The sequence below is a fragment of the Dryas octopetala genome, chromosome 4 (assembly GCF_963921425.1).
Source record: "Dryas octopetala chromosome 4, drDryOcto1.1, whole genome shotgun sequence".
NCBI classification, from domain to species: domain Eukaryota; kingdom Viridiplantae; phylum Streptophyta; class Magnoliopsida; order Rosales; family Rosaceae; genus Dryas; species Dryas octopetala.
In genome coordinates this window covers 1,166,080-1,238,168 of record NC_141369.1, presented here as the reverse complement: position 1 = coordinate 1,238,168, position 72,089 = coordinate 1,166,080, and the positions used below count along the sequence as shown (strand labels likewise).

Genomic DNA, 72,089 nt, shown 5'->3' with positions numbered 1-72,089 from the left:
TCAAAAGCTTGATTCCCATTAAAGTTTGATTGTAGTTAAGTTTTCTGGTAAAGGTTTGGAGAAAAATGGAGTGGGACTTTTTGGTTTTCATTTAGGAAGTTGAAGATTTGGAGAAAAATGGAAGAAATGGATCAAAGGGTGTTTAAAATCTGTTAATTTTTCAATAATGATAAATGGTAGGCCGAAAGGTAAATTTGGTAGATCAAGTGTGTTACAGCAGCGGGCCTATTACCACCTTTCTTATTACATTGGTTGTTGATGCTCTGAGTCAGCTGGTATATGGATCAAAACACTTTCCAGCTAGCGGAGGGACTCTCAGTTTGTAGGGAAGGGGTGGAAGTCTCCCCCACTTGCAATTTTCTGGTGATATAATTTTCTTCCATACTGGGGCTGAACAGAAATTCTTTAATATATATACAGTTATTGAGATCTTTTGTGCCATATCGGGTTCGAATGTAAACATATCTAAGAGTTTAATTGTTTGGATAAATACACAAGAAGGCAAGCTGGATGTTTGGATGCTAGATTGGGTTGTGAATTGAGAAGCTGACCCATGAATTATTTAGGTTTTCCACTACGTGGAAACCAACAAGCTGCAACTTTATAAGATCTGGTTGTGGAGAAAGGGGAAAGAAGATTAGAAGGATGGAAGAAAGCTTTTCTATCAAGAGGAAATTCCAGTCTCTAATGCAGCCTTTTTGTCTGAAAGGTATATGTTTTTTGGAGGGAAGAAGAGGGGCATGACTTTGGGGAGGTGTGCTGTGATGGCTGTTCTTTTGGTAGTTTGGTTGGAGAGAAACAGAAGGATTTTGAAAATGTTAAGGGGGAATAGATGGCTATTTTGTGTGAGAGAGTCTGATTCTGGGCTTCCCTTCGGCCGTCGGTTTCTTCAGAGTTTAGAGACTATTCCTTTGCAGTCATTATGATGGATTGGATGGCTGTAGTGTTTTAGTTTGATTATGGTTTTTGTTCTGCTTCTTGTCTGTTTTGTAAGTTTTTATCTTGAGTGTTTAGTGGATATCTTATCCACTATGTTTTTCTCTCCGTTTTATATTAATAAAACTATAAAAGTATGTTTCTTATCAAAAAGAGGAGGTAGGCTCATATTAACTCAATTGGTTTTAAGTAGTCTGCCAATGTACTACCTCTCTCTTTTCAAAATTCCAAAGAAAGTGGCCTAAAAATTGGAGAAAACTAATGAGACATTTTTTTTTTTTTTTTGTTGTGGGAGGGGGTTGAAGATGGTAAAAGAGATCGGTGGGAAGTCATCTCTTGTTCCCGGAAGAAGGGTGGTTTGGGGATAGCCAATTTGGAAAAATGAAATTTGTCTCTTCTTGGGAAGTGGTTTGTTGGAGTGAGATTCTCTTTGGCATGCTGTCATTGAAAGCAAATACAAGCTACTTGCTAATGGATAGGACCCTAATATTGTTGTTTGGGGGTTCAAGTCAGGGTCCTTGGAAAGACATTTCATAGGGCTTCAATTCTTTCTATCCTTACCTTCGTGTAGTGGTGGGAAATGAGGCCAAAATTTGACTTTGGTAGGATTGGTGGAAAAGGTGGTGGAAAAGGAAGTCCCCTTTGTGTAAATCCTTTCCACGTTTTTATCGTATATCCAACTCCCATAACGTTTATAGCCAATATGTATGCTGATTCGTTCTTTCCTTTAGGTAGAATTTCAATTTTCGCTGAAATTTGAATGATGTGAAGGTTGACAAGCTTTCTTCTCTACTCTATTCGCTTGAAAGTTTTTCCTTTCAATCGGGTAGATTGGATAGGTACAGAAACTTGAGTCTTCTGGAGTTTTTTTCTTGTAAGTCTTGTTTTTGTAGGCTGATTTTTGTAACATGAGTCCTATCACATGATTTTGAAGGCTAAAGTACCATGTATGGTACAAACTTTTGCATTGGATTATTGCTCATGGTAGAGTCAATACTTGGGATATTATTCAAATAAGGAGGCCTAATCTTTTTTTATTCCCTATTGGTGCATTATGTGGAAAAAGGTGGTTAAAAGTATTGACCACCTATTTCATCATTGTTTTATAACGTTAATGCTGTGGCATAAATTGTTTTTGGAAGCTAATTTGATGTGGGTGATTCTCGAGTTATGCATTTCTATGCTTGCAGAGAAACATTATGTTTTTGTTGGGGGTGAGGGGCAAAGAGTAAGAGTCTCATAGATGTTCTGTGTGTTGGCTATTTTTTGGGTAGTGTGGGTGGAACAAAATAAGACGATTTTTGTCGATTCTAGGGGTAGGAAGTGGAGGGCTTGTGGATAGAGTTCATTCTTGGGCATCATTGTCGCGTTTGATGTCCTCTGATTTTCAGGATAGACCTTTCTTCCTCATTCATGTAGATTGAAGGTGACGGTCTCTTAAATTTTATGTTATGTAGTTGTGATGTGTTGTATTGTTATTTTTGTGCTATCCCTGAACTTTTTGAGATGTTTTTAGTAGCTGGTAGGTTAGAGGTTCTGCAAGTTTTTTAAGTTGACAGTTTGTCCATTATGCTTGTATCATTACATTTATCCTAGCAAAATCTTTATGTGTCCCATGAAAAAATACTACTTAGGGTGCCGTTCAGTATCATTTTGTAGTACCGTTTTTCATTTTGCAAACCAAAAACGTATTCAGTTGCTTAAGTTTTCTCTGTTGATTTTAAACCCTTGAGATCTTTGTTCTTTGATGTAAATTAGACCTAGAACTAGAGATGACTTGCGACAATTGAAAACAGAAAACCAAACACACGCAGCACACACAAACACAAGAGGTTTATACTGGTTCGGCAATAAACTTGTGCCTACATCCAGTTGTGATATCTCCTGAGAGATTCACTGCACTATGGAATAAATTCAGAGATTACAAGGACTTTTTGGAACCCTAGAATCTAAATCCCATTCTGCAGAATACCCTGAAAAACTCTCAATCACTCAGCTCTCTCTTTGCTGGTGCTTGTGTCGAAGACATTAAAAACTAACCTAGGGCTGCCGCAACCTATTTATAACTCATAGGTTTGCAGCTAACACTTATGTTTCAGCTGGGATTCCTAATCCTAGTAGAACTAGGTAATTGGCCTAATTAGCTAATTCTAATTCTTTGTACAATTAGGAAATACTCAGAACTCCTTCCTTAACTAGGAAGACCTTGCGCAAGACCTCTCAGCATTCCTAAAATCTGTACCCTACTAGGAATAACCCAAACTGCTACTTTCCAGACTTTTGATGAGCCAAACCCAACATTCTCAACTATTAAAAGGTTTTTTCTTACCTAAATCTCTGTTTTTGTTTTGTTTTTTAAAGAAAAGCTTACATAAATGGTTGTGCATATGGAAATTTTCACAATCTGTACAAAAAGGAGATGGAAGTAAATTGTCAAATTGGTCTTTAAACCCCAGAATCCTTCTTTAAGAGGATTCCATTCGTAGTCTGCTAGATAAGTTGATTAGTTAAGAAATAGCAAGCCTAGCAAGCCATCAGATGAGTGTATCTAAAATGAAGGTTTGGCATTAGTAAGGAAGGAATCTAGGCATGTGCATTTCTAGGAAGATAAGTAACTGTTTGACAAGATAGACAGGACCGGTAAAGAAAAGCCTAGAGAATTTGATTTCAGAATGCTTAGAATACAACACTTGGTTGAAATTGTCATATTTTTGGTTTTAGTTTTCTTTTTATTTTCCTTTGCTCTTACCTTGCCCTGCATGGTATTGCCCTTGAGGCTTGAAGCTGAAATCTGTAGTGAATTAAACCCCTGTGATCTTTTCTTTGATGTATTCTAGATTTAGACAGATTTAGCAAACCACACAGAAATACCAGTAAAAGCAAAGCACACAAAAAACACCAAGATTTGTTCTCGAGGTTCGGCTAACTTTGCCTACGTCCCAGTGTGATCCTTTAAGAATCACAGCTGCACTATGGATATTAGAATCGAATTACAAGAACTTATTGAAACCCTAGACTAAACCCAACCCGCAGCTTGTCTTTTTTCTCACTTGATCGCTCTGCCCTCTTGCGTTTCTCCCTCTTTTGAACTCTTGTCTACCCTGAGCTCTTTCTTGAGTCTCTCACAAGCGTACATTAAGAGTCTTGCTACAGCCTATTTATAATGCATAGGCTGCTGCATACAAATAGGTTATAGATTGGGAATTCCTTTTCCTAGTAGAATTAGGTAATTAACCTATTAACTAATTCTATTCCTTGTACATAAAGAAAACACTTTAGAACTCCTTCCCAAACTAGGAAAGTCTTGCGCAAGTCCTCTAGCATTTCTAAAGTCTGCAACCTACTAGGAATTACCCAAACTGCTACTTTCCTATTTTGTATACCCTTCCAGAAGCTTCTGGCGAGCTAAACACAACAAAATCTGAGCTTTATACCCTCTGATTTATATAATATAAGAAAATTTATGTGGTTTGAAGCAACATTCATAGAATTGGGGAAAAGTGATTATATGTATTTCTGTCTTTGGTGATGAATGCACATAGGTTTACAGGTTCAAATGCTTGTCATACACATGGAAACATATAGCAACATAGGTTTATAGATAGATTTCTAATATTTTAAGAACATTACAAGTGACACTTTCACAGTTGACTGCAACAGTAAAACATGGGTAGAAATGGAAAAGGCTGAGTCCTATTCATAGCATGTCACAGAAGATTGCTAGTGATATAACACTGAATTTTTAAATTCTTAACATTTTAGAAGAAACTTTAGAACTAGATGAGTTTTTCATTTATTTATTTATTTTTCAAATGCTCTTAGGCTTTGACTTAGGTTAAGTGTTGCAAAGCAAAGAGGTTAGGACTTAGGTTTGAATCATGCCAAGGAAAAAGAAGGGAGAAATAAGTAAATCATTTCTGTTTATTAATAAATATAGGTTAGGCCTAAAATGTAGTTTTACACAGATTGTTTTAAGGCATAAGGCTCAGATTTGAGCCTTGAGGTTTATATGAATTTGAAAATTTTTTATGACTCAGGATCCTGGTAGCCCACTACCAGCAAAGGGAAATTAAGAAAAGATATATATATTGGAATGAAAAATGATTTAGGGTTTAGTTTCAATTTTGCATCTGTTGACTGAAATTCACGCAAAATCAAACTTTTTATTTCTCATAATAACCTTGACCAAGTCGTGGCATATACTTTTGATGCAATAGTTTCTTGCAATTATTGTTTTAGACATATTCTGAGATACTTCTGGTATAGACAAATGGAACTCCAATTTAAGTCAAACTTTGGCGGTGTTTGGCACTCTTAACTCTCTATATAACCAAATAATGGAGCCTACATCATACTATGGAGGTCATTTGGCTTCTTTTGAGAGACAATACAACAGTTAAAACAATTTAATTTGAGCTCTCTGAGGTGTTTAGTCTGAATGTGTAAGATCTACTTATAATTTCTCTTCATTCTTCTGTTAAACTCTTAGGTGGCATTAATAAATCCATATAGAACCCAGGTTTGACTTGCAACACCCTTGGCAAGTCTGAAATCATTATTAAACCAATGGATGCCTATGATATACTGAATTAAATGGGAAGAATCATGATTCCGTAAGGCTCACCTTCTCAAGCTTGAGATTACACCTTTGGTAAGCTAGTTTGTTATATTGGGTTGCTAGCCTTAGTAGGTAGCCTTTGTTTACTATTAAAGTTATATCCTAAGGGATAAATTCTTTTGCTACATTGTAAGTTGGGGGAAGTTAGCATTAATCTGCATGAGGCGTTTCTGGTAGAATATACAATGGTCAAAAAGTTAAAATGCATAGAGGCCTTCTGAGTGTCTTGACTGTTGCAAATTTGAACAACATAATCAAGGTTCATTTAGGTACCTTAAAGAAAAAGATAGATGGGTCCTTCTAGACAGGCGACACTTTGAGAGTCATACACATTAGATTAAGGCTCAAGTACAAATACATCCACCAACTATAGGGGTATTTCAGATTGGTCCAACAACTAAAAAAACTTCCAAATTCATCCATTAACTAATGTAAACCTACCAGTTAACACATTTGTTAGAATTTCCGTTAAAAAAACTGTTAAATGCCACATGGACATAGCTGAAGTGGCTTTTTTTTAACAATGTGCACACCAAATTAATGCCACGTGGGCACAATTATTTCTTTCCTCTCTCTTCACTCTCGCCGAACTCTCTCTCCTCTCCCCCGACTTTCTTTTCTCTCTGCACTCTCCTCATGCCGACCACCTCACCGACGCGTGTTGGCGCGTCCGGCCGGGGCTGGCGACGAGCTTTCCACCTTGAGATCGCCTGCTTCTCCTCTTTCTTCCCCAGTGACTAAATCAACCCAGAAAGCTCGGAGACCCAAAAACTCAGCCCGAACCCGATCCAAGCTTTGCCAGCGTTTACCTTTTTTCGGCGGGAATGAGGCCAGAGACCTACTGGGTCTTCTTCCCCTCGTCATAGTGAGTCCGGCCATGCCCTCGGATTCTTCATTGGACCACCGCGCGACAAATTGAAGAGTTGAAGGCCGGCAGCTTTTCAGCCATTTTCCGATGATTCCGGCAGTTTCCGTCGAGTGAGGTATCAATTCGGACCCTCTTTTAATCTTGTTGTTGGTTGGATTGGATTGGCTGAAATTTGTTGTTTCCGTCGAGGCCGGCCAGAATTGAGGCCTGCGACCTACCCGATCTAAGGAGTTTTGAGTCTCTGGGGCCAACGGACCACTGGCATTGGGGCTGGGGGTTAGGTTTCGGTGGTGGAAGAGAGAAAGAGGAGAGGCAGAGAGATGAGAGAGAAAGTGAGGCAGAGAGAGAGAGGAGAGTGGCGGGGATGGGGGTTGGGGGTTGGGTTTCTGTGGGCAGGGGGGAGCGGGGATGCGGGGGGGAGCGGGAACACGGGGAGAGAGGGAGGGGAGGGGGGCGGCGGGGAGAGAGGAGATCGAGAGAAACTGAGGGGGAGAGAGAGAGGAGGGAGAGGAAATTTGGTTTTACCCCCCATGGTGAATGCCATTTTATTAAAAAAATCCACATGGATTGGTCGAGCATGGCAGTTAATGGTGGAATAGACGAGAGGGGTAATTTGGTATGTTTTGGTTAGTTTATGTGTGGATTTGAAATCTTTAATAGTGTGTGGACCAACTTAGAATAGTCTCTATAGTTGGTGGATGTAAATATACTTGAGCCTTAGATTAATCCTATGAGGAATATGCTATATATCCCAACTTTCTTTTCCTGACTTACTTGGCACATAATAAAGTACACTGCATCATTACATTAAAAAAAGAACAATGTTGTAGAACTCAATGTGAGCATGCCATGTAGGTTGGTGAAGAAAAGCTAGGAAAAACAAAGGTGGAGTTCTATGGCATTATCCATCTTCTTAACCATCACTTTCGTAATGACATGATTATGGTTCATGATATAGAGAAGGGTCACTTTAAGAATCCTTTTTTCTGTTTCAATCTGCTTCTACCATCTGGATGTTCTGATTTAGGGACAGTTCTATATCATCAATGATGGAAGGTTTTTGCATAATAGTGATGTAGCTCATGTTCTTTCCATTTTTTCTTTCCCCTCTATCAAAATGGCTTAATTTTATACTAGATCAGCATCTTAACACTTGAGTATGTAAATTGCAGACATCAAGGCCGGAATACAGTCAGATTCTCGTAAAGAAGTCAGGTGGAGGTGGTTTTTGGCCTTACTAAGTGATCTCATGGTCTGATTAACAACATTCAGTTTTGGATGTTCATTACGGACCTTTTTGTAACTCAGCATAATTTCTTGTTGCTCATGTATTTTCTTTGTTGAATGTAATTATATGATAAAACAGCTGTCAATAACAGCTGTCTCTCTCTCTCTCTCTCTCTCTCTCTCTCTCTCTCACATTAGATTTTGACAATGTAACATGTTTATATATCCTAACCTGATGAGCTTAAACATGCCTTGAGTAGATCTAGTAATTTAAGCATGGAGGCATGAATGTATAATATGGAGTCTCACCTTCCCAAAGAAAAGATTGAGAAAGATAGAGAAAATAGAACATAATAGGAGAATAAAAAAGATAGAGAGAAATGATGGGGGAGAGGGTGGCCGAAGGATGACATCTCCTTCCTCATTCTCCACCTTGCTTTTTTATTTTTTATTTTCATTTTCTATATGTTTAGTTTTTTATTTTTTAAATTTTATCAAAGGTAAAATGGGAATATTAGGGAAAAGAAAGGTTACAATTGAGCACATTTCTAATGTATGATGATAAGAATTACCCATACTCCTTTGGGGCACGGGAAAATCAAGAATTGTAAAGAACACAAGAACTAAAGGCTAGTGTATGGTTGAGAAATATTTATTCTCTTTCTTAGGCAAAAGGAACTGTATTTCTTGGACCTTGCTAGCTCAACAATGGGGTTAACAACTGCACTTCCAAAAAGGGAAATTTTATGAAATAACCTAGATTAATCTAAATGAACTAGTGCAATCCAAATGGAACTCTTTTAATCCTCTCCTCCCAAAACTAACAATCATGGTATTTTTGAGACTTTTTGGATCAAAACAACCTTTTAAGTAGACAAAGAGTTGATAAATATCGACAAAAAAATCGACTTTAACAAAAATATGTACTTTTAAAATCGACTTTAACAAAATTATGTAAAAAAGTACGAGAAGATGAACATGATGAATAAAAAATGTAGATCTAAGTGTGTTAAGATGAATATGTGAAAAATAGGTTGACAAGAATGTGTTGCAACACCGCAAGTGTAAACCCAAATTGACCAAAACGCCAACAAAAATATTGATTATAATTTCGACTTTCTTATGAACTATAATCGATTGTAATTTCGACTCTATAATGTTTTCAAACTTATACAAACAGGTCAACCCATCGATATTCATCAAACCCACAAAACCAAGGATGGGAAAGTTGTTGGAGGAGATGCAAAGGATGAAGTTGAAAACCCGCTTGGAGAAAAAAGAAACGAGGGAGGAGGAGAAAGGGAAATTTTATTAAATACTTCTTTTTAATACAACTTTATCTTTTTAACCCTCTGTAAGTATTATTATATCCACATAATACACAAAACACAAGGCTTAACATAGTAATCAATTGTTACTGCAGTACCAATACCAAAAAACATTACAAACCTGGTGAAGCCATGATGTAGATGGGTTCAAGCACACAAGTAAGCAGCAGCCTTCCAATCAGCACAGTTAGAGTCTTTCACGCAATGGGGCAGAATGAATAGACTTCTTACTTGTGTGACTAGGGACCATGCTTATATAGAGTCACCTGAAAATCCAAGTTCCTCCCACAAAGGTATTCTCAGGTTTACAATCCTTATGGGACTCTATATGAGTCAATTACTTAATCCTTTTGTCTTGTATAATTGTATAAGTCCTTCAAGTGTATAAGTATTCTAGTCCTATACTGATAAGTATTTCTGATAACAGTCCAATAAATTAAGTAGTGTTAGTGACTTGCTGATTCCTGAAAGAACAAGGAATGTCCAACTTAATCTTACATTCTCCCACTTGGACAATCATTGTTCCTTGTCAAAATTCACCTAACACTTTAAGCAATCTGTAGGTGCACTAGACTTGTTATGCAGAACCAAATTTAGATAAATTCTCATGAAATGCAACGTTGGATACCAGACTATGAGTAGTAATAGAGCTATAAAATATGCTCAAACCATTCATAGTCATTGATATCTACAATACATCTCTCGAAAATCATTCACAAGTTATAAAAAAGGAAAATTTAGTTTACAAGAATGTTGTAAACTTGGTCCTTCTGTAAATTCTACCTTCCTGTATGTAAAATCACTAAACTCAATGGCAAGATTCCTGTATGCATGATCAATCAGTGGACTTACATCACTGACTGCATTCACTGTAAGACTTAGTCAAAACTAAATAGATATACATGCCGATATCATTCATGTATGTATACATATAAAAATCTGAACTTAAAATTAAAATGAAAATTTGTTAAAATTGAATAGACAAAACTAAAATCATGATAAGTCTATTTCAATTCAACACGTCCGAAAGAAATTCAAAAAAATGCTAAAATAGAAAACTTAAGGCATTGAGTTTCTGCAATCTCAACTAAAATTGCAGTAAACCAAAAAATATAGGAACAAAATAAAACGATCAAATGGGTTTATGAATAGCTCTCACTATTCCTAAAGTCCCCACTGAAGTGCAGCATCTAAGCTCTCAAGAACTCTCATACTTGCAACATGTTGTTTGAAAACATTAACTGCCAACGCTTTACTAAAAGGATCTGCCAGCTGATCTTGGGTATTGACATGCTCTATTTGCAATTCTCCATCTTTGACATTCTCTCTAACCATTAAAAATTTCGTGCCAATGTGTTTAGATTTCGAAGTCCTTTTGCTATTCTTTGAGAAACTAACAGCCCCACTATTATCACAATATATTCTGATGGGATTCGATACTGACTTAACCATTTTGGCCTCTAACATAAAACTTTTTAACCAAATAGCATGTATAGCTGCCTCATATACTGCGACATATTCAGCCTGCAGAAGTAGTTGTCAAAGTCTGCTTTACACTTTTCCATGAAACTGCAGCTCCTCCAAACATGAAAATGTACCCTGTAGTTGATTTCAAACTATCCACACACCCTGCAAAGTCTGAATCCGAAAAGCCTATCAAATCCAATTCTTTCACTCTCCTGAAAACCAACATGCAGTCTTTTGTCTTCTGTAAATACCTGAGAACCTTCTTGCCTGCAATCCAATGAGCTTGGCTTGGATCTACCTAATATCTTCCCAACATTCCTATTGCAAAAGCTAAGTCAGGTCTTGTGCATGTTTGAGCGTACATTAGAGACCCAACCAATGAAGCGTATGGCTTGTCTTTCATAAACAATCTTTCTTGGTCGTTTGTAGGACATTGTTTCTTGCTGAACTTGTCTCCCCTTGACATTGGTGAATCACCTGGCTTGCAATTCAGCATGTCAAAACGTTTTAGAACCCTCATAATGTATGCTTGTTGCGAGAGTCCCAATAGAAAATTCTTTCTATCTCTCTTAATTTCAATCCCTAAAACATATGAAGCTTCTCCAAGGTCCTTCATTTTGAATTTATTGGACATAAAAGCTTTAGTTTCATGTAACAGGACCTTATTGCTACTTGCTAGCAGAATGTCATCCACATAAAGCACTAGGAAAATAAAATCACTCCCATACACTTTCAGGTATATGCACTCTTCAAATGGATTTTCTAGAAAACCATAAGAAGAGATCACTGAATCAAATTTGACATACCATTGCCTGGATGCTTGTTTTAATCCATAAATGGATTTCTTTAATCTGCAAGCTAAATATTCCTGTCCATTCTTTATGAATCCTTCAGGTTGTAACATGTAAATTTCTTCCTCTAACTCTCCATTAAGAAAAGTAGTCTTGACATTCATTTGGTGTAGCTCCAGATCAAAATGTGCCACCAAAGCCATAATAACCCGAAAAGCATCCTTGCTTGAAACTGGTGAAAACGTCTCTTGAAATCAATCCCTTCCTTTTGAGTGAAACCTTTTGCAACCAACCTTGCCTTAAATCTTTCTATGCTGCCATTAGGGTTCTTTTTAGTTTTGAAAATCCATTTGCTGCCTATTGGTTTGAAACCTTAAGGGACTTCAGTCAATTCCCATACCTCATTTCCATACATTGAATCAATTTATGCCTTCATTGCTTCCTTCCAGTTTTGAGAGTTTGCATTATTAATTGCTTGTGTGAAGTTCCTTGGGTCACTTTCTTCTCCAATGTCGAATTCCACTTCCTGTAAATACAACACATAATCATCTGACAAGGCTGACTTCCTTTGTCTTGTAGAAAATCTTCTCGGTGCATCTTCAACCTGCTGTTCAAACTGATTGTTGTCTGGTTGTGGATTGTCAATCTAAGCTGCATCTTGCATGTGGTTGCTGAATGACTGGATTCTTTGGCATAGAAACAATTTGGTCTGGTATGGAATAAGCCAAATCGACATATTCACTCTATATTTGTTTTCAATCTAATATTTCCACAAGCTCTAAGTCACTTAATGCCACTTCATTTGATGAGACTGCTTCATCAATAAATTTAGCTATGTTGGTCTCCATTATTCTGTTGGTGTGAGAAGGGCAGTAGAACCGAAAACCTTTTGATTTTTCAGGATAGCCTATGAAAAATGCACTTGTAGTTCTAGAGTCTAGTTTCTATTGGTCTGGATTATAAAATTTGGCCTCTGCCTTGCAGCCCCATACATTAAGATGCATTAAGCTTGGTTTTCTTCCTGTCCATAGTTCGAATGGGGTCTTGTTCAAAACCTTGCTTGGAGCTCTGTTTGTGACATAATTGGCTGTCTTTAAAGCCTCTCCCCATAGGAATTTAGGTAGTCCAGCTGTACACATCATACTCCTCACCATCTCCATAAGGGTTCTATTCCTTCTTTCAGCAACACCATTTTGCTGAGGTGTGCCAAGAGTAGTGTATTGCGCTTGTATTCCATGTTGTTGTAAGTATTGCGCAAAAAGGCCCAAGTGTTGTCCAGCTTCATTATATTTGCCATAAAATTCTCCCCCCTATCAGACCTGACAATTTTAATTTGTGTTCCCAATTGCTTCTCAACTTCAGTCTTAAAGATTTTAAAAACTTCAAGAGATTGGGACTTTTCTGAAATAAGGTACATGGTGCAAAATCGAGAGAAATCATCTATGAAAAGAATAAAGTAGGCATTCTTGCAGATGGTTCTACACAAAAAAGGACCACATATGTCAGTGTGGATGATTTCGAGTAGATTTGTACTTCTGTTTGCTCCCACTTTTCTAGTACTAGTGGTCTTTCCCTTTATGCATTCAATGCAGTCACCAAAATCCGAAAAATCAAGCTTGTGAATGATATTTTCCTTTATTAAAACTTGCATTCTTACTTTGGATATATGTGCAAGTCTTTTATGTCACAACATGGATGAAAATTCATTTGTTCTAGATCTCTTGTTTGCAGATAACATGTTAATTTCTGTTATGTCATTATTTTCAAAACAAACAAGTTTCCAATGATCATTTAAAAGTGTAGCATTACCAATCACAGATGAAAATTGAGATAATTGCAAACCATTCTTATTAATAGCAAAATCAATATCTTTCCTAACCAACTGAACAACCGAAACTAAGTTCCTTCTTAATGAAGGTATAACAAAAACTTCCTCTAATTCTAAAAGGAAACCAGTTCCTAATCTAATGCTAACAGCCCCAATGGACTTGACTGCTACTGGCATCCCATTTCCTACTCGGATATTGATTTCATCCTTCCTTGGTGTCCTCCTTCTTGTGATACCCTGCAATGAATTTGCAATATGTATGGGTGAGCCTGTATCAATCCATCAAGAATTTATAAGAGAATCAACAAGCACTACAAGAAAAACCTTAATAGACATCACTTGTTTAATATCAGTTTTTAACAAAACTGATATTGTAAAGTTTTAGATATCGGTTAATTTTTTAGACGATGTCTTAATTGATTAACATATCACTTGGTTTTTTTTTCGATATCTTAAATTTACACTTTTGATTAACTTTTTTTGAAAACTGATATGTAAAGTTAATATCTGATAACTATATTATTTCCCATAAAAAACACGGGCTCTAACTTAAAAATTTTAGCCAAATTTCCCAACCCCCCCAGTCACTCACCCAGCTCGATCCTTCTCTCTCACCCATGCCAGCTCGCGCGATCCTTCTCTCTCACCCAGCTGTCGGCGTCGGTGCTAGCTGCCGGAAGTAGTCCTTGGCGTCGGTGCATGGCTCTCATTCTCCCTCCTCTCCGTCGATGGCGTCGGTGGCGTCCTAGGGTTACTGCGTCTGTGGAAATTGTAAGCTCAATCCCTCCTTAATCTCTTGTACTCTTTCCCCTTCTCTGTACCTTCTTCTCTTGAGTTTCTTATTTCTGAAAATAGGGTTTCAAATTAGGGGTTTTTTGTGGTTTTTGTTTTTCTTCAAATTTGGGGGTTTCAGCTTGGGTTCGTTTTATTCTTGAAATTAGGGGTTTTCTTGGTTTTCAGTTTCTCTCTCTTTCTCCTGTGGGTTTTAACTTTTATTGGTGAATAATTCCATCGATTTGGGTCTATTTACAACAGGCCTGCTTGGTACAAAGAAAAGGTCTACTCTGAGAATAAGGTGATATGTTGAAACAAAATTATGTTCTTGGTTATCTTTGTGTATCTGTAGCAAATTTGGTGGAGTTGTTTACATTTCTTGATTGATTCATAGGTGCCAGCGCTGGAGCACAATGGAAAAATCATTGGAGAGAGTCTTGATCTGATCAAATATGTGGATAGCAACTTTGAAGGGCCTTCACTTTTCCCCAATGTAAGATATCCAGAATTAAATTGTGCCTCTGCTAACCTGTGTTTGTCTTTTAGAGATTTGACCAAAGTGATGCTGTGAAATCATTTTAGGACCCTGAAAAAGCAAAGTTTGGTGAAGAATTAATATCCTATGCTGGTACCTTTACTGGGGCTGTTTTCACTTCATTCAAAGGAGACGCAGTAAAAGAAGCTGGTAAGGCTTTGAAGGTTCTCCCATTAGGGACTGCTTTTGTTATTAAATTTACACTGACCAAAATTGGCTTTCTGCATCAGGTGCTCAGTTTGCTTACTTGGAAAATGCTCTTAACGGGTTGGTATTATTTTAGGATTTGTTTGTTTGCTGGAGAATTTTAGTGATTTAGGGATGGAATTTTTAAGGGTTAGTGTGTTTGTGTTCTGTGAATCATAAACTTGTAAAGAAATTGATTCTTGTAACGAATGTAATGTGATTTTTCTGTTTTGATACGATTGTTTTCTAATTCTTTTTGGGAATTTTAGGTACATGTTCATGTTTCATTTCATTCCCTTTAGAGTTGATTGGGATGAATAATGAGTTTTGGTTTTGTGAAATATAAATTTTTCTAAAGAATTTGAATCTTTGTAATGAGTGTAATGTGATTTTGCTGGGAAATTTGATAGGATTGTTTTGTAATGTGTTTGGATTTTTGGGAACATGTTCACTGTTTCATGCCTTTGGAGGCAGAATTGTTGATGGGTGTGTGTAACCAACTTGTTCTATCTCTCTCCCTATTTTGACACAATTTTATGTGGACAGCTCCGAACAATGGGAATGGGCTTGATCTGGAGAAGTACTCATGGACGCAGAGCCTGCAGGAGGTTAACATTGTTATTCCAGTGCATGCTGGAACTAAATCAAGGAATGTTGTGTGTGAGATAAAGAAGAACCATCTGAAGTTTGGAATCAAGGGTCGGCCTCTTATAATTGATGTAAGTCTCCATGCATTATTGTTATGCATTGAAATATCTCTCTATATATATATATGTTAAAAATGAATTTATTATGACCTATAAGGCTAAAACCTAGAAGAAGAGAGATGTATGTTATCATCCGTCTATTATGTCCACTAGGATGCTTCAAATTTCAAGGCCTCACCCAATACTTGAGATTTTTGGCACTAAAAAGGCCCAACAGTCAAGAAGAAAACAACCACATATTAAGAATCTAATTGTTCATCATTAACCTGTTGCTAAACACAGAATTATAATAAGTTTCATCCACTCAAATCAAGTAGGAATTAGGACACCATTTTTAGACGATTCAGTTCTGCAACTTGCTTCAAATGCACTAATACACACATGCATTTATTTCTACTCTAAAAGTGTTTCCAAGTCAAAATGAAAGAGTAAAAGTATTTACATCATATTGTTGTGTCAGAAAATTAGTAGACCCTAAATAGTTTAAGTTGTCGAAGAATAAATGAATAGCTAACACTTTTTTTGACATACAACCTCATTCTTCACGAAGAGAGATAAACAAATACACACAATATAAGTTTATTTTTATTCTTAAAAAAAAAAAAGTGGAAATACGAAAATACATTGAAGAAGAAGATTAGAAGTTTCAAACCTAGGACTTCATAGAATCACCAGAGCTCTAATATCATGTCAAATATTGAACTCCAAAAATATAAGTTTGTCAAAAATTTTGTGAAAGATGTAATCAGTATAGTCTATAAATCTCTGCTAACCTTTACAGTTAAGCAATTGCAAATCAAAATCACTACAAAAATTACAGCCTTAACATTTAATTGCAGGTTGGTTTTCAAATCCTGCGTAGATTATTGATGGTTTAATTATTAAGTATGATTTTTTGTGATCTTCCCACATGATAATTCAAAATTTTTACCTAAACTTGTAATTTACAACTTTGGTACTGGCAAATTTTAATATGATGATTGGTAGTGGTCCACATGAATTGTTCTTTGCTATTGCCTGTTTGGACAACAGGCATGTATTCAATTGTCAAAGTCTCCTCTTCCTCTATACAAATTTTCATGGGGAAGACAAAGATAAAGTGGTTCCTTCTTTTCTCTTTAATTTCTAGGAATCTGTTTATCTGCTTGGAAAGTCACATGGAGGGCCCATGCAAGACATCAGCATCTTAATTTATTGGAGTCACATGATGACTCAAATTTCATGCTTTTGCATTTGCCTTTATGCCCCATTTTCATGTCCAAGTCCCTCTTTTTATCCCATACCCTAGTTAGTGAGAGAAAAGATTCAATTCTTTTGACTTCTTAAAGAAATTACAGTGCACACAATAAGAAGGGAATGCCATAAACCTCACACTAGACAGTGATAAGGTCTTTTACAAGGTTTTTACTACTAGTTTGATATACATTATTGGATTATTCACTTTATTTCTAATGTACAGCTTAATCATTTAGGGTTGAATAATTGTCTTATATGCTATCAAAATCTTAATTGCAAGAGATTTATGAGTTTGAAATTTTAAATCCTGACTCCTCATTTTTGAATGTAGCTGCATCTATATGTCACTCTATCTCTATTTTTTTTTTTTTTTCTCAAGATTCCTTTCACCCAAGAAACCCAAAATTTCCTCCCACCATCCAATGCCTTGCCAAGCATTCTATGGATTGTCCAATAGAGGAACAAATTCTTTTGGTTTGTCTCCAATATGACTGGAGGTGAAGCTTATAGTGCAATTGGAATTTAAATTTTTGCAACTCTTTTTTTTTTTAGGCCAGGAAATTTTTGCAACTCTTGATTGCACACAAAATAAAACAGAGTGTAATGTTTCACTTTTTGGGGTTTTTTTTTTTTTTTTTTTTTTTTTAAGATTATTTTTTGGGTGCATACTCTCATGGTGGAGAAATTTTTTTCCCAGTTTGCCAATGCCTTTTGTTTGGTCAGTTTGTTTCTTTTAGGTTATGTGTGTCTCTACTAATGTACATTAAATACTTGCAGGGGGAGCTATTTCAATCTATCAAGCCTGATGACTGTTACTGGAGCATAGGTATGTTAATGCACACTACTGCGACATTTCATTTTACTTCTGTACATTGGAGCATAAACTCAAATTAAATGAAATTTTGCTTATCCTAAATCCCCAATGAAGTCATAAGTTAAATGGTGAAATCATTCGAAAGGTGCCCTGTGCGCTTACTGCCAAAAATTTTATAAATTTAGAATTGTGGTCAAGTTTGCTATACAGGTTTTGCCTCAAGTTTTTCCGTTTTCTTTTGAGTTTCACTCTTTTTCCATACTTGTTGTGGAAGGGGCATAGTGTCTCTTAATTGCATGCATCACCTTTCTTTGATTTTTATTGTAATCAATGGCTTTAAGCATATCAGCTATATGAATTTCATGATGTCCATCCTCATTGCAGAGGATCAGACTGCTGTCTCTATTGTTTTGACCAAGCACAACCAAATGGAGTGGTGGAAATCTTTGGTGAAAGGTGATCTTGAAATAGACACCCAAAAGGTTGAACCTGAGCCCAGCAAATTATCTGACCTGGATTTAGAAACACGTCAGACTGTTGAAGAGATGATGGTAATTCATTACTTGATTTCCTACTTCTTTCTTGTGAAAATTTTACTTTCTTTGATGATGCCAAGTAGTTACTCTTAGCAACCTTGGACCAAAAGAAAGAAAGCTACTCTTAGCAACCCATCCTTTTGTGTTGTCCTTTGATCCCCCGTGAATATATATTTGCATCTGGATGTGATGCCTGCTTGCTTTGGTTCATCATCATTTCTAAGCGGCTGTATGTTTTTCCTTGTAGTTTGATCAGAGGCAGAAGCAGATGGGCCTTCCAACTAGTGAGGAACTGCAGAAGCAAGAGATCTTGAAGAACTTCCAACTTTGGGATCCTTGCTGCAATCTTATTAATTAATGCACTTTTCTTTTTTGTTTTCAGTGGAGTCACCTGAAGAACAAGAGGAGCAGTTACACACAGGAACAAATAAATGAAGTCCGGGTTGAATGGGGAGATTATGTTTCCATGAATTTTATTTAGACTAACATGCATGTTTTTTGTACCTTTTTGAGCATTTTGTTGTAGATATGAAGATATATAGTAGCTAGTTCACATTCAAATCTTTAGTATAGGCAGAATTTAGGCCTAGCTAAATTGCACTGTCATGCCTTCATTATTTTTGTACATGTTGGCATGTGTTTAATTAGGATCTAGCTACCTAGAGATGGATTTTGTGAAGGTTATGGAGATAGGATAGTGATTTTGGGGTATACATGATGAGGGCTATCCATAGTTTTATATAGATTTGTAATCTTATTTTGTTAACTTCATTACTGAGTTTGGATGTTGGATTCATTTATATGAATGGAAGAATTTAAGTTGGATTACTTTAGAAGCTTAGTAATTGTTGTGTGGATGCATATTTACCAATTAATTTTTATCAATATCAGAAGCCTATTGCATATCAAATTATGTAAAAATGCAACGATAAAGAATGAAGTTTCAACATCATTTAAAAAACAAAAAACCGATATCTAAAACATACTTTTATATCCGATTTTAAGTACAAAACCGATATGTTATACACCTTTTATATCAGATTTTCAGTACAAAACCGATATGTTATACACCTTTTATATCATATTTTAAGTACAAAACTGATATGTTATACACCTTTTATATCAGATTCTAAGTACCAAACCGATATGTGATACACCATTTATATCCAATTTTAATTACAAAACCGATATGTTATACTCATTTTATATCTGATTTTAAGTACCAAGACGATATTGAATACATTTTTTATATCAGTTTCAAAATTACTAATGATATCATAAGTATCTTACATATCGGAATGCAGTTTTTAAGATATCAGAAATGATTAATATCTGATAACGATGGTGGTATATCATATCAGATTATCAAATAAATACGATATCTAATATAGTATAGACATCAGTGTATAACCGATATGTAATATGGGAGAATAGATATCAGCACTCAATATATCGGTTGGAAACCTAAATAGATATCGGTTGATCACTGATATATATTAAGGTTTTTCTTGTAGTGAAGATTAACTTCCAAGTAAAAACAGTAAGGATTACTTTTCTTAATCATCCCTGCCTTCCACTTATCACATTCTTTCTTAAAGTGGCCAACCTTATGGCAGTGAAAACACTTAAACTTATTTATTTTCACTGCCTTAAGGCCATCTGAAGTGGGTTTGGAGCTGCTGCCTTGGTTTGTTATTCCTTTTGATTTAGAAAAATGTTTCTTATTGTTTTTGTAAACCTTCTTACCAGAGTTGTTGGTTCCTTGTTGGACGAAATTAACTTCTGCTACAGACTTGCCCTTTTTAAATCTCTCTTCCTCCTGAACACACATCCCTATCAGCTCATTAAGAGTCCATTTCTCCTTTTGAGCACTGTAGATAATGATGAGATTTCATATTGATCTGGCAATGAACACAGTACTTAATGAACAACAAATTCATCAACTATAGGTATCTTCAGGGCCTTTAGTTTTGCTGCAATATCAATTAAAGACATGATAAATTCCCTTACACTGCCTTTCCCATCGAATTTCTTAGTGGTCAGTGCAGCTATCAAGTTGCTTGCTCTGCCTTTTTGGATTCTTTGTACTTATTAGTGATAGCCTCAAGATAAGCTTTTGCACTCTCATTATCCTCAATTCCTCCCTTGACAATTTCAGCCATAGCCCTCTTCATGATCAAAAGTGACATTCTGTTTTCCTTTTCCCATTTTTCAAACTTGATTTTTTCTTCTTGAGTACCAGTTGCAGTTAGTGCAGCTAGTTTGTCTTCCCTAAGTGCCAAATCCAAATCATTGAGTCCCAGCACAATTTCGATGTCCTGCCTCCACTTCTTGAAATTGTGACCATTGAGGGGTTCAATGCTAGTAAAACTCATAGATGCTGCATTTTAAACTGAATCAATCAAAAAACATACTAAAATTTGATTACAAAACTATATTGTAAATGCCCCATACTGCATAAGACCCTTGATGTATGACTCGATTTTGTTGTTCATGTAGCAAGGATCTTTTATAGTCTGCATTATGTCATGAGTTTGTTATAAAATCACTTGTTTCGAGTATTCTTTGCTGCAATTTGTTAGCAGTAAGAATAGTCAAAAGAAAACTTGATTTTATAAGTAGCTCATGGCATAATCAATTCTGGCCTTGAGTGATCAAATGGCATACCAACTTAGATGATGCCAACTGATGTCTAAAAATTTGCAGAATTATAATTATTTGATCTGTGCTAAAAACTGTTTTCTTGAGTATAGTTTCCATGTTGCAGAAGTATTTGTTATTTCTGACAACATGAGAACTATGATCAAGAGTCAGATCAAAAATTCTTATGATGAGTTATGCAAAATATAATAGAATTATTGCATAGCGCAAAAAAAGAAAAAACATATACATGACTCAAATAAAACATGTGTATTACTGAGAGATGAATTCAATACATGTAAATTTGATATGAAAACTTAAGATACAATTATAGAATCATGCAATTAATATTTAAGATCATAAAAAAAATACCTCTGTAAGCATGATATAAAAAAGCATGTATTGCATAGGATCAAGTAAAATTATTCTTATGTGAGTTATTCCTAAAAGATCACAATAACTATAAACCAGAAAACCAAAGTTCTAGTGAAGAAACTAAATTCATGTAATATGGTATTAAAGCAGAGAACAACGATATATGCTGAATCTTGGTCTTTAAATTGTGTATGGTGGCTCTGATACCACATGTAAGTATAATTACATCCACAGAATACACAAAACACAAGGCTTAACATAGTAATCAATTATTACTGCAGTACCAATACCAGAAAACACTACTGACCTAGTGAAGCCATGATGCAGATGGGTTGAAGCACACAAGTAAGCAGCAGCCTTCCAATCAGCACAACTAGAGTCTCTCACGCAATGGGGCATAATGAATAGACTTCTTACTTGCTGTGTGACCAGGGACCATGCTTATATAGAGTCACCTGAAAATCCAAGTTCCTCCCACAAAGGTATTCTCGGGTTTACAATCCTTATGGGACTCTATATGAGTCAATTACTTAATCCTTTTGTCTTGTATAATTGTACAAGTCCTTCAAGTGTATAAGTGTTCTAGTCCTATACTGATAAGTATTTCTGATAACAGTCCAATAAATTAAGTAGTGTTAGTGACTTGCTGATTCCTAAAAGAACAAGGAATGTCCAACTTAATCCTACACCTTCCACTCACAACTCTTACTTTTTTTTGACTATTTGGCCATTTTTTAGACAAAAATGCCCTTTTAGTCACCACATGGTCGACATGTCAACACTTTATCGACCAAAAAATTGATTTTAACAAAAATGTAAAAACAAATAGAATATGATGAATATGATAAACTGAGTACAGTACCATTTAAAGTGGCTGCAGGACCATTTGTTGAACATGTGTCGACCATTTGTCGTCGACAATCAACTTTCAGATCTGAAACAACAAACTAGGTCGAAATTTTAGATCTGGAACAACAAATCCAAATCGAAATTTCATATCTAGAACATCAAACGCATATACCAAAAAAATTTATTATATCACTTCAACCTTATGCGAGAAGAGATACGCATGTCCCCATCAATTATTTTGATAATTAAATTGCATGCATTTTACCACTCCACGGCATCCCATGGCTTATTGAGAAATGAAGGCATCCAATCCAAGTAAACGCACTACATACGCTACGATTCTCTGGCTCCCCGTCTCTAGCATGTCTTATTTTTTCTTAATATTTTTTTCTTACTATCCCTAATTAATTGATTTGACAGACCAATAGATGTAAATTTAGACAAGTTCTTTGTGCTTCTTGGGCATTGTGGGCTTGCAGCTCTAATGGGCCTCGAACATGCCCTGGGTTTTTGACTTTGGGCTTGAGCTACACTTGAATTGAGCATTCTTCCTTGCCACGTGACTTATTTGAACAAATGGGTACAAACAAGGAGTAAAATTTCGGTTTCGAGAAAATTTTCGATAGAAATTTTCGTGGAAATTTCGATTAAAATTTCGTGGAAATTTCGATTAAAATTTCGATTTCGACAAAATTAGATAAAAACGACGGAAATTGCTATCAAAACACAGAAATTTTGAATGAAACTTGACTATATGCTTATTTAACATATTATCTACTGTATTGATAAAAAACATTGAAAAAAACTAAATTATATAATAGGTTTTATGTAATATAAGATGAATATAATGCGCGCTGGTGATAAATACTGTTAAAAAAATGGGTCACTAATTAATAATTATATAAATAACACCTCACATTTGCTCAATCTGACCTATGTACCCCATTGTAAACTCTATTATTTTATTAATCTTCAAATCCAAATACTAACTTGCTGTGTAGCCTGTGTTATGTCTTTTTTAGTTTTTTAACTAATATACCATATTATGTCTTTTTTATAATTTATGTTTACAATTAAACGAAACATCAAAATGACCAAATTAAACCCCAAATAAAATTTTAAACCTTTTTTTTCTTTCCAATTGCCTAAAGACTCTAAATCTCAATCTACCTTAAAAAAAAAAAAAAAAAAAAAAAAATCTTTCCTTTTTTTTTCTCTCTTCTTTTTTTTTTCTTTCCTTTTTTTTTTTTTTTCCTTTTCCTTTCTTTTTCTCTTCTTTTTTTTTTCTTTCCCTTTTCCTCTTCTTCCCAGTTCCCCCGTGATTCACGCCTATCCCCCTACCCCACTCATTCTCTCTCTTCTCTCTCCTCCCTCTCTCTTTTTTTTCTTTTTCTTTTTCTTCTTTTTCTTCTTCTTCTTTCCTTCTTCAGTTCTTCCTCCCCCTGCCCCCGTGACTAACCAGACCTCTTCCTTTTTTTTTTCTTTCCTTCTTCAATTCTCATCTTCTTTTTCTCTCTCCTAGTCTCTCACTCCCTCCTCCTCCATGTTCTCTTCTCTTTGCTCCCTCTCCCTCTCCCTTCCCGATCTCCCTCTCTCCATCCCCGGATCTCTTCTCTCCCTCCTTCGACGACGCGCGCGGCTCTGCCTCTCCCTCCGGCGATGGTGACGGCGGCGGCTCTGCCTCTTTCCCTCCGGTCTCAGCCTCCCCTCTCTCTCTCCGGTTTCTACATTGAAAATTTCGCCGAAATTTCGAAGATTTCGGAAAATTTCGGCGAAATTTCGACGAAATTTTTCGAAATTAATTTGGTATGGTGTTAAAATTTCAAAATTTTACTCCTTGGGTGCAAACATTAAGCAATACATCCAAAATTAATTAATAAGGCTAGTTAAAGCAACGAACTGAGCAATACATCCAAAATTTTCAAATTTACAAAAGACAAGTGCTGGATCTCACCATAGTCCTGTTGAACAAAATTTGTAAATAAATAATAAATATTACCCAACATAATTTCACCCAAATTCATTTATGGAATAAGGGTTTTTATTATTTTGGGTACGACCCATTCAAGATGGAATACATCTCTTAATTATAGTCCCTTGACTCAAGGGAACACCCTTTGATTCCAAATGCAATGAAACCAACGGATCACTTTGTGAGTGTTTAGATTTCCAATAGATAAAAGACCTATTGAAATGAAATTTATTTGTGATTGCGGTTGCACCCGTATTTTAGGTTGCCTACGTACCCACTGCAGGATCAAACCACACGTAGTTCAGAGGTTTTGAGAATTAAATGGGTGGATGACCCATTTAAATGATTTGTGTAATTTGGGTAGGGTTTAGAGCCCTTGGATTTGATTTGAGAAATTAATTCAGGAACTTTTGTGTGTAAAACTAATTTCTGAAGGATTTGGGTGGATTTGATTTGGTGCGAAATTAATTCAAAGAAATTTATATGAATTAATTCCTAAGGGAATTTAGAAAAATTTTGTGAATGAGGTTGAGTGTGAATTTTACTCACATTGCCTACGTACCCATGATGGGATCAAACCGGACGTAGTTCGGTGAAAGAATTTGACTTGATTGGCTTTGTGCCATTTTTGGAGTTGAGTTTAGGATTTAGATTTGAGATATTTGGTTTTGTACCAATTTAAGAGAGATGATTTTGTACCATTTGAGAAAGGTGGTTTTGTACCAATTTGAGAGTTTAAATTTGGGGTTTGAATTTGGTTTCGGTTTTGTACCGATTGAGAGAGTTGGTTTTATACCGATTGGAGAATGTTGGTTTTGTACCAATTAAAGAATTTGGGATTTTGAGGAAAATGTGCCCATTAATATTTTTGTATCATTTATTTGTTTAATGACACATTTTTTATAATGGGCTAACATAAATTTGGTTATATGCCCACAAATATTTTTATATCAATTACTTTATTAATTGATACGTTTCCTATTCTTTAATGGGCAATAAAAATTTAGGGAGAGGTCCATTGGACTTTGTTTGATTTTTATACCAATTACTTGTTATTTGATATATTGGTTTGTAAATTGGGAACTCAATTGGTTTTATCGCTGTCAATATTTTCACCAATAAATTGTTTACTGGAGCTTTGACATAGGCCGGGTTTATTGACCACAAGATTTCAGGTGATAACTTTTGCCCCATTAAAAGAAATGCTAGACATTTATAGCATTTCAAATATTAATGGGTTTTGGAATGGCCTCCACGTTTGTAATCAAGAGGCCTAGTGGAGTGAAACCAATACAAGTCTACTGCCTTTTTATTTGCTAGGCCACTTGTTTAGGTGGGGCAAGCTTGGGAACCTTGCATAGACCATCCGTTGTCCTTTGTTCTCTCCACTTCTTCTTTATCATGGACTGAAAGTTTGGTCCTTTCAAAGCTTTTGGCTACTGTCCATTGCAATGGGTAGTCAAACACTATTTTTTCATTTCCTCTGAATTAGTGCCAACAAGAATAAAAGAGTACTTGAAAAACATCAAACTTAGGAGGCTGCATTTCATAGCTCTTTCCTTTATCCTGAAGCTTCAAGACTTGAGAGCTTCACTTTGATGGGCCACGATCATCTTTGCTTCCAGATGCAACTTGTGCCGACTTCTCTGCAAGTCTGGAATTTAGTCCCATATTTTTTATTGGTTTCCCTCTTCTCTTTATCCTCTCTTTATTTCATAAGTTTGATACAAAAGGACGGAGGCTTGCTACATGCGTGAGGCTTGGTGCAGCAAGATTGTTTTGTTTCTTCCTTTTCTTTTGGTGGAGAAGCACATTTGGCTTTTGCTGGCAAAGTGCAGCATCATTTTATTTTCCTTTTGAAACCCAACACACCATGGCTTCGGCTGACTCTATTTGGTGCTTAAGATATTTGGATTCAGCAGAATCCTTTATGGTTTCAGCCGAAACCAAATTGGATATGGATTCAGCCGAATCCTTTGATGAATTTTTGTGGTTTTAGCCAAAACCGATTGGAAGAGGATGGATTCAGCCGAATCCTTTTATGAACTCTCGTGGTTTCAGCCGAAACCAATTAAGAGAAAATGAAATTAAGCTTTTGTGGTTTCAGCCGAAACCAATTGGAGAAAACTGAAAGGAACAAAAATTAAAGGAAGTGTCGTCTACCTAACTAGCAAAGCTTTGGTGATGGCAGACGCACATTCCTCTTCTTCCTGCAGCCTTTCGGTGTCCTTCCTCCTCTTTCTCTCCTCTCCTTTTTTCTGAATCCCTTATGCTCTATTTATAGAGTCCATGGGAAGTCCAAGTGATGAGATCAGATGGAGATGAGATAACTCTCTCCATTTAAATTTAAACTCATCAGATAAGAGATAATTAAGCTTTCAGATAAATCCACATTATCTCACTTTTCAATTTGTTTTCATTTGAAATTAATGTGGCACATGGCATATGGGGATCTTATCTCAACCTCAACCTTTGTATTTTTTTTGAATTTTTTTACGGTTCAACAAGTCCATATCTCCTTTGGTTAAAAACCAAAAATACATGGACAATATGGGCATTTAATTGTATGAAAGTATTTCTGGTTAACATTCCTGTATAAATGGCCCTGCTGATTAAATTTTCTTTTTATATTTAATGGCACATGCGTCCCAATAACTTTTAAATTATTCAAGGTGTACGCAACTAATATTATATCACTTAGGCCCGCCCTAATACCAAAAAAAAATATTATATCACTTAGAAAAGATATGCATGTCCCCATCAATTATTTTAGTATTACACGGCATCCAATGGCCATTGAGAAATGAAGGCATCCAAGTAAACGCACTGTATATGCTACGACTCTCTGGCTCCCTACCTCCAGCAAGTCTTATTTTTTCTTAATATTTTTTTCTTACTATCCCTAATTAATTAATTTGACTGACCACTAGATGTAAATTTTACATCCGACTCAGCCTGGACTCACCCAAACCTTTGGCAATCTCCCTGAGCAGAAACTTCTGAATCTTCCCGGTGGAAGTCTTGGGTAGCTCCTCCTTAAACACCACCGTCTTGGGCACCATGAAGTGCGGCAGCTTTTCCCTGCAATACTCCATCACATCCTTCTCCGTCGGCTTCTTCGTAGACAATCCCTCTTTCAAGCTCACAAACGCACACGGCGTCTCCCCCCAAAACTCATCGGGTCGGGCCACCACAGCCGCTTCATTGATTGCCGGGTGGGTATACAGCACCGACTCAACCTCCACGCTGCTCAAATTCTCTCCCCCACTTATAATCACATCCTTGGATCGATCCTTGATCTCAAGATACCCATCTTCGTGCATTACCCCCACATCCCCCGTATAAAACCACCCATTTTGTCTCAGACATTTCGCTGTGCTTTCTGGGTCCTTTAGATACCCAAGCATCACACACCCACCTCTCAAAACCACCTCACCCAATGACGACCCATCGCGTTTCACGCCGACTCCTGACTCCGGGTCCACCACATCGATCTGTGTCATCGCCACCGTCCTCACCCCTTGCCTCGCCTTCAGCCTTGCCCTCTCCGCCGCCGGCAACCGGTTCCACTCCGGCTTCCACGCGCACGACACCACCAGCCCCGCCGTTTCGGTCAACCCGTACCCGTGACTCACCACGAAGCCCAGCGACTCGGTCCGCAACAGAACCGCCGCGGGCGGCGGAGCTCCGGCCGTCAGGATGTGAACCGAGTTCTTGAGCGGTTCGTTGGTGGGTGAATTGGTCAGCATGTTGAGGACTACAGGGGCTCCGCACATGTGGGTAACATGGTGTTTTGTGATCAAGTTGTGGATGATTTGCGCGTCGAATTTGCGGAGGCAGATGTTGGTCCCACCCAAGGCCGCGATCCCCCACGGAAAGCACCACCCGTTGGCGTGGAACATAGGCAGGGTCCACAAGTAGACTGGCTGTTTGGGTACGGCCCAGTCGATCAGAGAATTGAGGGTGACGATGAAAATCCCTCTGTGGCAGTGAACCACCCCCTTCGGAGATGACGTCGTTCCGGAAGTGTAGTTTAATACCATTGGTTCCCACTCGTTCTCTGGTAGGACCCACTTGAAGTCTGGATCGCCTGTCTCCACCATTTGCTCGTACCTGCAAACAAAATCAGGCGATGATGGTGCTGTAGGTGCAGCTGCATCGTCGGCGATGAGGACGAGGAGAGGGGTTGGGGTGTTGGGGGGGAAGAGAGAGATGGCTTCGAGGATGAGAGCGTGTGACAGGTGGTCAACGAAGACGAGTTTTGATTCGCTGTGGCGCAGGAGCACGGAGACGGTGCGGGTGTCGAGGCGGGTGTTGATGGTGTTGAGAATGGCACCGGACATGGGGACGGCGAAGTGGAGTTCGTACATGGCGGGGATGTTGGGGGCGAGAACAGACACCACGTGGCCCCTCTTGATGCCGAGAGATGAGATGGAGGAAGCGACGCGGAGGCATCGACGGTGGGTCTGCGTCCACGTGTAGGTAGTGTTTTCGTAAACAACAGAAGGGCAGTCACCGTAGACTGTGGCGGCTCTTTGTAGGAAGCCGATGGGGGTTAGAGGAGAGGAGTTTGCAGGGGTTGGCTTCAGCTCTTCCATTTTCTTCTCTAATAATCTCACACTTCCTAAGTTCCTCGAAATGTGTTTTGATCAGTACGTTTTTTACTTTATTAGTTCTTAGGATAATGCAAAAGTGATATTGTGATAAGGTCCACAGAGAAATATATTTTAAATTATAAAAATCCAAATTAAAGAAACTTTGGTTTCAGACCAAGGAATAAAATTTCGGGTTTTAAGAAAATTTCGATGGAAATTTCGAAGATTTTTAAATTTCGACAAAAATTCGACGGAAACGATGAAAATTATTATCAAAATACAGAAATTTTGAATGAAATTTTACCATATGTTTATTTAACATATTATCTACTATATTGATAAAAAACATTGGAGAAACCTAATTATATAGTATGTTTTATGTTATCTAAGATAAATATAATGTGCGTTGGAGGTAAATACTGTTAAATAAACTTAGTATAATGAATAAATGAAATTAGTATATTTTTTATACTCTATAATCTATACTATATATGTTTATGATATAATATAAGATATTAGAGTTTAGGCCTCTTAAGGTATTTTTTATTATTTTTTATATAAAAATATATTAGAGTTTAAGGTTTAAAAACAACTAAACGAAACTTCAAACTCTTTTTTATCTTTTTAATTGCCTAAAAACCCCAAACTCCAATCAACCTTTAACTTTTTTTTTTTTTTTTACCCTTTTTTGTTTCTCTTCACATGATAATAGTATCCATTAAGTACATGACACAGTACCTTTTTTGTTTATCTTCACATGATAATAGTATCTATTAAGTACTTGAATCTTAGCTGTGCGTTGGCCTACCCCCAAAAAAAGAAATAAAAGCTACATCTACCTGTTAAATAATATTCAACTCCAAAAAATCAAGACTGACCTTGTGAAACATGGAATAAGGAAAGCTTTTACTCTAATTTTAGAATCATTAATTTGTTGACCAACAACAACAATTTGAGAATTATCTAATTTTCTTGACAACATTCAATAACTGAAATTGTATTTCCAACCCATATTCACATAAACTACAAATGATTTTCTATTTGCATCATGAATTGTAAAAGAGTAGTGCTAGAAATCCTTAGTATTAATGATAATAAAAATAGTAGAAGCCATATTTTTATTAGGAGTACCTGTAATGCAATTAAACAGAATTTAATAAAGTTTAAGATTTTACATTAAAGAAAAAATCAATAGAAATCTAAAAGATCCAAACTCGATACCCACCACAAAGCATCATTAATTCAATTATTGAAAACACTTGTGCACCTTAGGAGGAGGACTTTCAACACGAGTCGATCATGTGGATGAATGTGCTAGTCATTTTTTCTTTTTCTTTTCCCCCCCCCCCCTGTTTTTTTTTTTTATAAAGGCAGTAGGCTACATGGGTCATAGCCTCATAAAGGCAGTAGACTACATGGGTGATGGGTCATAGCCTTATAGAGGTGGACAGCTAGCTAGCTGACTTGAATATTGTTTGGTGAGTGAAATTTTTTTTTTCTTTCTCTTTCCTTCGGTCCTTCTCCTTTCTTCCTTTTCCTCACCTTTTCCTTCCCATGGCAGAGACACTTCTTTCCTCTCATTTCTCTTTCCCAAGTACCAGGCTATCAGTCCAGGTGCATAAATCTTTTCCTCCTTCTCCTTTCTCTCTCTTCCTCTTCTCCTCTCCGATCTCTTCCTCCTCTCCTTCTCAATTTCTTCTCCCCTCTTGGGCCACCGAGATCTGCCCGGGATCTCCCTCTCTTGGGCCGTTGAGATCTGGCTAGAGTTGGCTGGGATCTCCCTCTCTTGCGAAGAGTGCAGACAGAGAAGGAGAAACTATTGGAGAAGACAGAGAAGGAGAAATTGTTAGAGAAGATAGAGCGAAATTTCGAACATTTCGGTAAATTTCGCCGAAATTTTTGAAATTTCAAAAATTTCGGCGAAATATTGACGAAAAAGTGTTAAAATTTCCATACCTCCCAAAAACGAAATTTTCGGCGAAATTTCGCCGAAAATTTCGAAATTTAACTCCTTGTTTCAGACCATAAAAAAAAAAAAGATAAATTACAATTTAATACCTCAACTTTATCTCGGATTTCAAGTTAATACCTCAAGTTCAAAAAATTGCAATTTAATGCCTCAATTTTCATTTTGTTTCAAGTTAATACCTCCGTTAGTCTGGTCGTCAAAAAAGCTGTTATCTGATGACGTGACACACCACTAAAAGACTTCATTTCAATTTAGTACCTCAACTTTACATGTTTTTTAAGTTCATACCTCAAGTTAAAAAACTTGCAAATAAATAAATGTTTTCCAGTTTTATCTTAACTTCACCCCAATTTTTGACCCATCAAATCTTCACAAAAATCAACAATTTTATTCTTATTTTGAAGCTATGAATCTCCTCTTTATAACCATATAGAAATAATTCGAAAAGGAGCTATGAAACGCGAAAGAAGTAGTCACAAATTAGGCTACCCGAAATTGTCAATTTGTTTGGAAAATTTGGCACTTTCGGGTAGCCTACTTTGTGACCAATTATCTTGGGTTTCATAACTCCTTTTTGCATGATTTTTATATGGTTGTAAAGAGGAAATTCATAGCTTCAAAATAAGTATAAGATTGATAATTTTGGTAGAGATTTGATGGATAAAAAACTGGGGTGAAGTTGAGATAAAAACTGGAAAACATTTATTTATTTGCAAGTTTTTGAACTTGAGGTATGAACTTGAAAAATATGATAAAGTTGAGGTACTAAATTGAAATAAAATCTTTTAGTGGTGTGCCACATCATCAGATAACGGTCTTTTTGACGGCTAGACTAACGGAGGAATTAACTTGAAACAAAATGAAAGTTGAGGCATGAAATTGCAACTTTTTAAACTTGAGGTACTAACTTGAAATCCGAGGTAAAATTGAGGTATTAAATTGTAATTTACCAAAAAAAAAAAAAAAGAGTAGACTTTGATTTCGTCCAAGTTATGAAAGTGCCTAAAATGATCTAGTTGTTATCTACTCTGCCCTTTCCTCTTTCAATCATTTTTCTTGGCAGATTTGGCAGATTTGGCAACTGTCTATTAGGCATTCTTGATAAAAATAATTTAAAAAGAGACTAAGGACTTGTTTGGGAATGTTTATGTAGGAGGCACTTTTGTTAGAAAGACTAGGCTTGTTTGGCAGTGCTTTTAGAAGGTTTAAAAACGCTTTCAAATAGTCAAAAACGATTTGCTTATGTTTGGCAAAAAAAAAATAAGAAGCGTTTTTGGATTCTAAAAGCACTTGGAAGCGCTTTCGGGTGAAGCCTTCACCTGGTAGGTGCTTCCGTATGAAGCGCTTCCAAATATATTAACAAAAAGAACTATAATTATTTTCAAAAAAATCTATGAATTTCTAACATAAACGCTTCTAGTGAAAACAATACTGAGAAAAAACACTTCCTACATAAGCACTCACAAATAAGCCCAAAATTTTGTTGAAAAAAATCCAAGTGTTTCTTGTGACTGTACTTGGAAGCGTTTCCTGAAGAAGCACCTAAAAGCGCTTTATATTATTTTGCCAAACATATTAAAAAAAATAAAAATAAAAATAAAAAATAAAAAAGCATTTTTGAGTATTGAAAGCACTCCAAACAAGCCCTAATAGCCATAGGCATTCGTCCGTTATTTGAGAGTTCTCGATCCCTTCCTAGTTCCTACCAACAAAAAATAAAGAGTTCTCGATCTCTCTCAAATAAAAAATATATATATATATGTTAGCTTTGGATTTTTTTTTTTTTTTAATGTTTTAGATCTGGATTCCACTAGTACACTTTCACAAAAAAGATTCCACTAGTACTGCTCTTTTTAATCATGTGCTGCAGCTCTTTTATAATTAAAGGAGGAAAAACATTTTTTGTTGCGCCAATTTGTATTTTCATTCCTGTAATTCAATCTTATTTGCATTCTTCATCTGATAATTTCATTTCATTAGCACTTCAAACCATAAAATCAACATATTTTCATCCATCCATTTAATTATTTGTTTGTTTTTATTTAAAATGACCTTCGGTTTATTAAAGAGCACTCTTTCATGTTGGCATGAGTTGTAATGTTGCATTCTATATATTTGACCAATTGTATAGCACATCGTCCAAGAGTGGTATGTTGGGTATTCATGTCTCATTGCATGCATATGGTGTGGAATATTTTGTCTTGATCGATCTCTTTAAAGGAGATAAAGATTCTTCCTAGTGAAATGAATGGCCATGCCATTGATACTCTTGCTCAAGTTTTTTTGTGGAAGGGTGGTCTCGGTTATCAACATGGTACAGGTCATGGAATTGGGTCTTTTCTAAATATTTGTGATAGAGCCTCCTCCTCTCTGATACACCAAGATATTAAATAAAAGAAAATAACAACAAAACATAAAAGATGGACAGAGCATAAGAGAGAGTAGAGAGAATTCAGAGTTCTATTCTTCTCATTAGACTGTTTATTTATAGGCTTACAAATGATAGAAACAGTTAATGATCTAATGCCCATAAATCATAAGTTACAAATCACTAAATGTGATCATTAGAGCATATGTTACAAATCATTCAAATGTGTAACTTATGGACATTATGATGGTCATCCATATTAATCCATATATTTATAACACTCCTTCCTATATGTCCACCAATCAATGATAGTTGCCTCATTAAATCTTTGCTTAGAAAGCCCAGTGGGAAAAAACCAAAGCGAAGGAAAAAAAGTAAAACATCATGAATCATTGATATGGTGTTGGATGAGCTTATGTTGCCTCGTTAAAACCTTGTTAAGAAAAATTCGGTGGGACAAAAACCTAATCGAAGGAAAAAAAATACAACACACATATATCCATAATAGTATACTTCTTGATGCTCCCCCTGACAAGGATCTTCCCCTGATGATTGCATGCTTCAATTCACTACAACAAAAAACTCTTTCCACAACGTTTTAACGTCATGGAAGGGTTTTCATGGCGTTTTCTAGGCGCCGCGAACCACGTCCTAGATACCGGTGCCATGGAAAGGGTGGCCCTACTACGACACCTGAAAAACGCTATTTTAAACAATTTCTATGACGTTGAAAAATTGTCATCCTTCCACACTTGTTATGGCGTTTGATTCGTGTCATGTAAATTCTTTCCATGACGTTAATGAATTGTCATTGAAAATGGTTAACTTTTAATGACTTTCAGTACATGTCATCTAAATAATTTACATGGCATGGCTCAACGCCATTGAAAGGGTACAATTTATATGGCGTTTGAGCAGTGTCATGCAAAACCTTTCCATGGTGTTATTTCAATGTCATTTAAAATGGCTAACTTTAGATGACTTTCAGTAGCTGTCATCTAATTGTGTTTACATAGCATGATTCAAACGCCATTGAAAGGATTGGGCCTACAATGACACTTGAAAAATGCCATGTTAAAGCGTTTCAATGACGTGTGTTAAACGTCATGAAAATCCTTTCTATGGCATTGTTTACATTGCCATTGAAAAATTTTAACATTAGATGACCTAAATCATCTAATTCTGCCATGTTTGAAATGTCATTGCTTTTGGTGACTTTACAGGGATGCCATGATATTGGGTGTATTTGAAAAAAATAATGATAATACTAATCAATTTTTATCAAATGCATGTATTATGGCAATCTAAAGTTAAACCAATAAGAATGACAATACCAAATTAGAATTCACATTAAAGGAAACCAAATTGTTCAAGGTTTTCCACCATTACAACAAAAGAATAATTATATAGTAATGAAATTCTAATACATATAATGAAATGTCATTTAATAATATAGACATTGTTTCTAGATAGTACATGTACTACTAGAAACTTAAAGAGGAAACTACAGATTTGGTCTACTTATTTTATAAGAAAAATTATATCAAAATGACTAATAATATACCCTAATTTTTAGTTAAGGACTCGCATTTCATTTTGACTCAATTAAGGATTAGTATTAACCAAGTATTTCAATTAAGGATATTCTGTCACTTTCGTTAGTATTTCCGTTAAAAACTAATCATGTGACCTGCACATGACCAGTTTGCAAGGGAAAGAAAGTATTTTAATTTTTTTTTTATTATTGAATGTATAAATAATTAATAATTAAATGAAAAATGAAAAATTGAAAAAAAAAAAAAAAAAAAAAAAAACTAAGAGCCCAGCAAGGCAGCAACCCAGCCACTCCCCACTCCCCCTCCCCTCACTCATCCCCTCCCTTCGACCCCACCACCACTGACCAGCCACCACCCACCCTTTTTTTTTTTTTTTTTTTTTTTTCTCTCTCTCTCTCTCTCTCTTTTGTCCCTTTCATTTTTTTTCTCCCTCTACTTCCGAATCTTCCCTGCTGAGAAAGAGGGGTGGGTAGACTTCCCCCTCCTAATCTAGCCTCAGCCCCATCCCCTCCCCGGTCCGCCTAACCTAGCCCTACCATGACTCACTCAGCCCCAACCTTGCCTCGACCCGCCCAGCCCAAGCTCAGCACACCCCACACCCGAGCCTCACCAAGACCCCATCCCCACTCCGGCCGGTGATGATCGATCCCCCTCCCTTTCGCCAGCGACGCCCCCCACCCGAGCCTCAGCTCCTGATCGAAGAGACAGTGATAGTGAGCAGAGAGAAATGAGAGAGGAGAGAGGGAAATGGAGAGGAAGGGAGGATTGGCCAGAGTTGCTATCTGGGAAAAGATGGTGTGGGCGGTCGGTGGTGGCTGACTGGGTTGTTTTTTTTGTTTTTGTTTTTTCAGTTTTTTCATTTTTTATTTAATTATTAATTATTTATACATTTAATAAAAAAATAATTTGAAAATACTTTTTTGCCCTTGCAAACTGGTCATGTGCAGGTCATATGATTAGTTTTTAACGGAAATTCTAACGGAAGTGACAAAATATCCTTAATTGAAATACTTGGTTAATACTAGTCCTTAATTTAATCAAAGTGAAATGCGAGTCCTTAACTAAAAAATGGGGTATATTATTAGTCCTTTTGATATAATTTTTCCTATTTTATACCTAGTTCAATTTTGATCAACGATCTTTTTTAAGTTCTATTTTGGTCCACTAATTGTTTCATTTATTCAATAAAGATCCAGATTTGTGACTTTAAATCCTTTGGGTTGTGTTTTCTTCAATTATAATTGAAGTATAAGTTATATTTCATCATTTTTTAGTCATAAAAACAAATTTGAAGTATTAGAATCTAACAGAATTGAGATTGGGTGAAGTTTGAAAAATTAACAGTTTTGGGTACCCTATTTTGGGGTCAATTATCTTGAGTTTTAGAACTCTAATTTGAATGATCTTTATATGGTTGTAAAGAAGAAATGCATAGCTTTAATACAAGTATATGTTTGCTGAATTTGGGTGAGATTTGATAAGGTAAAAGGCAGATCAAATTTGAACAGAATTGAGATTGGGTGAAGTTTGAAAAATTAGCAGTTTTGGGTACCCTATTTTGGGGTCAATTATCTTGAGTTTTAGAACTCTAATTTGAATGATCTTTATATGGTTGTAAAGAAGAAATGCATAGCTTTAATACAAGTATATGTTTGCTGAATTTGGGTGAGATTTGATAAGGTAAAAGGCAGATCAAATTTGAAAAAACAAATTTAGACCTTTATTGAACAAGTAGAACAATTAGTGGACCAAAACATAACTTAAAAAAAATTGTGGACCAAAATTGAACTAGGTATAAAATAACTGGACTAAATCTGTAATTTCCTCAAACTTAAAATATTGTCTCAAAATGCACATATCCTCAAAAGCCAACCTATTAGTGGTAATTTGAGTGAGGATGATTCTATCCAAAAAGTATCACTACTTGTGAAGGTCATTCTTGATTCCACTCTTTGCTTCTTGATTTGCAGTGACAATGATAACAACAAGTGTGAGCAAATAGGCTTTTGGATGAAAATAAATCATGCGCATCAAGTCATTGGCCATATGTATGTATGAAAAGCTAAATCCCCAGTTGATATAAACTCTGATCAAACTCAAAGCAAAGCTTTAATTAATCAAAGCTAGCAAATTATACAAGGATGTTGCAGAGGACAAAAATGATGAGGTTGGAATCTGCCAGCAAAATAGATAAATTTGGGACTTCCCAGGCCTAGAGTCCATTCTCAACTAACCACTAGAGATGAGGCAACGCCAAGGTATTAAATTTCGAAATTTTCGGCAAAATTTCGCCGAAAATTTCGATTTTTTGGGACGTCGAAATCGAAACGAACATTTGTTAAGTTTTCGTGATAATTTCGCCAAAATTCTCGAAATTTCGGCGAAATTTTCGACGGTGACACAAACTCAGCCCCCGATTGCCTTAGAACTCTGTCTCTTCGCCCAAAAAACATGTAAACGCTCAAAGCCTCAAACATTAAAAAAAAACAGACACTTACATGGCTGTTTAGAGGAGAATCGCGGAGATCGACGAAGAAAAAAGGGGCGGCGGCAGGGGGGAGAAAGATGGGGCCGTCGATGGCAGAGGGGCGGCATGGGGGAGATGAGGGTGGGTTGAGGGCGCGGCAGGGGGCAGCAGAGCAGAGATCGACGGAGAAAAAGGGGGCGGCGGCAGGGGGGAGAAAGATGGGGCCGGCGGTGGCAGAGGGGCGACATGGTGGGTTGAGGCCGGCGGTGGCAGAGGGGCGATAAAGAAAAAAAAAACTGGAGATGGAGAGTTGGAGACTCAGTGACTCACGGCCAAACAACTTGGATATATAAATCGATGGATAATAAAAGAAACAGAAAGCTGAGGAACCCAAAGGCCAAAGCGTGTATTTTTATCTCCTCAATTACACATCCCTAGACAAGACTGATAAGAAAGGTCAAGCAAAGCTTTTTCAAGTATTAAATCTTTCTTTCTTCCTAGATTCTTTTGTCATCTAGCTCTCACTTTCTTTTATTTTTCTTTTGCCTTCAAATCTCTCTCAGTCTCACGGTCACGGGGGAAAGGAAAAGGAAGGAAAAAAAGAAGGAAAAAAAAAGGAAAAGAAAAAGAAGGAAAAAAAGGAATAGAAAAAAGGAAAAAAAAAAGAAGGAAAAAAAAAAGAAAAGAAAAAAGGAAAAAAAAAAAAGAAGAAGGAAAAAAAAAAAGAAAAGAAAAAAGGAAAAAAAAAGAAAAAAAAGGGAAAGAAATAATAAAAAAGATAAAAAAATTAAAAGGTTTAGGATTGATTGGGGTTTGAGGCATTTGGGCAATTGTAAAGAAAAAAAAATGGTTTTGAATTTTTTTTGACCGTTTTGGAGTTTCGTTTAATTATTTTTAAACCCTAAGTCAATAAACTTTAATATATTTTTATATAAAAAATAATTAAAAATACCATAAAGGGCCTAAATCCTAATATCATATATCATATCTTAAACAATATAGAGTATAGATTATAAAATATATAGGGTTTAATGTATAGCTTATAGAGTATAAATAATATACTAATTTCATTTATTCATTATACTAATTTTATTTAATAGTATTTGTCTCCAGCGCACATTATATTCATCTTATATCACATGAAGCCTACTATATATATAATTAGTTTCTTCAATGTTTTTTATCAATTTAGTAGATAATATGTTAAATAAACATATGGTAAAGTTTCATTCAAAATTTCCGTATTTTGATAGTAATTTCCATCGTTTCCATCTAATTTTTGTCGAAATTTAAAAATCTTCGAAATTTCCGTCGAAATTTCCATCGAAATTTCCATCGAAATCCGAAATTTTATTCCTTGGGCAACGCACATCTAAATTCTCAACTCTCAAAACAAAAAAATTTGGGACTTCCCAGGCCTACTTTCTTTTCTCAGTTCTCAACAAGCGGAAGATCACTGTAACTCGGATTTGGATAATTTTCTGCTAAAAAATGGAAACCTTAGGATTTGCCTGAGATGAGATCACACGGGGAAATGGATAAAAAAGAGTAGGCAAATTTTGAAATTGGTAAAGCAAATGTTCCAAAAACGAGGTATACTCACCTAAGTGCACCTCAAAAAACCAAAGGGCGCCATAATTGCTAAACCGGCACTAACTGATGTTTTCCTCCCTACGCCAATCCACGCAAGACGCGTGTCAACGCAGGGAGGAAAATGGGGCATTTGCGGAACCAAATTTCAATGGATCAGCCTAAGTCATGCTCTGGGCCGAGACTTAACTCTCTGGCTCTTAAAAGCTTATGTTCAAAGCCCAAGGAGTGAATTAAGGATCAAGGTCCAGAGTATTAATCAAGTCATGTGTGTTAATCAATCCTCTATACACACCCACTCACGAAGTCATGGGATTAAATTCCCATAAACCCATGATCTTCATCTTTTTCTCTAATGTTCTACTGCATGCCCAATATGGATAATGGAGGATATGAAGATCATGGTAACCCAAAGATCAAGGAAAATCAATCTTATAAATACCCACATGAAGAAAGAACAAAGGTACGCAATTGATACCCATTGACAAGCATACTAAATTGAGCAAATTCTCATTTAGGCGTCGAAGTGTCATTGCAGGTATAACCCCCTTCGAAACCAACGTCCAAGATCGAGAAAATTGAAGAAAGCGTTCAGTTCATCGTCACTCCTAAGGTCAGATTGCTCATTATTTTATTGGTTGATTGACTAACTTAGATTAGAGATTTTTAGCATCAACAAATTATGAAAACTTGACATTTCTTAGTTTGACTAGGAAAACCTCCATTTTAGCTCAAAATGTTAGGATTTCTGCTCATTTAACCTACAAAACACTAAACTAAGTTAAAATAAACTAAATGATCAATGACATGGCAAGAATCCAACTAATACTAATTTGTTAAGCCGTTTACTACTTTACCTATAGGAATGCTGACTGAGATGTTATAATTCTTCTTTTTCTTTTTTTATTTATGAAAGGGAGATGTTATTATTATTGTTATTAGTTATTAACTTATTATTATCATTAACGTCTGAAAGTAACATATCAAAAAGGCAAAAGTAAAAAATATCAAATCAAATAAAGAGAGAAATGGCGTTGGACACAAGCGTGTTTGTATCAAAGGAAAGAGTCGGAACTAAATTAAAGAGAGAGGTGTGCAGAAAAACTTAGAGGCGAAGGAAGCGATTGCGTGCCCTCGCCTATCTATCAGTTTTTCAATTTTTGAATTTGGGATGAATTGATGAGCTTTCGGCATTCAAATTACAAGTTTGATCAAAATCAGCAGAGAGAGAGAGAGAGAAGGAATGGGAGTGCTGTCCAACAAGATCCAGAGGGAGCAACTGAAACCCGGAGATCACATCTATTCATGGAGGCTCGCCTACCTCTATGCCCATCACGGTACTCTTCTCCTTGTCCTCTTCTTTCTTTATAGTAATTATTTTTTTTATCTGCTTCATTTTCATGATCGTCTGCTATATAGCTTTCATTTCCTACATTTTGCGGATACCCAAAAACAAAATTTCATTTTTTGTATTGATTGGATAATTAGGATTTCGAATTTTTGACCCACTTATATGATAGTTAAAACTTTTGGGCAAATGTTATTGGGATAGAATTGGATCTCCAACCTTTTCGTTTTTTGTTTTTGTTTTTCTGTGTGCAAGATTGTTTTTGTTTTGTTTTGTTTTGTTTTTTTTCTGATTTACTACATGAATAGAAGAATAAATGACTGTAGGTGACAATGGGTTGCTGTTTGTATTTTCTTTATGTCTTGCATGATTATGGTTAAAATTTGTCTTCAGTGGAAAGAGTAGTTGGAATAGCAACAATCAGAAGATTTTGTTTTTGGCCTGGAACCTGAAGAAAATTGAAAGATTTTTTAAGAAGTTATTTTGGTTATCAGACTAAAATGGCTCAAAGTAGCATTGAGTTTACAGTTGAGCCATTTGTATGGTTAGTCAATAGTCAATGCAACATTTTAAACTTGTTTTGTCCTAGTTTTAATCAACAATGTAGATTGCACTGCTGTTAGGTATTGTGTTTAGAAAATGCTAATAATGGATGATCCCACATCAGATACTAACCAAAAGAAAATTTGACTACCGTCCCTTGTCTTAAACCTCACAAGTTTGGAAATGCCATCCCAGCCTTTGTAATACCTTTCTAAACACTTGTCCCAAAAGAAGATTTAATCTCCCTAGAATACCACCCACTCACTCAATACCGTATATTTCTAAAATCAATCTTCTCCACAACTTATTTCATTCCAAACCAAATATCCACCACCATTTCCTATTAAAGCTTGATTAAAGGGTTTCAAAGCTCTACATCAAGAACCTGTTCCCGACCAGTGAAATGATCCTCACCCCTTTGCAAAGGAAGTTCATACGAAATTATTCTAAGCATTCAGTAGGGGTGGCAGTTCGGTTTTGTTTCTCATGTTTGTATTAGGTTGAGACACAGATATTCAACTAAATGGGTATGACACCAACACAACACCATTATTAATCATGTCATAATTTCTCAACAGGAATACAACTTGATTATTAAACAAGTAACAATATATGACACACTTAACTCGTTAGATGAGCTGTCCAAGAAAAAATAAATAAACAAACAAAGCATCCCATCATGTCTTTTTCATTTCCGTATGTACAAAATGCATTCCACCAACACCATGCAAAATTTAATTTTTCATACACCACAAAAAAGGACAATAAAAATATTCAATTCTCCACCCTTCTCAAACCAACTTTCATCACCAAATAATCTATAAAGAGAAACAAATAAGATAGTTAAAAGGCATAAAAAAAAGTTAACCATAATTGATATAAAATAATAAAATATGTCAGTTGTAGTGAATACAAGTGTAACAGATTATATAATGTTATCTAACATTATGACAGATTATATGATTTTACATATAGCAACTATTATAACAAACTCTTCTACAAAATTATTATAACAAAAATGTACATAGAACCAAAAGGAATTATCATAAACCAACGGAAATAGGAAATAAGCCAATAAAGCAATTAAACCATATTGTATAATGTATAACAGATCATTTGAGGCAGCATGTGATTAATTTTATAAAAGATGCTTGAATTTAGGATATCTCTACTCTGTTTAGTAAACATTGTCTCATATTTCTTATGAGTAACACTACCCCCACCACCACTCCCCAAAATAGTAGTAATTTTACAAAGTTGTAGAAGTTGTACGTGTATTCATCAATAGAGCAAATAATTTATCAATCATCTAAAGATAAGAATATTTGTGTATCAACCTAAACAGTAGGTGCCCTAAATATATTAGAAAAGAAAAATTTAGCTACTGTATCAACCAAACTGCAAACGTTGTGTATCCCTATTAGTTTATTGTTTTTTTTACAACATAAAAGCTCCATATAAAAAAAATATTTAGTCACATAATTAAAACACGGTTGGGGCACAGAATAAATAATCATTATATATATGATCAACCAAAACAGCAGGTAGTGATTTGAATGATTCATACATACGATCTTATACATTGCTCTTGATGTAATATACATATGATCAACCAAAATATATATTTGGAGAATCAAATGTTAGGACTCAATCAAATGTTAGGACTTTTTGTGTGAAAGATATTTCATACAAATTAAAAATTAAAGTTTATGTTGAAAACTTTAAAATGTCTGAGGTAAGGGGGTGTGACTTTATTGCAAGTAATTACTCCTTCCCTCCCTTCCTCCCTCCCTCCCTCCCTCTCTCTCTCTCTCTCCCTCCCTCCCTCCCTCCCTCCCTCTCTGTAGTGTTTACGACTGAAAACATACTTATGCAGTTTAATCTTGTTCTTTTCCTTTTCATCCTGTTTTGCACCTTTCGCCAGTTTTCTGTATTATATATGTGGAGAATCTTTGTGTCATGTTGGCAAACTGGGCATTGCTGATTATTTGTCTGCCATGTGACCTCAGGGATATATGTTGGTGAGGAAAAGGTTATCCACTTCACTCGGGGAGCTGGCCAGGAAATTGGCACAGGTACTGTGTTAGACCGCATCCTTCTCAGCTCATCTCCAACCCATTCTTCAGACATTCCCTGCCCCAGATGTGGTGATCAATCAAGGTTTGATGGTGGTGTCATGTCTTCTTGCATAGATTGTTTTCTCGGTGGCGGTGTTCTCTACCTCTTTGAATATGGTGTCACTCCAGCTTTCTTTATCGCCAAAGCTAGAGGGGGTACCTGTACCCTAGCCTCATCTGACCCACCTGATGATGTCCTTCATCGTGCTTCTTTCCTTCTCCAGAATGGTTTTGGGAACTATGACGTTTTCAAAAACAACTGTGAAGACTTTGCAATATACTGCAAAACAGGTTTTCTTGTGTTTACTAGCATTAGTGTGGGCAGGAGTGGGCAGGCAGCCTCCATTGTAGCCGCTGCAAGTGCTATTGTTTCTTCACCGCTTCGATTTCTGACTACTAGTTTTACTGGTCTGGGTGCTGTGGGTTGTGGCATGTATTGTCTTAGTCGATTTGTTTCTGATATTGGAATTCGTCGTGATGTTAAAAAAGTTCCGGTCGAGAGACTTATCGCTCCGTTGGGCGCAGATGAGTCAGAGGTTGCAACTGAAATGGCCAAGAAAGATTAATTTGTGTGCATAACAGAAGTTGTATGGCTTAAAATAAGGTTAGACCTATGATTATTGAATGCATGGAGGATTGTTATGTTGCTGGAGGTTTGTTTTTTCTTTTTTAAATCTGGAATTTTGCTGGAGGTTGTCATGATAACTATGTGCCTGCTCTCCATTTGATTTAACTGTAAAATATTTATTTCTTTGTTGGTTTATTGATTGTTTTGGTCGAATTGTTGGTTATTTATTTATGCAAGGCAGAATGGCAACTTGTAAGTATTGTCCACTTAGTTCAATGACTTCAATTTTCCTTCACAACCATGACATTAAGGCCATCTTATCTACAACTATTTTGCAATGACTCTGTAGCGTTGTTATTTTTAGCAGGTCACTTAAGAAAGATCAACAAATAGAACGGCCAGTTCTTTTTGCTGCATGTTCTAATTTTATTTGATTTTTTTTTTTTTACTTCTTATCTTTGTAATAAGTTAAACAAAAAAGACTGACCATACAAATGTAAATGCACTAGGTTAAAACCCAGAAAAATCAATTTAAAAATAAAAAAAATATGGTTCATGGACAATAAAATCTGTACAGTAAAAGCCTACAAAAGTTTTTTTTTTTTTTTTTTTTGTTAGGAAAACAAGGTCTATGGCCACTTAAGGATTTATTTCTCATCTAAACAGTTACATATATGACATATAAATATAAAGATTACGATCTAAATAGTACAGAGCTATACTATATGGTTACTGTAACGTGCCAGTTGAGGGGGCAACATTATTACTATTACATTTTCATTTCGGATACCTACCAAAGTAGCTGGGGAGTTGGGTTCGATTTCTGGCTTAAGGGTAAGCCCTCTTACTTATGGTGTGTTTGCTTGTTTGAGTTCAATTTGAAAATATTCGGTTTTATGAGTTTGGTTTATAAGTTTAAAGAATAGGGTTTTGAAAACTTGTTCTTAAAGAAATCGGATTTCCCTAGAGTTTTTAGAAATATGATTGGTTGTAGACCCAACATCATGTTTTTAAATGAGCTACCATTTCTACCTAAAAGAGAATTCAGCATGCTTATGTGAGTGTTGTGCATTGGTGATTAAAAAGGTGCCTGAAGTATCCATTTGACAGCAATTTCTGGAAAACTGACTTGTCTGTATTCTTAATTGGCCATAAAAACCTGGATCCTCCATTACCTCCACCACTCAACCCCAAGCTCTTACTCCTACCTTCCAATCCAATTGCATTGTTCCTCTTCACCTTCACAAACCCTAGCTTTATGGCCGATGACGACGACACCGACCATCTAGATTCGGTATTAGTCGCGCGAGAGCTTGATCCACTTGGTCTTGAGATGCAACCTGACAACCTCCACCTTCAGATCTCCAATCATCTTCGTCATCACCTCCTTCTCCTGATCCATGATGAAAGCAATTAAGCAAATACCGTAGCGGTTGATTATGGTGTTGAGGCGACAATTTGAGTGAAGAAACAATTAAGAAGAATGGCTTTCACACATCGAGTCGCGGGCAATCTCAAAGCTTCGCTTTGGGTTTTGGTTCGCTCTCTGCTTCCTCCATTTCCTATATTGTTTCTGTGTTATGCTTTTAATGGGATATGTAAATAGAATGGCCTTCACTTTAATTTTCAGACCGACTGGGGCTTCACTAAAGTTTCAGCTAATTTTTGGATCTATGCTAAATTTATTAAATTGTTTTGTGCTAAAACTAGACTTATTAACAAACGGTTTAAGACCAAAACCATAGAAAATGGAGCTTTGATGATTTAATGGTGAATTTCTTAAGTCAGCTTTGCTTATAGGCAGTACTGTGATTTATGAAGAAAAGGAAATTTCATGGATTTCAATACACAACTTACAAAACCCCATTATACATGAGTATTTTTGTACACCAAACTCAGTAAGTCTAGATTCATACTGGAAATTCTCAGTGCATTTGAATGTGTGTGGAACTGTGGATTTTCTTAAAAATTTACGAGCACAGCTCACTCAATCTGTTTGCAAAAACTATTGAGCTTAATTTTGAATAACTTGTGAGGTAATTTTCTTTATATCTTGTATGGTAAATTGTTTTGGCATTTTGAGTTCTTGGAACTCCACGTGTTTCAATAGTGCTAGAGAAATCCCATAGCTAAGAGCTATGAGGATATTTTTAAATCAATCTAGCACCAAGTGACACTCTTGAGTTTCCTTTGAACTAGCAGTAACTAGTAAGAGTCTTTTAATCTCTTTGATGGTTTTTACTCATTTTCTTAGGGAAAAAGGTTTCAAACAAGTTTTTAATTTGAATTAAAACCTTTTAAAAGTGTTTATAACACTCACTATATATGCATATATGTTTTATGTGGTTCTCTCACTGGTTCAGTTCCTCAAGCCCTCAATGGGGTTTTCCAACCTTTATGCAGTTGACAAATCTCCATGAAACCGAGAATGGATTCATTAAGAATGATACATTAGTTGCTGAAGTTGAAATCCTTGTTGTGTCTGAGATTAAGGTTTTTTCATGAGAGAGATCTTTATCATTAACATTTCAGATGGTTCCAATTTCTGAATTGTATTGGAAACCCTATGAATATGCTGTACTCAAATTGCAGAGGTGTATTATAGTGTGTGAGCTTTTATCGGTTACTTTTCAAGTTTCAATTGAATAAACAAAGGTTGTGCTTGTTTTTGTCTTTTGTTATGCTTGTTATTACGGTTTTTTCATGAGTAATGAGAGAGGTCTTTATCATTAAGATAGATGGTTCCAATCTTTGAACTGTATTGGAAGTTCTATGCTATACTCAAATTGCAGAGGTGTTTCAAGAGAGCTGCTATTTACACATTCTTTTTTTTCTTTTTGCACACACTTTTCTCTTACACACTCTCTACCATCTTATAAAATGTAAAATTTCTCTTTAACACACCCCTCTTATTACCAAAATACCCTCAATCTCATTAATCTTACCAAATTTCTCTTACACACCCCACCCAATCCATTCAAACAATACACACCCACTCAACCCTTTCAGACAAGATTGAAATTTCGGGTTTGGGTTATAGGGTTTCGCATGTCGTTCGGCACTGGTCTACCGAATATTTCGGTTTCGTTCGGTAGTAAGCTATCGAACATTTCGGTTTCGTTCGGTAGTAAGCTGTCGAACCTTTTAGTTTCGTTCAGCAGCTTACTACCGAACGAAACTGAAAGGTTTGATAGCTTACTATCGAACGAAACCGAAATGTTCAGCAGACTAGTGCCGAATGACCTGCGAATCCGAAAATGAATAATCAAAAAATTCACTCTTGCACTCTAAAAAACCTCAATCCAAATCATCGCAAACTGATGAAAAATGTATTGGGATGAATTAACCAATTGAAATTAGATTAGAAAGCATTAGATTTACATTCAAATCCATAAATTTTATGTTAGGGCATGTCTCCAACTTCCAATGGCTATGATGGAGAGAGGATGCATGGCGGCGATGAAGGCGGGTTGACGGCGGGAGGTAGGTGTCGGCAATTTTGGGATGGAGGTGGGGTCACGGGTGGGGTGTGTTTTGGTTGTGGTTGGAGGTGAGATTGAGGGTGGAGTGTGTAATTGTAGTTTAGGAGTGTTGAGTTTGGGGTGTGTAAGGAGAGGTTTTTTTTTTTTTTTTTTTTTTTTTTTCAAATGATGTGGGTTGTCCTTTAAGGTAATTTCTTTTTGTGTCAATTAAGTAATTTGACAAAATAAATTAGTGGGGTGTGCAAAAAGAAAAAAAAAAAAAAAAAGGTGTGCAAATAGCTGCACTCTGTTTCAATTGAATAAATAGAGATTTGTGTTGGTTGTTTTGGCCAATGTTTCCAATTTTAGCCCAAGAAAGGTTGAAGAAATGTGTACTAGAGTATCTGTGGGATTTAATGCATATATAAAGTTGGGAAATACTTAACGAACATTGCTTATTTTAGTGATGCCTGAATTCATTTTGACAAAGGAAGCTCCAATTACAATAAGAAATCACTCCTCAAAGATAGAGGCTCATAAGAGTTGAACTTAAAACTAATACCTTAATCAGTTTAAGAACTTAATAGGATAATAATACAATAAGGACATTCCACTTTTTATCCTTCAAATATATTCTGATTTTTAGTCCTTTGATTCATATTAGGCTTAACCTGCAACAACCATCTCAACCACCATAGACTCCAAGCTTCACAACAACATTGCCAACATCCTCTGTAATCAGATTGCAGTCTTTGCATGGTCTGTGAACTATATACAGTTTAATTTAGTTGTTTGATTTATAATTAGGATCAACCTGCAATAGCAACCCTCTGCCATTAATCAATGCTGTCAACCAGCAGCGGTGGCCAGCGGGGTGCTGGTCAACGTAGCACCCCACCACACCAGTGCTGGTGTTATTTTAGATAAAGTTTTTTTCTAAGGAAATAATTTTTTGATAAAGTGCCATTTTTGTAAATTCGATAAACCTGTGATCTTAACTTATCTTGAGTATATGACACCCCATCTCCTAACATGTAGGACTTTCTACAGATTATGAGGCTGCAATGCTAATTTAAGCAGCCCTTTTTGTACTCAAACCATGCAAACTCTTTGTATATGCTTTCCTCTCCATTCATGAAAGAGGGGCAATGCAGCTATTTTCATAACATGACTTAAAAACTAAAATTGTAACTTCAACTTTACTTTTTTCCCATTGAAGGACCACACTACAGTGGACTAAGTTTTGAGCCGTAAAACATGATCAATTCACACTTCACCCAAACACCGACTCAAAATACTCCCCGACCAAAAAAATACTCACAAGCAGTCGTGAGCAATGACATCACAAAGACACTCACAATACTCACATTACTACTATTTTCCAATGTAGAAGTTGCCCTTTTTTTTGGAAAGGAAGGTAGAAGTTGCCTTAAGGGCCTTAACTCTGTACTAATCCATCAGTTGCCACTGAAAGCATGTACGCTGCAACGGAGAACTTGAGTATTGCCTCTAACATAATATCAACAATGAAGCACTTTGTATGTTTTGCCTTTTTCCTTTTCCTACTTTTTTTTTTATGTGTGTCATTTGGTTTCACTGAAACATCCTTATTAGGAAGATATATAGAGTATGATGTGTGCCTCTGTGGCTGTTGTTTTTATTTTTGGCTGGTTGTTTATAATGGGTTAGTTTTGAAATGGACTTTTCACTTTTTGGTAAAGTGAATTTGTGGAGAATGATGATACATCTCTCGGTAGTATACACTTTACACTTTACAAACTGTGGTTAGTTGGTTACTGATGGAAATGCAGCCTAGAGAGCTAATGATCAGATATACTCTGTAGTCTGTAGTTTGTGTATTTTGCATCTTTGCAGGTTCAATTTGGCAATTTTTGTGCTACACTAAAGCACTACATATGCACGTGTTCATATTTGTTCGCGCTACGCGGGTTTTGCATCAGTTAATGCGACAAAAATTTCTCCTAATCACAACTGTTAGACAACCACAAAGATACAATGGACAAAATTGAAACTATAAGAACCAAAGTAGTAAATGACCTAAAATATTGGGACCAAAATTGTAATTTGACCTTAAATAATCTTAAAGTGTTTTTACTCATAAACATATATAATGCTTGCAACCATGGATAGCAATTTCCAACTTGACTTGACTTGACTTGCGGTTTATTGCTTTTCTCTATTTCCATATATATGATTGCCTTGGCTCTGAACTAATACATCAGTTGGTGCTTGAAAACACAAATTCTGCAATGGCAAACAGACTTGGTATGTTTTGCTAATCTCTTGCCCTCTCAAAGTTTCCTTCTCACAAAATGAGCATTTTTGGGTTGATTTCCAATAGAAGTTTTATCCCGACTATCATGAATCATCAATTCCTTTTTTCCAACTCCTATTATTTTGCTTTATGTTTGTCATATATTTTTGGTTTCATTGAAGCATCTTTATTAGAATGTCGAATATTTGAGAAGCACTAGCCTTTTTCATTATTTTCTTCTACTTTTGTAAATATATTGCAGAGAAGAGAAGTCACGAAAGAGAGTCTCCACCATATCACTTTCTGATGGAAATAAAGTCATACAGCTTATTATCAAAAACACAAGTAAACACAAATGGTTGGTTTCTTGTGATTAACATAGATGGTTCCAATCTTTGAATTGTATTGGAAGCTGCATTCAAATTGCAGAGATGTATAATAGCTAGTGTGTGAACTTTATCACTTACATTTCAAGTTTCAGTTGAATAAACAGAGATTGTGTTTGGTTTTTTTGCCCAGAACCAAAAGGTGTAAGAAATGTGTGCTGGAGTATTTAATGCATATAAAGTTTTTAAACATTGGAAATATTAGGACAGTAAATCAAATAAGAACTGACTCCACTTTTTATCCTTAAAATATATACTGATTTTTAATTCAGTCCTTCGATTTATAATCAGGCTGAACCTGCAACAGAAATCCTCTGTCAAAAACCAAACATTTATGGGATAAAATTCTGTATATATAGCAACAAAACTTAATGATTACACCTTTTATTTTGGCCAAAGTAGCTTCATTGAAATAAGGAGAAAAGAGAGAGAAAAGACAATACAAGGTATTTCCTTTAAAAAAAAAAAAAAAAAAAAAAGACAATACAAGGTAAAGCCCATAAGCAAAGCTTGAAAAACGCCAGCAGGCCCAGTATCCTCAACCCTCACAAAGTGGATCAGATCAAACACACATTCACAATACAAAAAAACAACACAAAACATCCTAATCATATTAGGACTCTAACCACTTTCTGAAAAAACATATTTATTATTTGACCATCGGAATCAGAGCATAATTGAGAAATAAAGAGTGATCTAGGAAATCCCAGAGTGATTGGGCTAGCAACAGGATCTTAAATTTATACGCTATAGTTCTGTTCTTCCTATATTTGATGGGACTCTATAAACAAGTTAAACCAAGGAAAGGAAATAAGAGATGATCCAAATCCTATATGGAATGGATATACCGCAGGCTGCTAACTTGTTTATAAATAGCAGACTTATGCAGCCAAATCAAACACAAGTGGTACAAGTAATTTCAATCATATTCGATCAGTCAATTAATCATACTCCATTCAGTGAAGATGAGGTTGTCGTGCTTATTCCTTTTGTTCCTAATCAGCGTTCTATCAGCTGCTAAGCCTGGAGAAGGTTATTCTGTGGTTCATCATAACCTCCAACGTTACCTTCAAATTGACCTCTCGAGGGTGACTGGCCCCGAGAGCATTGCTTTCGACTGCCATGGAAGAGGACCGTATGTCGGAGTTTCAGATGGAAGAATCTTTAAGTGGCAAGGATCTCAGCTTGGTTGGACTGAGTTCGCATACACCTCCGCATACGGAACATACAGGTAAATATCAATTTTTTAACACCCTACCTCCAAGTTTCTATCGACTTAATTTTATGCTTAATTTTCCTTTTTAAATCAAAAATAAAATTGATCGAGTGAATTTTATATTAAATAGGCCAAGGTTATTATGTGATGGCTCAACCAATCCAGCCACTGAACCTATATGTGGGAGACCACTCGGCCTAAAATTCGACCCTACCACTTGCGAACTCTACATTGCAGATGCTTATTTTGGACTTCTAAAGACAGGGCCCAATGGTGGTTTGACCCAAAAAGTTGCCAATTCTGTTGGAGGAGTGCCATTCCGTTTCCTAAATGATTTAGACATTGATACTGGAACAGGAATGGTTTATTTTACAGATACTAGCACAATATACCAAAGAAGGTACATAGTACACGGCTCAATGGATAATTTCATCAATTATTTTTTTTTTAATTTGTTTAACAATTTTTGTTGTTTTTTTTTCTCTCATAAGGGCATGGCCTTCGATAATCAACTCTGGTGACAAAACAGGAAGGTTATTGCAATATAACCCTTGGACAAACGTGGTGACAGTGTTGCTCCCTGGCTTGGGTTTCGCAAATGGTGTGGCTATGAGCAAGGATAATTCTTTCCTATTAGTAGTCGAAGGTGCCACAAATAAAATTCATAGGTTTTGGCTTCGTGGACCCAAAGCTTATAGGGCTGAACTTTTTTTTCAACTAGAAAGGGCTGCAGATAACATTCAACGAAACGACAAAGGAGAATTTTGGGTGGCCCTAAATAATGGGGGGGTCCCAAAAGCTTCAGTCGTTCCATGGTTAAGCGGAAATCCTGTAGCGGTAAAGCTTGATGAGCAAGGTAATATATTGGAGGTGTTAGATGGAGATGGTGATACAAGGCTCCAGTCTATTAGTGAAATTCATGAATATAATGGCTGGTTGTGGGTAGGGTCGCCGACAAATGCTTATGTAGGAGTTCTCAGGGTTTAGATGACAAAAGTATTAACTCCTTAATTACATGTAATAAGTCATTTATCTTTAATTTCAAATCAATTCGTTACTGGATAGGAGAATTTTTTTTTCTTGTAAGTTAACACATGTCTAAGTTCTCCCATAATAGTATGCTTAGACTTGTTCTTCATCGCAACTTTAAAGCTAAACCCTTTATGTGAGAAATTGGCTCAGTTACATTTGTATTGAATTTAACATTAAAAAGATGACAGTTTTCGGTGAATAATGACAGACCCAAAAGTATTACAATAACCTAATAGTTATATCATGAAAGATTTAAATCTAAAATCTTGCTGAGAAGCATTTAATATTTCTGAAAAGTGAAGTTATAACTTATAAGTACGTCCTGTTGATCGATGGTTCAAAAATTCAACTTTTGGAAAGTAATCTAAAGCATATGGCAAAGCTAGTTTCAGAGTTATCAAGCTAGATGAGCATATTCGTTGCCTCTACCAAAACAGAGAAGTCATAACTAGTGAGATATAATTGTACACCATCCTGCAAATAACCTACCTCTTCCATCACTAGCTTGACAGACTCACTAATGACTTTCATCAATCTGTCATCGTCTAGTCCAGAATCCCGAATTTCTTGGACAGGAACATCACCAACATCAGTTAGCATTGACCACACGCACCATCAAATGTTTTAAAATTAAAAACAAAAAAGAGACAGCCAAACCAACAAGCATGACATCTCTCCAATTCACCAAATTACAGATTTTTCATAATGTAATTATTAAGCAACCATTGTTGTTTAAACGCTGAAAGCCTTGGGCAATCCTTACTTTACAAGCCAATTTTTAAGAATGAGTTAGGCCATGAGGTTTTAACACTAATAACACATATCTTTCTTGTTGTTTTTGCTGGAAAATATTTTTCAAGAGTTAATGCTAAGTGAGAGACTTGGCATTGCATATATCGTATATGCATCCATAAGTCTAGACCATATGGTTAAGATACTCTCAAATTGATAACCAATTTCTGCAAACATATGTATTCTTTGTGTGATGTTGCAACCTACCCCTGCCTCAGTACAAGAGTAGTTTGTATCTCATCATGGTTTGACATTATCTGGGTCGTAAATCTCCACACAAGATACAAAGCTTTTATAAACTGAGGTCCCTCACCTAACATAAACTTTGGACCTTTGGTGAAGCCTAGTAAATTGTACTCCAAAATACTAGTCTGAGATGTTAATATGGATTAAAAAAAGAAAAAGAAAAAAAAAAGTTATAAAAATGAATAACGGTAAAAGTCTAAAAAATGAGTCTGCACTTTCTAAGAGATTTCCATTTTATTTCCTCTCATTTCATTATGCATCAAATTTCCTCTTTGTCAAATCTAGGTTCAGGAAATAATTTTCTATATTCGCATAACTTTCAAAGACACCACAAAGTGGTATATGTACAGAGCCTAAGCCACAATTACAGGAAATAAATCAATGCATAATTACACCCGTATATCTCTACCTAATTACAAGGTTTGACCTTGTTACCAACTAATTACAGTAATTAATTGAAAGAGTTGACTCACGGTAACACTCCCCCTCAAGTTGGTGCATGGATATCGCACATGCCCAACTTGACAAGTGAGTCAAGAAATACCCTGCTAGCCACTGCTTTGGTGAGTACATCTGCTAGTTGGTCTTCGGACTTCACAAATGGAAAGCTAATGATTCCTGCTTCAAGCTTTTCTTTGATAAAATGTCTGTCAATCTCCACATGCTTTGTTCGATCATGCTGAATAGGGTTGTGGGCAATATCAATGGCTGACTTGTTATCACAGTATAGAGTCATTGCCATTCTTGGTTTAAATCCCAAGTCCTTCAGTAAGTTTTTCAACCAGAGCAACTCACATACCCCAAATGCCATACCTCTATACTCAGCTTCGGCGCTGGATCTTGCTACTACTGGTTGCTTCTTACTTCTCCAAGTCACAAGGTTTCCACCTACAAAGGTGAAGTATCCTGAGGTAGATCTTCTGTTGTCAGCCGACCCTGCCCAATCAGCGTCAGTATATCCTTCAACCTTCAGGTGACCATGATTCGAGAATAATAGACCTTTGCCTGGAGCAGATTTCAAATATCTTAGTAAGCGCTCTACAGCATCCATGTGGGGTTTACGTGGGTCATGCATGAACTGACTCACCACACTTACTGCATATGCAATATCAGGTCTGGTATGAGATAAATAAATCAATTTTCCTACCAGCCTCTGGTATCTCCCTTTGTCAGTAGACGATGCACTCAAACAATCAAATAGCTTGTGGTTCTGTTCAATAGGAGTATCAGCTGGTTTACACCCAAGCATCCCTGTTTCAGATAATAAATCCAGGACATATTTGCGTTGGGATAAAAAAATACCATGCTTCGATCGAGCCACTTCAATCCCAAGAAAATATTTCAAGTCTCCAAGCTGCTTCATCTCAAACTCAGAAGCTAAATACTGCTGTAAATTAGACATCTCCTCAGGATCATCACCTGTGACCACCATATCATCAACATAGATAATCAAAGCAGTGATTTTACCTCTTCTTCGCTTCAAGAACAAAGTATGATCTGAATTACTTTGTTTGTAACCAAAATTCCTCATAGCTTTGGTGAACCTGCCAAACCAAGCCCTTGGTGACTGTTTCAATCCATAAAGAGCTTTCTTCAGTCTACACACCATTCCTGTGTCTGAATACTCTGATATGCCTGGAGGAGGATCCATATATACTTCTTCAGTGAGATCTCCATGCAAGAATGCATTTTTGACATCAAACTGGAGAAGTGGCCAATTCTGATTGGCAGCTAACGATAAAAGCACTCTGACTGTATTCAGCTTGGCAACTGGTGCAAAAGTCTCTTGATAGTCAACACCATAAGACTGAGTGTACCCTTTTGCAACCAACCGAGCTTTGAACCTTTCAATGGATCCATCTGCTCTATGTTTCACTGCAAATACCCATCTACATCCTACGGTTCTCTTTCCCTTCGGTAGGAGAACAAGTTCCCAAGTTCCATTTTTCTTCAATGCTTCCATTTCCTCTGTCATCGCTTTGGTCCACCTAGAATCTGCTAGAGCATCCTGCAATTTACTAGGGATAGATGCAGAAGATAATTGATGTACATAAGATGCATATGACTTGGATAACCTATGGGATGAAACGTGATTATTAATTTGATATTTGACTTTGGCTTTAGGATCAGGTTCATACATAACAGGAGGGATTCCTCGAGTACTACGAGGTGGAAGTTGATATTTTGGAGAATTAGACACAGAATCAGACAAATCAGAAGAAGAAGGTACCTCAAGAAGCACATCTGGAGATGATTGTACTAGTGGTTCAATAGAGGGAGTTGTATTATCATGAACATCACCAGAAATAACATGTTCAGGAGCATGTTGTTCACCATCCCCGTTTGGAGTTGAGTGTTCAGATGAGCGTTCAGGACGACCGTGATCACTAGAAGAAGTAGAATGCTCAGATTCAATTTCCTTTGTCTCTTCTAAAGGCTCTTTCATCTTGAATGTATCATAAAACCCCAAGTCTAAAACCCATTCGGTCTGAGTCGTCGCTTCAACATTCGTCTCCCCCGGAAGGGAAGAATCAGTACTTGTCATAGGATAAAATAACTCATGTTCATGGAAGGTAACGTCCATAGTCACATAGAATCTCTGAGTTGAAGGATCATAACATTGATAACCTTTTTGGTTAGAGCCATAACCCACAAAGATACATTTGAGAGCACGAGGGTGAAGCTTGTCACGCTGATGAGGATGTATGTGGACGAAAACCACACAACCAAATACCCGAGGCTCCAAATGTAAAATAGAGGGAAGAGCAAAGTGATCAGACAAAACATCCAAAGGTCGACGAAACTCCAAAACACTGGACGGAGTTCGATTAATAAGATAAACAGCAGAACTAAGGGCAGCACCCCACAAATAAGTAGGTACACGTCCACCAATCAACAATGCTCGAGCAACTTCCAACAAATGTCGATTTTTCCTCTCAGCAACCCCATTTTGTTGGGGAGTATGAGAGCATGAAGTCTGATGAAGGACGCCATGAGAATCAAAGAAAGCACGTAACTCGTGATTGACAAATTCACCTCCATTATCAGAACGAAGAATTTGAATACGAGACTGAAATTGAGTTTGAACCATGTGATAGAAAGACTTAATGGCAGCACAAGCATCAGATTTATATCGGAGAAACTGAACCCACACCATTCTGGTACAATCATCAATGAAAGTAATAAACCAGCGCATACCGTGAGTAGTAGGCAGTGGAGCGGGCCCCCAAACATCAGAATGAACAAGTTGGAAAGGAGCAGTAGCCCGATGATCACGTGGAGTAAACGAAGTTCGGTGACTTTTAGCCATCACACAAGTTGCACACCGAAAGTCTGAAGCACTACAACCAATGAACAAGGAGGGAAATAACCGTCGAAGATAAGAAAACGAAGGATGGCCTAATCGGCGATGCCACAACCAAACCAGCTTCTTATTCCCCAAGACCTTGTCATCAACTAAATGAGCATGTCCAAAGCGGCCTATATGTCCATCACTGTCTAGATAATACAAACCCCCTCTTCTAGTACCACTACCAATTCTCTCCTGTGTGCGGATGTCCTGAAAAATACAATGAGTGGGAAAAAAAGTTGCAACACAATTGAGAGATTTGGTTAGTTGACTAACAGAAATAAGATTGCAATTTAGCGACGGAACAAAGAGTGTATTAGATAAAGACAAAGATGGAGACAAGGGCACAGTACCGACTCCTACAACGGGAGAAGACACACCATTGGCATTAGTAATAAAATGTGGAGAAATAGGTTTTGACAAAGACTGAAACACAGACTGATTATTAGTCATATGGTCAGAAGCACCAGAATCAATTATCCAAGCATTATCACATGTAAATTGAGTACTCAAAGCAGAAGTAGGTGTACCTGACGTGGCAGCAAAACCGCAAGTAGAGACAAAATTTTGACTAGGAACCAACGTCTCCACCTTAGAGTCAGAAGCTGCCAAATATGTCTTATCGGGAGCAATTAAGAAAGACATATCTTGAGTATCTAAAAAAAAAATTCCTTTTTTTTTTTTTTTTTTTTTTTTTTTTTAACTAATAATACTAAAGAACTAAAATAGAAGAGCGGAACCCTAGTGAGCGGCAGAACGGCGCGGGGATGATCGTCATTGATGGCGACGAAGATGAGTGGTTCGGCAATGAGTGCAGCGGCAATGATCTTCCTCGGTGGAGCAGCAAACTCTCGGCTGTCTTGCAATCGGTCGCAGCGGAAAAACCAATCAGTGATTTCGGCGGATCGAGGCTGAGGATAGCGGCGGCGGGTTACAGAGAACTCACACAGAGGACACACCTAGAGCAAACCAGAGCCGCAACGATCCTCAGATTGGTATCGGTCGGTTCTTCGCAAGCTTCGACGGCGAGAGCGGCGATGAGCAAGCGAGACCAGGAGGAACACTGACAAGCACAGCCGATAATCAGAGGTTGAGAGTCGCGGCGGCAATTTAGAGCCGATTTCGCAGCGGATCGCAGGTCTACCCGGAGATGATGATCAGATTTGGTGCTGGATGCTCTGTGCAAAACAGACAGTAGCAATCCAAGTCCAATAATATGAAATTTCCTGGAAAAAAAAAATTTCGAAGAAGAAAAAAAAAAACAATAGGATATAGAATTTTTATGGAAAAAAAATTCTCAAAAAACCCAGTTAAGATAGTATTAATCAGTAAAACTAAACCTAGAACTCAAGCCCAGTTCATAAGAACTTGGCTCTGATACCATGTCAAATCTAGGTTCAGGAAATAATTTTCTATATTCGCATAACTTTCAAAGACACCACAAAGTGGTATATGTACAGAGCCTAAGCCACAATTACAGGAAATAAATCAATGCATAATTACACCCGTATATCTCTACCTAATTACAAGGTTTGACCTTGTTACCAACTAATTACAGTAATTAATTGAAAGAGTTGACTCACGGTAACACTCTTATACCAGTATGAGATTATTGAACATTAACTATATTGTTGCTTGCCCATGTAACACTAGCCTTTTGCCATAAGTTTCTTCTGCTGTTGTAAATGTACAGCAGGGGTTTCAAGATCCATAAGAGACCTTCCACCAGCTCACTTTTCATTGAAAATACGGTCATATTTCTTGCTATCAAAGACCAAGTAGAAAAGTATGATTCTGGTGTCATTGAAGCACCTGGTGGACACAAATGGTGGGTTTTAATGGTCTACTTTGTCTCCCTATGAACGCTTTTATATGCTTACCATTTGAGAAATAAGAGTGCTGTCCAAAATACTATTGACATCTAGCTTATACTTTAAGACCTCAATTGATGCATAGGATTGGATTGGATAGGTTAAATGGCTAGATTCATGTGTATCAAGGAAGAAGCTTCTAATTTGAAGAAAGAAGATGGGAAGAAGATGGATTAGTCATAAGGGGGAACTAAATTCTTTTAAACCCCTGAAAATAGTGGGATTAGTGGGATAAGTTTCCCCTTATGGCTAATCCATCTTCTTCCTTCAAGTTAAAAGACATTCTTCGTTGAATACACATGAATTTAGCCATGTAACCTATCCAATCAAACCATATGTATCAAATGAGATCTATATGCTTAGTTTCTCTCAAATTCCCCATCTTTTGGCACTGTATTTATAGTTTTATGTTTGTGTTGGAGGAGGCTGTCACTTCACCCAAATGAAACAAATGAGGTGGGGGAGTGGTTACATCTCCCTCCACTTGGTAATAGCGGAGACAGATAATTCTCCTCAAGGGTGGAAGGTTTACGAAGACTTTATATTGTTTGTATTTGATCATTTACCGAAGAAGTATTTGACCATCCAAGGTGAACTCTCTGCTAATTGATATACACATGTGAATGAATGCATGCATAATTGCCGATGCTTCCCATACAATTTACTCAATTTTCAAATTGTACAGATGCTGATGGAGCAATGAGGCGATTTCATGCGGAGAAGACTGATTGGGGTTTTAAAGAATTCCTCCCTCTTGGGGCAGAGGTTTTTGTTTAAAGCCACCATAGGGAATTGGAGTCTCTTGCCATGGTTGAGGAACCTACTGATGGAACTTATAAGTTGAAAAATTTCTCAGCATGACTAGATTAGACTTCTTATCTATCTAAAGTTTTCACTGTTAGAGAAAGAAATTGGTATGTACATCTTTACATCTTTGCTACTTCTGTCTGCTCGTGTGCTTGTGTATGTACATGTGTTTGACATTCTATAATGCAAACTTGCAACCTAGACTGACAATCTATTACTTTCTTTTCCTACTGATTCTAGGATGCTACAGGTTTTTCCAAACGTGAACACTGCTCAAAGGGGAAAATCACTAACAGTTTTCTTATTTGCTGATTTGAAGAACCTTCCAACTAAGAGAGCAATTTATGCAGATTTCAAGCTTCGGATATTGGATCAAGTCAATGGTAAACACATGGAAAAAACAGGTAACTCACCCCTATTTTCGTTCTCAAATTCATTATCTATTTGACTACTCATTGTGCTCACTTGGAAATATGAATTAAAAAAGGTTCATAACCACAAAACATTCATTTCCTAAGGTTACAAAATATGGAAAAATAATCAGATTTATTGAAAGGTTTGGTATTCTGCTTACCTTGATCATGAATGACCAATTAATAACGAGATCTCTTGCTCATATATCTTAATATATTACCAATTTTTCATACGTAACACTTCGTATATATGCACTGGTTCAGTTCTTCAAGTTACACTTGGGGTCATTCAGTCTTTATGTCTTTGGAGAATCTCCACGATTCCGAGAAGGGATTCATTAACAATGATACATTAACAGTTGAAGTTGGAATCCTTGCTGTGTCTTTGATTAAGGTTTTCTCATGAGAGAGAACTTTATCATTGACATAGATGGACTCCAATCTTTGGATTGGAAGCCCTATACATGAATTGTGTAAACTTAATCAGTTACTTTCCAATCTTTGAAATGTATCATTGTGAACTTTATCAGTTACTTTCAAGTTGTAAATTGAATAAATGCAATCAGATAAATTAGCATTGTAATATCCAACTTGATTATGACTTGTATTGTCTGTTGTTTTCCTCTATCTATATTTATATGTCTTGCCTTAAATAATCTTATAATCAGATCAATTAGTATAGTAGTTTCCAACTTAACTTGACTGACTTGTATTTTGTATTGCTTTCCTCTATCTCAATTTATGTACACATTTTTTTTCTTCGCTCTGTACTAATCCATCAGTTGGCACTTGAAAGCACATATTCTGCAATGGCAAGCAAACTTGGTAAGTTTTGCTGCGAGTTTGGAGCAGAGGTTTTTGTTTACAGCCACAATAGCGAATGGGAATCTCTCACCATGGTTAAGGAACCTAGCAATGGTACTTTGAGTTATAACATGTAAAATCTCTTATCTACCTAAAGCTTTCACTGTTGGAGAAAGAAATTGGTATGTACATCTTAACATCTTTTCCACTTCTGCCTGCTCCCGTGCTTGTGCATGTACATGAGTTTGTCTGTTTGACTTCACCAATGCAATCTTGTAACCTAGACTGACATCTATTACTTTCTTTTTCTACCAATTCTAGGAAGTTAAAGGTTTTTCCAAATGGGGATTCTATTCAAAGGGGCAAATCAATAACAGTTTCCTTACTGTTGGCCGATTCGAAGAGCCTTCCAACCAAGAGAGCAATTTATGCAGAATTCAAGCTTCGAATATTGGATCAAGTCAATGGTAAACACATTGAAAGAAAAGGGTGAATTTTTCTGTCAAATTCATCATCTACTTGTTAACTCATTATCCTTCACTTGGAAATAAGAATTAATAAATGTTCATAACCACAAGCGTTTCATTTCCTATGGTTAACAGAAAGCATGGCAAAATAACAGGATATCTTGCTCTGATATCATAAAAAATTACTATTGTTTTCCATATGGTTGTTTGGCAAAAAAAATTTTTTTAACCATTTTTGTAGGATTGAGACAGTTTGGGGCTCCAAGTGAATAGCTTGTAATCTTGTTGCGTCTGTATTAATTGCTAGTTTTTTTTTTTTTTCAAGTGTGGCATACCGTTTAAAAGCTCTTGGAGGATTGCTATTAAAGGTAGGGAGAGCCAGCCCGCAAAATCATAATTTTGCTTTACATATAGGGAACGTTTGGTAGATTGTATAAGACACATGATAGTATAATATAATACTTAAGCATATATATGTTTAGTGCCATCATTTTAAAATTAGTCACATGATTAACTTATCCAGTCAACACCTCTAATACAATAGACACTTGTCTAACTAATACACACCTTGGGACCACTGTTTTATTTTATATTGGGATTAATTTGGATTAACACGCACTCCCAACAATGCACGCGACCCTCCCAACAACGCACGCAATCCTGGCGGCGAATTAAAGTCTTGGCGGCCCAATCAGACAGGAATTAATATCCTGGCAGTCCAGTCCGATAGGATTGATATCCACCCTTCTGATGGCGGGATAATTCCCGCTTAATTATTTATTTGTGGCGGATTGGTCCGCCAAGATTGATCAATCTTGGCGGAATGGTCCGCAACATATGATCAATTAGTTCGCCAGGAATTCTTGAAAATTCATGTCGGACAAGTCTAATCCTCCAGCGTTGTCCGCCAAAATTGATACTATTTGTAATAGTGCAAATCGAACACTACGACCATCGATTGAAGCTATCCGCTACCATTGTCTTCAATAGCTATGTATCTCTCTTCTCTCTTTCTCTCTCCCTTGTGTTGATTTTTGTGATGATCTGTGTGAGCTATGGATGACCTAGGGCTTTTTTTTTTTTTTTTTTTTTTTGTGATGATCATTGTGAGCTGTGAATGACTTAGGGCTTTGTGTTAATTTTTTATGATCTGTGTGAGCTATGGATGACCTAGGGTTGTTGTTTGGCTGTGCATTTGGGTCTTTTCTGAATTTTGAAGGTTTAAATTGAAGCATTTGGGGTGAGAGAGAGAAGGTGTGGGAGGTGAGGTGGTACAAAGTGTAAGCTGAATTGGGTACGTTTTTGTTTCTGGTTTGGTATGCAATTAATTTTGAAAGAGGTATTTGATGCATGGGTTGGTTTGGTTTGGGATCAAAGATGCTTTGTTTTGTTGATTATGGAAAAATTATTGGGTGTATCCGATACATCGCTACGTGGTGTAACCAATCCAACGTGTAAGGGTATTAGTGGGCGGTATATTTATATTAGTAGAGTATAGTATTAATACCATCTATCCATATTATGACATGTTAAATTGGTTACACCACGTGACGATGTATCGGTTACACAGATTGGTTAGCTTAATTTAGTAATACCAGAAGTTGTGCTCTAGGATATGCAATTTTGAGGCGTTGAGGAAATGGGTTAGGGAGATGAGATTTGGATGACCCTTTTAGGTAATGAGCTTGATTGCCTCTGCGAGATTCTGGACAAAGGAAGAGGTCAGTACTAGTACTTGATATCTTAGTTTTGTTGTCTGTTATTGTATGCAAAATATGGTACACCTCACACATAGAAGCTGCTATTGGTTTCTTAAGCAGTAAGTTAGAGATTATAGAGTGGTGCGTACACATAACTGTATCGAGGAACTGCTGATATCAATTTAGCATGCAATATTTAGATAAATTGTTAATGAAGAGGGAAACAGGGCCGGCCCTGAGGAAAATTAACTAGACACCCATACTCATATCAGGAAAATTCAAAAGTAAGATTAGCATGAAACAAATCGGCTTTAAACCCACAGAAAGTCCTTTATAAAAACTTGTATTAGAGTGGTAATAATGAAACTGTCGAATCCTCTAGCTTAAGGTTGTTTTAATTTAATGCAGAGAACTAAATAGAATATAGTTGTGATGTTCAACATTAGATGTAAGATTGAAGAAATAAGAAAAGAAAATTTGCCTGGAAAGGGAAAGATATATTAAGGAACACTTACTTGAGTGATGGATAATGAAAGCTCAAAGCTCAAATTATAGAAAAATGAAGTAGCTGGACGACCATAGGGTTTCACACCCAGAACTTGGCTTCACGTACACCAAAAAGTTCTCATCGCAGGAATATTAAACAAACCAGAAAATTTCAGATAAAAGATTTTATTCATGCTTCATTACTTGTCTCCAAGAAGATACATATACTTATAAAAATACCTCCCAAATAGACTATCATTAAAGTCCCAATTACAAAGAAAAACTCCCAAAATTCATAAAGATAACTCATGCATAAATGTCCTAATTAATTTCATGAAACTGAAACTGACACAAGCACTCAAGAAAATAAAAACTGAAAAGAAACCAAATAAATTGCTGGTAGAAAAGCCAGAAATGTCATAAATGCTTGCTCCAAAACTGTAGAGAAGTAATGGTCTGCACTTATTCCAGCCACAATGAAAGCACTTGATCATTCTTTTTCTTTTTCCATCTTTTCCGCTCATAAACCTTGAATGGTTTAATAATGATATCCTCATCAATTCACACTCGCTGAGAAAGGCTTGACTCCGACAAGATGAAGCTGTAGTAATGCTCAAGAATGTCTGGATCAATACGCTGAAGTTTCTCTTTAGTAATCAAATTGTTATCAGAATCTGGTCAGTTCTTGCACTTGACTAGAAACTTCTGGTATCTGCCATGTCTGGTTGAAACTATCTGTATATACAGACCCCTTCCGTTGATGTATACTTCAACTTAAACATGATAAGGTATGGCTTGTGGGACCCACTCCGCATTGTAATTCAATAATTGAAGCCGTCTATTTTTTAAGTGTATATACGTACAAGGATCATCCTTGCAAAAAATTAGATAAATCCGAAATCGTTTGACTATTTGATTAAAGGGTTATCATTTCAAGTGTTAATGGAATCCATATATTCATCTATTCATTCTATCACAATTAGATGTCTTAATGGTTTTCGATTTATCTAATTTTTTGCAAGGATAATCCTTGTATAGAAACTTAAAAATAGACAACTTCGATCATCAAATTATAATGCGGAGTGTGTTCCATAAGCCATACATCATCCTGTTTAAGATGATATATAACTCAACAAAACGGGCCTTTATATATATATACACTTGAAGCTAATGATACTTTTGTGTCAAATTCAAGTCCAGAAAATTAGAATCTTTATTAAAATGGAAAGGGCTTGTCTTTGAATGAGTTGCTTGTTTGAGATATAACATAAAGAAAGCATCTATTTCATGAGATTAGGTAGCTAGGATTAGTATGTGACATACCTTACTCGACTTTCTTTAAAAGCATTAATTGAAAACTGATTTCCAGTAAAATAAGTTTTTCTTTTTCTAGTAAAATACATTAAACCCAAAAAAACTCAGGCAAATAATTGCGTGGATTTGACATGGTTGCTTGAAAATTTTGTTCCCCCTCCCTAGCTATATTAGTTTATTTTCTCTCAAAATCATTGTCCAACATATTAGCTATCCAGTTAGCTAATTTAGGATGAGTACTTATGTTCCCACCCCCCAGTCCTATTTTCCACCTTATTTTTACACCCTATATTAAATTTCAAAAAATATAATAGAGGATGTAAAAATATAATAAAGGGCGCAGATAGACTCATCTCTAATGATTATCCTCACATCGATCTCCTTCCGTTGAGGTATGCCTCATCTTAAATATGATGAGGTATGGCTTGTGGGACCCACTCCGCATTGTAATTTGATGATCTAAGCCTTCTATTTTTTAAATCTCTATACAATAATCATTCTTGCAAAAAATTAGGTAAATCGGAAACCATTAAGACATTTAATTGTAATAGAATAAATAGACGAATATATGGAGTCCATTAATACTTGAAATGATGCCCTTTAATCAAATGGTTAAACTATTTTCGATCTATTTAATTTTTCACAAAGATGATCCCTATGTATTGACTTAAAAAATAAACGACTTTGATCATCGAATTATAATGTAAAGTGGGTCTCACAAGCCATATATCATCATGTTTAAGTTGATGTATACCTAAGAGGCCTCTGTATATATATATACTGCCAACATGGGGTCGACAAGAGATTCTGTCGACACTGTGTCGACGTTCGCATGGTGCAACCGTCCTTAATTATCTGAAAATTTTCATATATATATATATATCTTTGATTAATGCTTTCAATATGTTTTGTTAAATTGCTTGTCTGGCTAATTAAGTTTGCGCTGATGAGTTGATATGACTGCCGGAAACTTTTGTTCTTTAGTGCAACTTATTGGGTGATTTGTGTGCACATGAAATTTTTGAAACATGTTTTTGTCGAATGCGTTCAATGTGCAGGTATAACTGATTGCCTTTAAGCTTGATATATCTCGGATCAATGCTTCCAATGTGTTTGTTAAATCACTTGTTTGGTTACGTACCTGTCCATGCATTAATTTTGATGTAGATAGCTACCAGAAGAACATATTTCATAAAATACTGATGAATTTCAATTAATAGGCAAAATATACACCTATATTATTTTTAATTTTATGGTATTTACGAAATTCTGATTAAAAATAAATAAGACCTTCAAAGAGCTTCTTTTAATCTTCAATCACATAAGTGTTGAATGAAATACTGAATTATTAAAATTAATTCTTACAAATTTATGTGAACTTGAAGCATTAATTTTAACTTGTGAAAAATACATATATTTTATGAGTAAGAGTGCTGCTAGGAATTTCAACTTTGTATACAAAATTTGGATCTCAAATACACATAGCAGTATTGTCTCAAGAATCCAATTAAGGCTTATTCTAGACTCATTTATTTATAATAAGTAAAACACTGACATATGTACTGTCACATCATTAATTTGAGATACCTATCATTATTGTTATTCTTTTTCAAATAAATGAGATCCACGTGGGCCTAGTTATGAACAAATATATTACTATTCTATTAGAGATTTTATTCATGATCCAAATAATAATTATTGAAATAGATTTTAGTTATACTTATATGTTTCTTTGTTAATACATCACTACAAGAAATTGATACACAAGTCCCAAGAAAATAAAAACAAAAAATGTTAAAAAAAGAAATATTAAATCAACCCACCTAATATTGCAATATTAAAAGGTCCACCTTTTCTTTCAAAAATGATAAAGAATCCCGCATTTTAAAGAGGAGATGCTCATTAAACATGGTGGAGTGTTTGGCCTGTCCTTGTATTTTTTATTTTTTTTCCTATACTAGAATATGATTGTCATTATCAAATAATAACAATTTGACGGTGGGAATCCTTAACTATCATTGTTACTATTAAAATACAAGTGAATGTGACTACATAAGATTAAAATTTATGTTTTATGTTGGTTTTTAAATTTTTGACATGTTTATTTAAGAAAAATATATAAAGTATATTTATAAGCATAATTTTTATGCGATTTTTTAGTTGTCACGGTTGCAAAGTGACAATAGTTTTTATTGTCGAACAAAGATTATATTATAAAATCCGAAGAATAAAAAACGCAGAGTTCTTGGATCAATAAAAAGCGGACAGGCCTATTAGCCCATTTTTCCATTTTTGGCTTTAATAAAACCCAAAATTTTCTTTTATCCAAAAGAAAAAAAATTTAAAGGTGTATGTGTAATTGATAGTTGGTAACGTGACGTTACTGTTTGACAATTATAAAAGTGTGTGAATTGGAATGAAATAAATTTCAAATATAGTTTTGTTTTTTCTAACACATATCGTAGAGTGACTAGAGTCTCCAGTGAACTTTATTACATTAACTCAAAATTTGAAAGCTTGATGAGAAGAAAAAAAAAAATATTTCTAAACTAACTATACATAAAATTTGTACCCTTGCAAATAAATTGCGAGAAGCCATTTTTACTATTGTTGAAGATAGACATGCTCTGAGTCTCTGACGTCCCTCATGTTGTGTATACAACTGTATATATTATGCTGCCATTGCAGCTGCTTCCTGAGCATTATCACCACTTCTTATCCTCTCGTTGTCAGTACTGTCACTTTTATTTCCCCATTTTCCTTGCAATCATTCAAATGGACCAGTACTTGCCAAGCCCTGCAAATCAACTCTTGTATAGTCATATATATATCATTCATTGTATAGCTAGACAAGCATTCAATAAAAAGAGGAAAACTTCTCTTATCACAATTCTATACATTTTAGATGCATCTCTCATACGTACGGGACCCAGTATACTCTATCATCTCATAATATCATCTGATGTCATGTAATATATATATATATATATATATATATATTATGCTCTAGTCTTTAATGGATATCCTCTCACAATAAGGTGAGACTCATATATATTTTATGTACTCATGGGGTTATCCTCCCAAAGTCTTATAGTTAAACTCTAACATAATGCATCCACAAAGGTCATTTTATACCTTAGAAGGGTATAGAGTGAAATTCTCGGTCTATACCCTAAAAAATCGACAGAGGAAGCAGCACTGAGCATTGCATGAAGTGATCGCTTGATTTAAAAAAACTTCACCGAACTCTCAGCGGTGTTACCGAGTGTTCGATAATAGGTGCGCACGTTTGCATGTTCGCACTTGAATAGCTTTGATATCTCGCAGTACGTACAAAAGATATACTTTGCAAAATTGCAAATTTTACTATGGCGACAAGCCATTTTACTAGTATTGGATTAAATGGTCTAACCCAAGGTATTAAATTTCGTTTTTTTAGGATTTTGAAATCGAAACACATATTTAATAATTTTTCACGAAGATTTCGCTGAAATTTCAAAAATTTCGGCGAAATTTACTGAAATTTCCTGAAATTTATCGAAATTTATCGAAATCCAAAATTTAATTCCTTAGTCTGACCATCATGTTGTGTATATATATGTACATTGCTATTGCCACACCCTCATTACATTATCTTTATTTTCCATATCAAAGTATATTATTTTTATTTTCTTAAAAAAAAGGAGATTTTCATCCAAATCCTTTAGTTTTACAATTTACAGACTAAAGTCTTATGACTTTTAAAATTTTAACTAAACTCCAATAATATTATAATCATTCTATGTTACTCAATATTGGTCCATTAGTTTTTTTTTTTTTTACACATATTAGGCGCCGAGCGTTCAACGGCCATTTTCAAGTGTTTGGTAGTGCATTTTACTTCTTCCTCAAGTGTTAGTTTGTCGGCTTTATATTAGGTTTTAACTCTGAAATTTAATCTTAGAGTTAAACCTAACATGCAACGTCCACAAACCTCATTCTATAGCCCAAAATCTCATAGTTAAAACCTAACATGAAGTGTCCACAAACCCAATTATATACTCTAGGAAGGTATGAGGTGAATCCGTATCCTATACCCTAAAAAAATAAAAACATAATGACATATTTCTTTGATAAGGCAATGGTCAAAGGGCTTTATTAAAAATAAAAAAAGGGCTTTATTTTAAAAAAAAGGAGTCATATGGTGTTTTTTTTCCAAATAAGAGTTAGAAGGATTAAACTAGAACAAAATACCTTTATTCTAGTGGTCAGTGTTTTTGAGTTCACCCATAGGGTTAGACTAGACACAAACGAGTGAAGTCCTAATGCTAGATGAGGCAAGCAAAGATCCAGGGCCGAGATAAGCTTCTTTTCTCTAGGCCGAGAGATCGATTGATTGGAAGTCAAATTGGGCCGGACTTATAATGGCCAAGTTTTCTTTGTCTGCCGAAGTCCAAATATCAAGGCGGTGGCACGCCTGCAATAAAATATGCCACGTGGCGAACCCTCGGCCTGACATGTGGACGAGGTTGTTTTTAGACCGAAACACCGTGTACCAATCCAGCCCAATGACCATCATCCATTGCATCAAACACCATGAAGTTGGTACATATATGAGTAAGAGATTGATATACTCCCAAATCACCAACGTTGGTTTCCTTAGGCTTAGGTGTTCTTTTTCCAAGAAGTCGTGGGCACGGGTGGGAGGGGTTGAAGAGAGAGAAAAAAGAAGTGAGAGAAATAAAGAGAAAGTGAGAGAAAAACCGTCACGTGATGTAACCAATCCAACATGTCATAATATGATTTGATGTTATTAATACTATATTTTACTAATATAAATATATATATATATCATCTAATAATACTCTTACACGTTGAATTGGTTATACAATGTGGTGATGTATCAGATACAATACACTAATAAATTTTATTTTATTGTGTTTGATATTTTTTGTTAGGTATTTTGTTTAGATATTTTCTTTAATTTAGGCATTTTCAATAATTTAATTTGGTATTTTCAGACACACTAGTATAGGTATGCTAATAGGTAAACTAGCTAGCTAGTATAGGGTTGAGGAGGGGAGGGGGGGAGGGAGGGTGGGTGGGTAGGTGGGCTTATGCTTTTCTTAATTTTCTATTTTCTTAAGTTTTATTTGGCGATTATAGCTCTAAATAAGTGTGAACTATATAATATTATAAAAAATACATAACATTCCATAATGAGAAAAATTTACAAACAGAATACATACTTTGATGATTCTTTTATTTTAGGATATTAATTTTATTTTGTGTTCATGAAGGACACGTACTTTTATTTTATATCAATTAAAGCACTATATATTTTTTTTGTTTTTATCTCAATCTTATTCAAGGATTAAAAGCTATAAACCCCTCGCGTATATATATGTACATCAGCATCGACCACTTTCCTTGGAATGAATCAATATCCAATGGAACAATTGCAGCCAAGCCCCGCAAACCTCTGCCCTCTGACTCCCCTAAACTGGTTAGAACGAGCTGCGACGGTGTACGGCGACTGCCCATCCATCATCTACAACACCACCACCTACACGTGGTCCCAAACCCACCGTCGATGCCTCCAGCTGGCTTCCTCCATCTCATCCCACGTCGGACATCATTCGGTGGTGTCCGTGGTGGCCCCCAACATCCCCGCCATGTACGAGCTTCAGTTCGCGGTTCCCATGTCCGGCGCCATCCTCAACAACATCAACACCCGCCTGGACCCCCACTCCATCTCCGTACTCCTCCGCCACAGCCAATCCAAACTCATCTTCGTTGACTCCCTCTCCCTCTCTCTCCTCCTCCATGCCCTCTCTCTCTTCCCTCCCCACCTTCCTCGACCCCCTCTCGTCCTCATCACCGACCATCAGGACGACTCCATCTCGACCGTTGACCATCACTTCCTTGATAGTTTTGAGAACATGGTGGAAAATGGTGATCCAGGGTTCAAGTGGGTCCAGCCCAAAAGCGAGTGGGACCCCATGGTACTAAACTACACCTCCGGAACGACGTCGTCTCCCAAGGGCGTCGTGCATTGCCACAGAGGCTTTTGCATCACCGTACTTGCTGCCCTCATAGATTGGTCCGTCCCCAATAACTGTGTCTACTTGTGGACCCTACCAATGTTTCATTCCAACGGCTGGGGCTTCCCTTGGGGCATGGCCGCCGTCGGAGGCACCAATATTTGCCTCCGAAAATTCGACGGTCCAAAAATCTACGAATTGATTCACAAGCATAAGGTCACTCACATGTGTGCCGCACCTGTCGTGCTCAACATGCTAGTCAACCAACCAAGACCCGACCCGATCCAAAACCCGGTTTATATTATAACAGGCGGAGCTCCACCGCCATCCGCCGTGCTACTCCGAGCCGAGTCACTCGGGTTTATTGTGAGTCACGGGTACGGGTTGACCGAAACAGGTGGAGTCACGGTGTCATGCGCTTGGAAGCCACAGTGGGACCGGCTTCCGGGGATGGAGAGAGCGAGGCTGAAGGCGAGGCAAGGGGTGAGGACGATTGGGATGGCGGAGGTGGATGTGGTGGACCCGGAGTCGGGTACGGGTGTGAAACGAGATGGGCATTCGATTGGTGAGGTCGTTTTCAAAGGGGGTTCTGTGATGTTGGGTTATTTCAAAGACCCGGAAAACACAGCCAAATGTCTGAGACAAAACGGGTGGTTTTATACGGGTGACATGGCGGTGATGCATCCAGATGGGTATCTGGAGATCAAGGACCGTTCCAAGGATGTGATCATAAGTGGGGGAGAGAACTTGAGCAGCGTGGAGGTGGAGTCGGTGCTGTATACCCACCCGGCAATCAACGAAGCGGCTGTGGTGGCCCGACCCGATGAGTTTTGGGGGGAGACACCGTGTGCGTTTGTTAGCTTGAAAGAGGGATTGCCTGAGAAGCCATCGGAGAAAGATATCGTGGAGTTTTGCAGGGATAAGCTGCCGCACTTCATGGTGCCGAAGACGGTGGTGATCAAGGAGGAGCTGCCAAAGACTTCCACCGGGAAGATTCAGAAGTTTCTGCTCAGAGAGATTGCCAAAGGAATTGGAACAAGGACAAGTCGGATGTAATATTGGTGGAGTCGACTCGCCCGAGTTCAGTATTTATTTTGAATTTATAAAGTTGACTATAGTCTATATATATATATAATAAATTATATTCCTTCTATTGAGGTATACCTCAACTTATTTATGTTGAGGTATATCCTGTTAAAGCTCACACAAGCCATTTTGTATCGATCCAAATCGTTCATTTTTTACATCTCTATTGATAGATCATTTTTGCAAAAAATTAGCCAAATCGGAAATCATTTGCCTATTTAACTTTGATCAAATAAATGGACGAACCAAATATTTTTGATGAAACCGTTCATTTGTTTGATCAAAGTTAGATAGGCAAATGATTTCTGATTTGGCTAATTTTTTGCAAAGATGATCTATCAATGAAGATGTAAAAAATGAACGGTTCGGATCGACACAAAACGATTCGTGTGGGCCCCAATAAGGTCATACCTCAACATAAATAAGTTGAGGTATACCTCAATAGAACGAGCCTGTATAATAAATTTCATCCGAGTACTTTAATTATATATATATATATGTAATCTTCTTACTTAGTGCTAAGTAAGAAGATTACGTCCTTAATTTATTGACGTCTCTGTAGTTTTTCAGTTTTCCTGTAGCTCTTGTGGTTTTTTTTTTTGGCCAAGCTGTAGCTCGTGTTAATTATGCCAAAATGGCCTGGCAGTACTTATACAAATTGTGTTTTATTTCTTTTTGCCTTTTTACGGTGTCTATGCATTGGGGATGTTATGGAAGATATTGTACGTTGCTTTTTATTTCTTTCTACTATAGTGGGGAACTTTAAGAACCATGACATTATTGCTTAGGTTGTTTCCTTATGATTTTAATTTGACTCTAAGGCCAGTTTGGTATTACTGTGAGGAAACATAGCTGTGAAGTAAAGTTAACTATAAAATAAAACAGTTGATTATTTGGTAAACTATGTTTTCAAAAGTGCTGTGAGTGTAAAAAACAGTATCAAAATGTTTGGTAAATGTTAATATAAAAATGTTGTGACTGTGTATAATTACTAAAATAGACATGATTCTGAAAGTGCCTTTCACTTATTAGCATTAATTTTTTTAAGAACAACATTATTAAATAAGTATGCCTATTATTTTTTTAGAAAATTAGGATTAAATACCAAATATCAATAGTTTTTCAGTAAAACAGTAAGACACTAATTTTTTTTAGTTTAGGTACTAACCTAGAATAAAATATTTTGGATTAGGTCACAAATCAGTTTGTTTTACAGTTGTGACTGTCGAACAGTTACAGTTGTGACTGTTTAAAATTTATAAAAAATCAAAATTTTTAAGAATTTCATACTTTTGATTTAGGTTTGGAGGATGAAGTCATATAACTCAAAGACTAAATATTAAAGTTTAAGCCTTACAAATATTGAAAAAACAACAAATCAATAAAAAAGTTATGACTGTTAGACAGTCACAACTCGATATAATCATATTTTTTAAAGTTGGTACCTAAACTGAAATTTAGTACCTAAACTGAAATGACATAAATGTTTTGGTAGTTGAAATGAAAAAACATTACAATTTGGTATCTAAAGTCAATAGACTTTTATTTTTTTA

At 36.2% G+C, this 72,089-nt stretch overlaps 4 protein-coding genes and 3 pseudogenes across 4 annotated transcripts in view; 5 read left to right on the top strand and 2 right to left on the bottom strand.

The window, feature by feature from the left end:
- Positions 1 to 7,816, top strand: part of LOC147286003 (GRIP/coiled-coil protein) — an 8,495-nt gene extending 679 nt beyond the window's left edge. The window contains exon 2 of the mRNA XM_086241411.1: positions 7,595 to 7,816. Coding sequence (XP_086097537.1) covers positions 7,595 to 7,663 — 69 coding nt within the window. The 3' untranslated portion in view covers positions 7,664 to 7,816. The remainder of the gene's footprint in view (positions 1 to 7,594) is intronic.
- Positions 7,817 to 19,902: 12,086 nt separating this feature from the next.
- On the bottom strand, positions 19,903 to 20,226 carry LOC147286002 (uncharacterized). Its single transcript, XM_086239361.1, has one exon. The coding sequence runs from the start codon at positions 20,224 to 20,226 to the stop codon at positions 19,903 to 19,905; it is 324 nt and encodes a 107-aa protein (XP_086095487.1).
- A 6,022-nt stretch (positions 20,227 to 26,248) lies between these two features.
- Positions 26,249 to 28,360, bottom strand: LOC147286001 (2-methylpropanoate--CoA ligase CCL4 pseudogene; annotated as a pseudogene).
- Positions 28,361 to 39,298: 10,938 nt separating this feature from the next.
- Positions 39,299 to 43,021, top strand: LOC147286000 (NC domain-containing protein-like protein). Its single transcript, XM_086240287.1, has 2 exons — positions 39,299 to 39,569; positions 42,133 to 43,021. The coding sequence occupies exons 1-2, from the start codon at positions 39,476 to 39,478 to the stop codon at positions 42,804 to 42,806; spliced, it is 768 nt and encodes a 255-aa protein (XP_086096413.1). The 5' UTR covers positions 39,299 to 39,475; the 3' UTR covers positions 42,807 to 43,021.
- Positions 43,022 to 49,675: 6,654 nt separating this feature from the next.
- On the top strand, positions 49,676 to 51,186 carry LOC147285999 (protein STRICTOSIDINE SYNTHASE-LIKE 10-like). The gene is made up of 3 exons (XM_086242453.1): positions 49,676 to 50,161; positions 50,277 to 50,546; positions 50,638 to 51,186. Exons 1-3 carry the CDS (start codon positions 49,896 to 49,898, stop codon positions 51,131 to 51,133), a joined length of 1,032 nt encoding a protein of 343 aa, XP_086098579.1. The 5' UTR covers positions 49,676 to 49,895; the 3' UTR covers positions 51,134 to 51,186.
- Positions 51,187 to 56,332: 5,146 nt separating this feature from the next.
- Positions 56,333 to 59,062, top strand: LOC147285998 (uncharacterized; annotated as a pseudogene).
- A 9,773-nt stretch (positions 59,063 to 68,835) lies between these two features.
- Positions 68,836 to 70,673, top strand: LOC147285997 (2-methylpropanoate--CoA ligase CCL4 pseudogene; annotated as a pseudogene).
- Positions 70,674 to 72,089: the final 1,416 nt, after the last annotated feature.

What these genes read in the sequence shown, in the direction of transcription:
- LOC147285999 (XM_086242453.1), top strand. Translation starts at nt 49,896, where the DNA reads ATGAGGTTGTCGTGCTTATTCCTTTTGTTCCTAATCAGCGTTCTATCA. An exon ending in TCCGCATACGGAACATACAG is followed by an intron (nt 50,162 to 50,276) that starts GTAAATATCAAT and finishes TATATTAAATAG; the next exon opens with GCCAAGGTTATTATGTGATG. An exon ending in AGCACAATATACCAAAGAAG is followed by an intron (nt 50,547 to 50,637) that starts GTACATAGTACA and finishes TTCTCTCATAAG; the next exon opens with GGCATGGCCTTCGATAATCA.
- LOC147286002 (XM_086239361.1), bottom strand. Translation starts at nt 20,226, where the DNA reads ATGAGTTTTACTAGCATTGAACCCCTCAATGGTCACAATTTCAAGAAG.
- LOC147286000 (XM_086240287.1), top strand. Translation starts at nt 39,476, where the DNA reads ATGGGAGTGCTGTCCAACAAGATCCAGAGGGAGCAACTGAAACCCGGA. An exon ending in CTACCTCTATGCCCATCACG is followed by an intron (nt 39,570 to 42,132) that starts GTACTCTTCTCC and finishes ATGTGACCTCAG; the next exon opens with GGATATATGTTGGTGAGGAA.